The following is a 72,089-nucleotide window of genomic DNA, read 5'->3' on the forward strand; positions in this document are numbered from 1 at the left end:
TCATTGATTTGGGCTATTACCCACAACCCATCAATACAGCAAGAATTGTGGGCAACAGTCCAAATCAACTACTCTAAGCTAACGTCACCACCTTGGGGGATGTAGACGTGTCAGAGTTCCGAGAGCCTATATATCCAGAAGTAAAGAGCAGTCTGTGTAAATTGTCTTCCAAATAGTTTATAAATTAGTTATATAAAAATGTCGCCGACAGCCAACATCTTCTCAGACTACACCTATTCACAGTTTCATTATTTTCACAGATATACTGAATGATGTCCTGAAATATAACAGTTCCTACTTTTTGGCTGGAGCTACTCTAATGTTAAGTGCTGTCATGATGACGTATATTGTCGTACACTTATTTTGTCGTGATAAGCGAAGACGCGATGCTTCATGGTCAAACTCAATTCGTAGGGACTCCAGACCACTTTACGGACTCAAACGCAGAGCATCAGCACCTGCGAAAATTTACACACGACGATCAAGTTTGTAGTGTACATTTGAATGATTATATAATACATACACATACATACATACATACATACATACATACATACATACATGTATATGTATATTATATTTATTACTGTCGTCAACTTCCGGTAATAATATCACATCACATCACATCACACCACATCACATCATAGTTTATGACGTAATACAACTCATAAACATGATGAGATGCGACGTCATTCATAAAACAGAATATAAAACTACAAACACATACACAAACACAGACACACACGTACATACACACACATACATATATATATACACACAACATGACCTATATAATATAATCTCAAGACCAGAGGTGAGAGTACACCATGAAACAATTAACGTTATACAAGTCTACTTCCCCCAAACATGCACATACACTTATGCACATACACACGCACGCACATACACACGCACGCGTGAACTGTGAACACACAAATACACATCAATACTCGATACACAGCACAAGTGGCAACAGTTACGGTTAACACGACACAATGAAAGGATGCAACATTAGATATACAGAATGGGCGATTTATACCATAATATTTCCATGTTTTTCAAGATACGCTCACCAGCAATGTATTAGAAGCATGAAAGGACACTGAAATAAAAATATGACATTAATTTAACCATGTTATGCAAATCAAAATAATACATCAGAGAACGCAACACTCGTTTTTAGACTGCAAAATGCTGTCTTTGAAAGCTCTACACAATGGAGCGCCGCCAACGACAGTGTGTTTGCAATGTTATTTTACTTCAACGACAATCATAGACAGTTGCGAAGAAACTGTCTATACTTCAATCTACATCAACTTGCATTGACTTGAATAGACAAAGACGAGATACAAAAAAACGTACAATTAATCCAAATTCTTTATTTTATAAATTATTTACAAAGCTTTGTAGTTTATGTTTACATTATAGTATTCAGAAAAATAAAGTTCAGAAAAAGTTGTATTTGTTTTCTTAATTTGTACAACGAACACGATATGACGTCACGTATCCCAAAACAGTAATCGGCAGAATTTGAACTGCACATGCGTACTTTTATTGATCTTTTTTGAGATTGTAGTTAAATGGTCGTAAACAGTGGTAAATTTGATAAACTTAGTACGCAACATTGAAAACATTATTTCAGTTTGTATCTTCCACCCACTACAGGTTTTAATTCTAGTTTGCTTCAGTCTGTGAAACAATTGACAAAATTTGAGTTTTGATAACAGTTCTGATAAATATATACATTATTGTACTAATATTACTCTTGGTGTCTCTCTCTCAGATCAGAATGTGCGCTAAATGTGAGACATGTATGTTTGTCGTAGAGTGAATACTTGTTAGCATATTTCAAAGGACAGTCACTGGTAAACTTAGGTACAAAAAAAGCAAATGGGAATTAAGATCTGAAATGGTTGTAATAGTTACATGAGCAATTCAGTACGATGCTACTAGATGAGCTTTCTTTAAACAATATTTTTTCAGTTAAAAAGTTTACTGAAATAGCGTGATGAGCTTAACCGCTTGACCACTAATAACCAACTTGCAATTATTAAACAATATTGGCCGTGATGAGCTCTCGCAAATATAAATGAATATTATTAAGTGCGTTGATGTGTACATTCTCTTTCAGAGTAACCCGAAATCAACCCTGCAGACCCTGTTGGCACCTTGTAAAGTTACTGGTTATTGATATGTTAAATTTTCATCCGTGACCCACTGCGGCCACGAATACATCATTTTGATTCGCCACAATTTATAATTAGACTATACCACGACGAGGACGTTGCAACATTCATGTAACAACACTGTAATTTAGTTGAGTTGTGGCATTATAAGAGTAATGTATGAATTATTAGGATAGGATACGAAAATTCAATGTTTGCAACTTCATAAATAATGTTTTAATGCGATTCATTTTGACATAAATAGTTCGAAATTTCTCCCGTTTTCGGGATCCTAAGCAAGGACGGAGATATTGATGAAATTATTTACATACCTACAAATGTAATATAAAACAATACAAAATATACAGTATAATTATATGCAAATATTTGACCCAGAGGTCAATGTTTGGCTGCTTTGACGTCCTTTTGGTCATTTCCTTCATTGTATATTAAACTGAAAATCGACGATGCAAGTCAAAGCTGACTGAAAAGTTGCCATATCAACAGAAAGATGTTATTTCTACTGATTGAAATATTTATGTGGGTTTTCTTGTTACTCCATCCATGTCATCCACACCGCACCGATCCATATGAGTTGTCTTGGGCTGTGATTTGATAATTGTAATCGACATGATGCTGTGTAATGACCTTTAACCCCTGAAATATTCGGATTCGCCTTAAAAAGCAATCTCATCTGTAATATGGATATACATGAGTAAACTAAGTGAAATACCCTCAGAACACTGACAGAGGAATATGAATTACAAAACCCCCTCTTAAGAATGGAATGTCCTTCAAGAGCAGACTGATCAAGGTGGAAGAAGATTGTTACGTCCTCAACCAGAAACCAGTGCAACATTTAATACATACTACCCAATCCAGACATGGAACCATGTACATGACGACCAGTATTGACAAAAAATTAAGCATAATTTTCATCTTTTCTGTGATTTTACAATTTAAGTGTACAGGATTATTTCGTTGTCACTAAGTGACCATTTGTAATCATGACATTACTAATATTACACAGAATACTTGCATTAAATGCAGTCATTTTCTAGTACTGATGTATCAAATATATCCTAATTTGTACTATCTATCGTGTTCTGTCTGAAGCCAGGGGATCTTTACATATATTTTCATGAATTTCTATAAATAACGGTATATAGGTGAGATAATCTAAGAAGTCGACGTAGTTCTTTCCTTCTCTGTTGAATTTGTCGACGATCTGAAAGAAAGGAGATACAAAAATGTTAGGTAATATAGAGCCGCCATCTTGCAATTCAAACTGAGCATGCTCAGATACAAAGGCCTTGGATTAATATTTAAATTTGTGGTAATATCTAATCTTGGGTGTTTGGTCTGGGTAAACAATATTACATTATTAGAAATTATAAACGATTTGATTGGTTGTTTACAATAGTTCATCGATGGAATGATCATATAATTCCCATAATGCAACATTCAAGATGGTGGGTTTGTAATGTGATACACATATATATCGATCAACCAATTAATAGTCATATCTACATGTGTGTACGATATTAGGATAAGCACTCATATAAACTTTAATTCACACAAAGCTGAATCGTGATTCACGGTTCAAACTTTAGTCCCGAATACTTACAAACTGAGTGTTATGTTTCGCTATTCCTCCAGCTGCACACTCTATAGCCAAATTACGAATGCTGACTTCACCAGGACCGAAGTCTTGATCCTCTTCCTCGTTGGCCAATAATCGGAATAATTCCTGAAATTCATACAGAATATACCTTCACAAATTGTGGCTTGAGCTCATCAATCTGACGCCATTCGTGCAAGTGATGAGGCCAATAAAGTAATTTTTGTCGGTAATTTTAAATGTTTGGGCCAGATGTCAATGTTCATGTGTAAAATAACTCATTTACTCCTGATTTAGTTAGCAAATGGTGATTACAAGCAGTGTCAGCAATGACAAATCTTACAGTCTAGTCATGTGATCTTTCTTGATTCGGTGCCCCTTTATTTGGAAGGCTGAATAAAAACTTCAATTTGTTAAAGTTAATCATTAAGGCAATCATGGTAAAATTACTCTAACATCAGACAGCGTATTCCACATGTGTAGGTTCATAGAATGCTGATGTTTGCCAGGATCGATTATATCTCGTTAGACCTGTGTCACACTCCATGATGAAGAGTTCATGAGAATTGTACAGTGACTAGTGCGTGCCATGATGTGTTTCTCTTTACATTTTAACTACATTTGTACCATGGTGTACCAGACATTCTTACCTTTGCGTATTCAAGTTTAACATCAAGAGCTTCAAAGTCCAACTTGTTGATCAGTTTTCGAACAAAAGGACTGTGGACAAATACGTAGAATGTGCTATTTATTAATTAGTCAATCAATCAATCAATCAATCAATCAATCAATCAATCAATCAATCAATCTATCTATCAGTCAATCAACTAACGAACCAACCAACCAACCAACCAACCAAACAATCAATCAATCAATCAATCAATCAATCAATCAATAAATCAGTCTGTCAGTCACTAAATAACCAATGAGTCAACAGGACAATTAAAGAAATAATATATATTTTGAGAAAACTGTTTCACAGATTTGTTGTTTGATACTAGGAAGCCTAAAAATAAGTAGACGAACAGAATTAACTTACTCTAGCCTAGAAACTTTCTCTGACAAAGCAGCCACCACTGTAAATAGTTTGAAGTTGATCTTGGAGCGTTGAGGTAAATCTAGAACCTGTAAAATTAATAAAATAATAACAAATGATTTAAAATGAGCATTTTTTTTATTCTACTAGTGTACTAAACTTGGTTACTGTCACTACCAGATGTGGTTTGGACTTGTTTATGAACGCTTGAAATTTTTGTGATGCATTCATTCATACTTTAAGGTTATGTCAAGAAAGTAGCTTTCTTTGGAATGATTAAAGCTGAAACGACTTACATGATACACATATTCACATTCTTTCTCTGTTATAAGATAACCATTTATTTGTCGTAGAGCGGGCTCCACTTCCTCAATCCCCATCTGTACATCCTGGAGTTGTATAACAAGACATTAACATTTTATATTAGCATACTTTAACATGCATAGATATGGACGATAATATCGATCAATATACCTAATTTCATTTTCCTAAGGCTGTGTATTCCTATTTTTATAATTATAAATATCCTATAATTATACTAAATTATTTCTTCTAAATTCAAAGTCTCAAATCACATCCATTGTTCACCTGAAAGTCTTTTAAATCTTTCTCTGCAGTGGTGTATGTTTGTATTTAAATAAGTTACTGTGTTAAATTGGCAATGTATAATTTGTTTGGTTTGATGGATGAACAGGAGATATCAGGAAAAGTGAGACGTGTTTCGTGTTGGAAATGGAAGAGATGAAGTGGAGTGAAGATGATAGGTGAGTTTGTAGTAAGACATAGTCTGAGAGGAGATTTGAGAAAACGAGAGAGGACACCAGAAAATTAAATACAACCAATTTTTACTTACTGATACTGGGTTCATTTTTTGATATTTTGGACTTTGTTTTCTTCTGAAGTCCGGTGACTTAGCTAGCCTCTTCTCGTCTTCTACACGTTCAAGTTGTTCCAATATTTTCAAACTGACACTTCCTTCCTCTATAAGATACAATAGTACACATTGAGACATCATTTCTATGTATGTACAAATTTGTTATTTTTTAAATCTCTCAAAAAGGAATCACGATTTTACATGCCCTGAAGTAGCAATTTGACTAACATTTGGTAAATGGGATATCTCTTGGTCTACTTAATGTGTGTTTTTAGCGTTGGTTATGGTGTTTCCTGAAAGGAGTAAATACTCCAACTCCTAACAAAGGTCGGTACCATGATTCTATGACCGGCTACCTAAATGTAAATGTCTTAATATCTAACTCTGCTAGTCTACTAAATTCACAATTGTAATATATGTGCTCTACTCACAATTAATGTTTCCCCTGCTATAGATTTACAAGGCACATTGTAATCATAAGCTCATCCTATGCAAAAGACAAATATATCCCAATGATATACACTGGAAGAAAAGTCCAACTACCTCCAAGGATATACTAACCATGTAGCTCCATTATCCTTTTTTCTGCATATTCCAACTTCTCTATAGACCTCCCCATCTCTAAGTCGATTTTCTCAACTTCGGATATTGTCTCCAGCTGTGGGACAAATGAGAAAGAAGAAAGTTAAACAGAGAACAATTGATTGTATACATCTGTGGATTTAGATTCCATGTTTCAGGCGTTATACATTCTACTATCACAGCAGAGTATAGAATCATTCTAAATTCTGCTCTCAAACTATTATGTAATCATTTGTTTGTTCTCAAAACGCCTGCAGGTACGTTTGTACACATATAGCTTTAGGTTGCACTCAGCCTCGAGATTACTTTGAGGTGAGGCAAACACTAAATCTTGGGTGGTGACGCTCTTCACTTAACATGCTTGGAACAATCCACATGTATTATCTCCAAGTCTCTATGGAGTAAACTCAATCTGTTTCCGCGTTCCTCCTTTAGGAGAAGAAGAGGTTTGTAAATACCAGCAAGGTCAGAGATAATTCACCTTCAGATTTTAAAGTGTTAATTTTGAGATTGATTTGTTGAACATTCATATTAAGTATATACAAGATATAATTTCGAATAACATTTCTTCTTTGGTACACATGGCTGATGTAACTTACCATGGCTAATTTATCTTTGTCCAATCTACTTATCACAAAGGCGTCAGATGATGGGTTGTACTTTGGTTTCTCATCCACAATCTGTCCCTGGTGTATGCCCATTGCTGTCGGTACACTGCGATCGTCTGTCATAAACCTAACAGTACCACCTGGTGAATGGGAATGACCTGCAGTAAAGAATAATAAACTGAACCTCAGACCATGCAGTAGGGACCATGAAATACTACTTTTCAATAATTACAGCATTATGTAATTTATGAGGTTGTACATAAATAGATGATCGTCATGGCGTTACTTCAGGCAAAGTCCCTTTATCAGGTGTTAGAGGGACTGTGCTCTGTGACTGTTACTGTCTTTCCCAAGTGGAATGCCTTTGGCATGCTTGCATTGGGATATCTGGTTCGGAATGATTACTCTGATATCAATACACCATTCGTTTTGTCAGACACTGCAGGCCTCCGCCTGGAAACACTCATATCGGTAGAAATAATATAGTTTTGCAGGTCAAAATAACATTACTTATTGAAGATTATCTATCACTTTTTGATATTAAACTTCATTAGGTTATTATTTTTCAATTATCAGTGTAAAATTATACCAATGCACACACAGGCCTATAACGTCTTCGTACATACATGTACCTGTACAGCATGCAAGATAACCCTACTGACAAACCATAGACCCTAGTCTATGGACAAACTTTGGTGACAACAATTAGATTGAAAATATTGCTATCCTAACAACTAGATGGATTATTTTAGTGTACTAAGCTGTAAATTACCTTTTTGTGATTTATCTTTCTTCTTTCCCTTCTTTCCACCTTTTTCTTTCTTCACGGGTGGTTCATAATCTTCTCGTAATATTTGGGGGAATTCTTCCCTTGCAGCCTTGGCAATGATCCTAATCCTTTGACCTTTGATGGAGAAATTTTGAAAACAGTTACACGTCTATGTGGTAAATAGATAATATTACATTTACGTATCCTATCTCAGGCGCTATAAGCGAAGTTTTGTGATTACACTTGGCAAGGTAATGACAAGTCCCGTGGCATTCTATAACACTTAACGGCTCAGGATGGTTTCAGGTAATTTCTCGCAATCTTATAAATGTCGTAAAAAGGGTTTCCGAAGGACGATCCTACATGAAATGGGACACATTTGAATTGAACCCAAAATATATCTTCAACTTACTTTCTAGTGTTTGTACTTTATTCTTGAGATTAGCCACTTTTTCCCTGTTGGTGTCTAGTATGTATTTCACCCTACCAACCTGTTCATCAGCATCAAACTGGGAAGAGAATTAAACAATGTGATATTAGTGTATTTCTTAATATATTAAAATTGTATCACAAAACTATTTTCGATAACTTTTTAACATTTAAGTTGAAGTTATATCAATTTTCAAAAGTTTGTATTAAATGGAGATATAAACAGAATCTCCGTTTCTTTTATGTTAACAGCTTGAGTTTTGGATTTCCTGGTCTAAAACAAATTCTTGCTACCAGCAATAAAAGTTATGGGTGTGCGATATCGCTAGCTATCAATACAGGTATCTATGTTTTTGCAACGATGAGCTGAAATGGAAAATAATGAACCAAAAAACGTAAACTTCACACCTTCAGAATAATTAAGACAAAAATGAACTTGAAAAATACAAAATGATTTTGCTTACCGATGTTGAGCCAACGAAACTTGACGATCGGCTTAGTGTACCCAAATCACTTGTAGGACTTTCAGCACCATCACCCCGTTCGTCCTCGTCCGGGGGTTTCGAAAAAGTGATTTTCATAGGACTAACGTAACCATCTTCTCCTTCTTCTGGAACAGTATTCGACTGTGCAAACGTTCCCTTAATGGTGTCGTCTTCTTTATCTGATGCCACAGCTCTAGAACTTGAATAACCCGAGTCTTCGGAACCACTGTCTGACTGGAGACCAGAAGGACGACGGTGTCCTCCACGTACACTTAGTTTCTTTCCTGGTACAGGTACTGGTGGTTGATCCATTGGTAGCAACTGATCTGGTCTGTAGCCTTTCTTTTTCAACACTGTATTAAATACTCGTTGATAAGCTGGTAGTCGCTCTTTGCTATAAAAGATGAAAATTACAAAGGATGATAAACTTGTCAATTGTTCTTTTTAAAGAGGTAAAGCAGACATTTCTACTGTTTACACACGGGTGTCAAGCCAGTGTGTACAATACCATCGACATTAACAAATATTTATTCCGCTAATTTTGGGGATTGGACCGTTTCGAGTTTGTTTGGTGCATTTTTCCACCGACAAAAAATAACGAAAAGCATGTACAAAATGTGTGGCAATGATCGGGGTTTGAATACTATGTGATCATAGTAAATAGAACAGTAAGTACAATATTAAAACAAAAAAGTCGAAAATAAAATGTTAAAACATAGTCCTAGTTACTGCAAGTGGGGCTTATACACTATGTTATGTCTGTCTACACATAGACCCTCCAGTGGAGGGTCTATGGTCTACACTTACAGTTGATGGGCAAACATTGTTGCCCATTGCTTGGAGTAGTTTAAGGTGACTGGGTACTATAAGAGTCTTAATGTCACTGCAGGGAAGTCTCCATCGGGAATATTGAACAAATTACACGCATTGTCTGGTTGCCAACGGCAATGAACGTGCTGAATCCCAGACGCGCAGAGACTAGTCTTTCACCGGCCTTACCGATTATCGAACACGAAATACGATGTGTACTCGGTCGATGTTTGCACTTTCGATTGTGGTGTTATACAGGACGTTCATTTCACGCTTAATCAAGCGAACTTCACCAACAATTGTTATCGCGATTTCAACACAATGTAGATCACGGCATAATAAAGTTGTATGGAAGTAATCTGATGTGTTTTAAAAAAGACTTCCAAGTCCATAAGAAAGTTTCAAGGTCTATTGTACATATAAGTTTGCTAAACGACATGCAGTAGTAGCTCATAAATCGATGGATCGTGATCTTGTATGAATAATCTACAGTATTTCAGTGGCACAAGTTGATTTTACGAACATAAAATCTCTTAAAAACCATTCTTATGTGATGGTAATGTCGATGCATGCCTTTGATTGGTTACAAATCGTCATTAGGTGTTGCTTAGCACAATTGATGGCATAATAGGGGATTCTTCGCCTTCTACTATGCAAGTACTTATGTAATCGTATCGTTCTACCGTGCGTTCTGTACTAGCCTGTATACCAAGTTTACAAGTGGTGGTGGTTAAGTATGCTTCAGCGAAGTAAAATGACAAAAGCTGGTTATTATGTTAACATTTTGGGTAAAGGTGCTTCAGGTGAAGGAATCCACTTCATCACTACGACGCAGAAAACAATGATACACGATCTACTTACTGTACAATGCAATATTTAGCTAGGTAGTCAAGTGGGTCTTTAAATCTCTCTGTTGATTCGTCGGTTTTGGGAATCGGAGTTGGTTCACCCATTCTTTTCCATTTACGCTTTGGTGGCCTGGAATGAAAGGAGAGAGTTTTCAGTTACATTGACAAAGACACCACTTTCTGTACTTACAAATATCGGAAACACAAGATATATCAAATACATACATACATACATACATACATACATACATACATACATACATACATACATACATACATACGCACGCACGCACGCACACACACACATACATATATACAATGTACATACATACATACATACACACACATACATACATACATACATACATACATACATACATACATACATGCATACATGCATGCATACATACATACATACATACATACATACATACATACCACATACACACATACATACATACATACATACATACATACATACATACATACATACATACCACATACACACATACATACATACATACATACATGTGTTGCGAATATCTTTGTCTGCCACGAAATTGCTTCACTTACAAGTTGCACATCTCTTTTCATAAAATCTTGAAAACGAGTCCTTGTAGGTGACACACAGAGGAACACTCACTGCATTGAACCAGCTAACGATAATATAAGCTTACAGCATGGAAACCTGCTTGCTGACAGTTTACACACACGTACAATTACCTTCAACAGACCCTTTCAGTGTCAACAAGTTACAGCAACCCTGAGGCAGATTTGCTTCTAACAAATGAAGGGCTCCTACTACATGCCTAACAACTATTCAGTACTTTTTTCAGTGAACGGCAGCATGAGGGCAGAGGGTCATCCTCCTGGAGGTGATCTTTAATGGGTTCGTTGACACATTTTCTTAAGTTGAACAACACCATTTTGTCTTAGGAAAACAAGTTAGATTACTCGGTACATGGGCATTGATGACGTCATTAAAGGACAATTTCTATGATTCCTGTGTTGAATTGAAATTTTTTTTAAACTTATATTTAAAGCGGAAAATGTGCAAGAAATCTTGACCAGAGATTGTCACAGAATATATCTTGCACATTTGATACAGACAAATTTTAATTTGTGTAAATTAACTATAGCGAGGAAATCGACAGGCAGATGGTGAATCTGTACCATGGTCATAGACATTTCTGGGCTTGGTGAATTACTAAAGGTGACATTTTTTTGTAATTATCTGAAATTTTTTTATTTCCTGGTTGTTAGTCGTGGCATTAAAAATTACATAATTTATAGATCTACAAATGCAATACAGTGATGGAAAGTTATAGGTACACGTACGTATGATTCAGTTTGTTACCGCCATTTTCAAATTTAAGAATGTACGGTTTTCATCTAGCATATTCCATAATAAGTAAACACTGATGCCTGTTATGTACTTTGTTTACTTACCGTCTTTTCCATTTGATAGAAGCTTTTACTTTAGGTGGCGGCGGCAACTTTTCAGGCTCTATGGTCGGTGTAGGTATACGGGGTTCTGGCTCAGGTTCCGGTTCTGGTTCAGGAGTTGGAGTTTTCGGGGGAGGTGGAGGTGGTGTCTCCGGAGCAGGTGGCAATGGCGGGATTTCAATGGGAACCGGAGTTGGGGGTTTAGGGGGCTCTGGTTCTGGCTCGGGTTCCTTATCAAAAGAAAACACAGAAGAGGTCACTTACTAAAGGTTTTACAAGAAAACTCCCCGTCACGTTGATATCATGAGTTGTTCAGCATTCTAGCTGCCAAATAATTTTCTTCAACTACAAGATTTGGTGAAATGATGTCAACACATAGCGGTCAGTGTATACACAGCGTTTCATTACGATTTATCACACCGTATGATAAATGGTCCTGTTCCAAATCAGTGCAGTTACCTATTGTTCAACAGTCCTTTCTTTCTAAAGAATGCCAGTCTTTTTATAACTCGACAAAAACAAGCGATTACAGTAGAAAGCTAGTGTGTAAACATCTTTGTCAGAACAACGTATGATTTATAATGACAATGCTTGTACATGTCACGATGTAACTGTCGATTTGATTGGGTGATTGGTCTTGCCACTAAGTATATGGAAAATTGTGTGGAACAGTGGTTTAAGGTAATACACGCACTAAGTACACCAAAAAACAAAAACATTGCCAGATTTTACCTAGTAATCTGAATGAAGATGTTCCAGTTAAGAGGAAAAAGACACTTAGAAACGAAATTCTGTATGATTTCTTAAATTTCATTGGTACCAAAAATTTAAATGCAATGAAACATATGTAATTGGACTTCATGAAAAACGCAAAGTGAAGACAATGAAACCCAATAAAGCTAATTCAATAGTAAATATTTATCACAGACTTGTATGTGACGTGTACGTGACGTGTATGCAGATAATGACTAGACAACCAAATAGAGAAATAAACAAAAAACCCAATAACAACTGTTACAATAAAATGACAAACCAACCACTTTAGCTACTTCTAAATCTCAGACACAGAGTAAAACGCAATTCGTATACAGCACTAACAGCAGTTTTGCCACATCAACTTCTAAACTCACTTTCCTTTTCGTGTTCTTACCATTTCTACTTTGCATTCACACATTTGTTATCAAAATGTTCAAAGGTCATTACCATGGTTACCTTTTCAATCGGTGGTGGTGTGGGCGGTTTCACCTCTTTCACCTCCTCTACTTTAGGTTTTGGTACGGGTTTAACTCTCTTTGGTTTTTCGATTTTTTTCTTCGGTGGCGGCGGCTCCCTTTTCTTCTTTTGTACTGTACAGACGGAAATAATTTTGATTGATAGAGGTTCTGATGACACAGTAAAAGTCAAAACATGGGACGGATAGAGTTGCTGCATGATTCACTGGTCAAATTAACCTTTCCAGAGGTTGAACTAATTTGGCAACTGAAGGATAAAGAGTATCAGTTCTTTACTTTGTATATTCACACGATAGCTTCATTTTCTATCTCCCTGTGTCAACAATACACTGAAAATAATACCACAACGTGACTACCCTTCGGGTCTTACAACCACGCTGATTTCGATATACACGCACTAATATGGTGATCATCGACAACGGTAAAGCTTTACAGACCCAGTTCGAATAACACTAGTCCAACCTTGATCCACTTCCAAATGATGAACTACAGAGTCTTTATAAAAGTGGTTATATAGCTTCCAAATCACAGCATAAATCTGGAAAGACCGAGAGCTACTGAAATGCTTAGTGGACCGTCTTTTGTGTCCCCATACCTGTATATTCCCAATCCATGACTCAATTTTATCTTATCCTATTTAGTACCTTCCCCGTACTCTCCATTTATCATACAATGCTGTTTGTAGAAATCTGCATTGTTTGTCTCTGACAATAACCTCATACAATCTCAACAACTTAGTGAAAGTCAGGAGTGACAGTTCATCTATGACACTGCCTACTGTGTCCTTACCTGGTGGAGGTGGTGGTGGTGGTGGAGGTGTTGGGCTTTTAGGAGGAGGGGGTGTTGGTTCCGGGGTTGGTTCCTTTGGAGGAGGTGGTGGTGTTGGTTCTGTTATAATAGATTGTGATATGCAAATGATTTATTAATATCTGAACTGATTTTAAAATAAAGATCGGCTGGCATGCAAGTTCCTTTGTGCAAATCTGAATGTACGAATGTACTAGCCGAAGCACAGTTTTAATGTGTTTTTAGAACATAGTTTGTTTTGAAAAGCTAGAACTTGCAGGCTAGCCAACTAAATATTTGACATACATGACATTACTACATTCAGAGTATGACGACATTGTACATATCACATACGATAACGTAATTACTACACAAATTATGGGATGGGATAAATGACAGGCATACCTCACCCTATATCCATACCTATGATCATAAGTACTTCGACATGTGACCTTATGAGCACATGAATAACACATATGCGCAGTAATGGGAGACGTTTTGGATCTGGACACAAAGGTGTAAAATAAAATGCACTGTACACCAACAAAGCGTCTCTGATTTTTAGAAATGGTTGATACGCCATAGCAATAATCATTCACGGGGAATGATTGACACATCAACTTTCTAATCAAATCACATGCATGAAAACCTTTGCTTATATGTTCTTCTTGTGACGCCGCGGGAAAGATGGTCTAACTTATCGTCTGAACGGTAGATAATGTGCCAGCGGCAAGGCCTGAAGCATATACATTTATAGGCTTCATTTGGTATTGTTACCGACTTGCTTATTTGAATCCTGAATGCTAGTATCCGGGTGTGGTGTTCAGGGAATGAGATACAGGAGCATGCTAGACAACAACATAACACAAAGTCTATGACAAACACCAACGTAACACCGACATAAAATTATATATTCTGTACTCATGCATTCGCAACGTTCAATGATCCAACTGAAAACATAAAAGTTATCACCGAAACGTGTGCATTATTAGTCTACTTTGAGTAACAGACACGGTGCATTATAAATACAGAACTAAACCCCGTTAATAAAATTCCATCAAATCAAAAGAGTAAACAAAAAAAACATGAGTACAAGAAACATGTGTTAACCAACCAACGACAACCCAAAATTAGGGCACGATTGTTATCAAGACAAACATATAACGAACTGGTTAAAACAGTTACAGTATACATACGGGAAACTATCAGACATTGACATCGTGCAGAAACGCCAACAAGTTACTCGTGCCGCAATATACGAACAAATGTGTTAATAACACGACACAACTTCATGTTATTTTCCACTCGACACCAGCTTACCCTCTTCTTGTTCGACCTGTGGTGGCGCTTCTGGCGGTTTCTTTTTTGCTATTGTTTTCGGCTTTGTCTGAGGTTTGGGTTTTGCTGGCTTCTTAGCAACTTTCTTAACTACTTTTGTCTTTTCAACTTTTTCCGAAGGAGGCATAGACTTAATAACCTTCGTAATCGGCTTTTTGGGAGGTTTAGTTTGAGTCACAGATTTGTGCTCGGGTATCTCCGGGGGAGCTACCTTTGGAGAATCCGGCTGAATGACGTTCTGAGTGATTTCTGATGATTGAAAAGTAGGTATTAGCTTAGTTATTACGACAGAGCTGTGAATATGATCTGAAGCATGCAAGGCATCGACAACAAGAACTGACAGAAGGTAATTTAGTACAGCTATAGAAGCCATTATTACAAACACAGAGGTTATGTGTTACGCCAAGCCATGTTGGCATGCTGAGATTTGAACATCACTGATCGACAGACAAAGCAAGCGATACTATACTCTTCAAGCTGCAAGTTTGATGACGTCAGAACACGAATGATGCTCACCATTTATAGAAAGACGTAATAAACATATCTGTCTGACGTCATTTACTTGTATGTGTACTGACTAGCCAACTTGCTGGCAACAGTACTGGAATATCCAATAGTTCCGTAGGCACTAAGCATAAGGTTAAATATGGAAGTCGGGTTGACCAGCCATGTTGCAAAACAAATCCGAATGTATTCGTATGTTAGTATGACGTTATTCAGACTGTGACGTCATTCAAACTGTGACGCCATTCAGACTACCCAGGCAACACTCCAATGTTCAGCCTGTCAAAATGACGTCACATGATCCACTTTGTGATGTTATTTAGTCTTGTAATAATGTTATTAACACTGCACACTTCAGCATGTTAGTACTCGTAATATAAAGCTTTAGTCCAACTGAATATCAAAACATAAAAATATAAAGGGTAAGCTAAGACAAGGAAGACGTGGAGTACGCCAAGGTGCCTATTATAAGCACCAAAGCTTTTACAATTCCTCCAACATTATCATCATAGAACAACTGCAATAAATTACTGTTCATTTTAATTTCTATCTATTAATACTAAATGTGGTGATAGAAACAATTATAACTATCATTCCCAATTATGAAAAAAAAATCAAAAAAATGAACAGAATCATCGAAGGGATTAGATTAAAACCTTCTCAAGTTTGGGATTAACTGGATTAAAAATGGAATCAAATTATAATGTTATATTTTAATTCGATTAATTATCCTTTTATTGGGTGCCTGTAAATTTCGTAAATTTAATCCAAAGCCGATGACGTTTGTACATCAAGCAGGAAAAGAATAGAATGAAAGAATTTTAATTCGAATTTCAAAAATGAGATCGACTGATTATTCAAATATAGCTGTATATATTTGTATTACTCCTATCGTACACCCTGGATTGTATTGAATCACCTTGAGTGTAAATGAATATGTGAAGCTGCACATGTAATGTGGTACCATAAATTCAATCATACTGAATTTTGGGTCCGCACCTAAAAATCCGCACCCGTAACGAATACCGATTTCACCTTATTACTATACTATATGTAGATAAAATAGACCTCTATAATTAACATGTTTAAAGTCTAATTATTAGTATTTCAACAAATTTCAGTGAATATATTATACATGTCTGATCGAAAAAATAATACCATAATTACAGCTAGTGCATGTTTATCACAGGAGGTACCTCTATTTTGTTCAAGATCATCGATATTACCACGGTGTTGTTATTTGAGGACAGGGAAGAACTTTTGATATGAAATGAAACTAGTATGTATAATTATCTTAATACCTGGTTCTGGTTCCGGTTCAGGTGTAGGTTCCTTTGGAGGTGGTGGTGGAGTTGGGGGAGGAGGTGTCGGCTCTTTAGGAGGGGGAGGCGGTGTTGGAGTTCTAGGCTTAGGGGTGACCTTCTTTGGTGGTTCTGAAAAAATGAGAAAATACGATAATTAACAAATCTATTTGATGGTGAGTTGAATGTACAAAGTGTAAGATATTTGGACCAAGAACAAATTATGAAGAACATTGTACATTTCACCACATACCACAAACCAAACCTTAAAACCCACGTCAGACAAGTTCAAAAACCTTCAACAGCCGGATTTGAGTACAATCTCAAACTACAAACAGAGATTAAAAACACGACTTGACTTGACATGCGAACATATACACTCAACAAGAAAGGGATATTGCAGAATGGTTTCATCAGTAAGGGTCACAGCATATCTATCATACATAGTCTAAGCTCAATAAGGTAACTGAGAAAATTTCAGATCACGTGCGTAACACTATCCAATCAAAACAAAGTAGGGAAATTTGCAAGTCAAACAGTTTGGAGAGATGGTTCCATCACTTCACACCAGTTTGAGATGTGTTAAACTCTCAATACAATCAGCTTACTATTACCGAATTCGTTTTCGATTTGTTGGATATCATCATGGTTTGTTTGTACAGATTGTTCGTTTACTACTGGTTGAGTATCTTCCCTGGTTGAGTCTACTACAACTTTTTCTGCTTGGGGAATTTGCTGTACTACAACTTTTTCTGTGGCTTGGGGAATTTGTTGTGGTGTTTCATCCGTTATGACTACTATATCTATGTCGTTCACTTCAATAGGAGAATTTTTTGCAGGCTCCTCATTCGTTGCACTCTCTGTAGGGTCAGTATTTGACTTTGTAACCTCTGTCCCATCTTCGAGTGAATTTGCATATTATGATTCATTAAAAACAAAGCAAATCGTGTTAGATTTTAACAATTATGGGAGTTAGTTGTTTTCTGGTAAAAATGGGTTAGCCAGCAAACCACACCGCTTTGACAGCGACACGACAAACACATGCATCATGCAACCCCCCAAAAATAAATAAATAAATAAATAAATAAATAAATAAATAAATAAATAAATAAAACCAAAAAAAACAAAAAAACCCAACTAACTCTGTGCAAGTTTGCAAACCAAACGTCAATCATAGCACGCAGCAACTATTGATAAATTCTTCACATTTCAAGAACAGCAGGCCATTGGTTGAAGGGTTCATGCACGAGCAAAGCGCATCACATTACATTACGAACTCAAAATAATCAACGCAGGTAACAACCTTTCGATAATCTATTTTGTTGATAAGACATGTGGCCAGTCGAAATCCCATTATTCTGATCCCGTTTTGTTTTATATGAGTAATTTGTATCTTCAAAGTTGTGCTTGCCAGAAATTTCTTCTATATTTTCTAGAGATTTGGCGACTGTCACATTGGTGTTGCTTTTACTTGTAATATCTGGAAGGCGTTCCTCGGAAATATGTAAATTGTCTTGTGTTTCAGAGGCTTGTATGTCAAAAACACCCATGCTGTGGTACCTGTCGTGCTTATTGTGATTTATATGGGGTGAGGGACTTGCAAAAGTTGACGACATTGGTGAAATTGACGCTCTTCCACGCCGTGAACTACCAGATATCGTGCGAAAATCTAAAGCAACAAAAAGGTCTATTGTGATTGGTGCAAAGTTGCTCATGCGCATGAGATAAACTTCAATTGGTACAAACTTCCTGAGTATTTGCATAACATTACATGAACCGTTATTAAAGTGTTAGACATTCAAGATAAGAAGAAGTACGCAATATTAAATAAAATACGTTCCTTTGTTGGGTATATTAGAATCAAACGAGTTCAGATGTTAGTGGTTATTCCATTCAACGTTAACAACAAACGTCCAATTAAAATTCTACGCATGCGTAGACTACCTTCTTCCGACTCCTCTGATTCAGATTTAGATTCTTCAGATGGTGATTCGTGTGTGGGAATATTTATGGGTGGCAGGACTGGCAATGGCGAAGGGAGAATCTGAGGCGAGGGTGGATTCGGAGGCGAAGGTGGATTCGGAGGCGAAGGTGTAAGCGATGGTGGTGATAATGAAGGCTCTGAGGATGGTTCTGATGTATTGCAGCAATGAAAGCGCAGGGAAAGCAAAACAGGCATAAATTATAAAAAAAAACAATGCAAATTATAATGAAGTGTTTAGCTATACATATTTGTGAAAAGAACGAAAATATTTTTTTTTTTAAATATGTAAATAGTGTCTTGCTAATGCAAATTTTATTCAAAATAATCGCATAAAATAAAAATGAAATAACATTCAATAAAATAATAACATACAAGGGTCAAATGGCAGATTAACAATAACCAAATATGCTACTACAAAAATGTAAGCATTATGAAGCTACGGTGCATGGTGGGATACATGATATCAATAATTCATTGACACCTTTAATGATAACAAAGTCTAAGTATATAAAGATAAATGTTATATTCTATAATTCTTAACCATAATAATCATAATGAAATTAATTTAATATGCCATAACATCAGTTAATTGACAGTCATGGTAAAGCCTTGAAAGTTTGAGGGTCCATTTCAACATAATCTTAGAATACTATAGTAACTTTTTCAACACTAGTCTGAGCTATCTGAGATTCATTTCCTACTACAATTAAAATTTCAACGGTTTGACTAATATTTAAACATTTTCAGACTGTTCATTCGTTTCTATTGTTATCAGTATGTTTGCATCAAATTCTGATAAAATCATCAAATATTCATATAAGGCCATAATTTCAAGTATTTTTGGAATGATCTTTGTTTTATTGTTACGGATAACATGTCCATTCTTACCTGGTGGAACACTTTCTACTCCCGAGTCTGGTGTCTCCGACCTTGGTTCAGGAGTTGGCCTGAAATATAACATAAATCCGAAAGTTTTAATTTGGCCAACTTACGTCATAACTCATATGGAAACCATAATCTTTAAGTTTCAAAAATAGGCGTCGTAAATTTATATCAAACAGGAAATGACGTTATGAGATGAAAGAGGGTTCTCTTGAACTTAACGTTATGCGCTCAGCAGGTGAGGCTCTTTACCTTCCTGCGACCGTTTGGTATTGTAACGCAGACGCAATAAACATCACTCTCTGCTGAGAGGTTAGCAGTCGCACATTGTTTACTCTATATCATGCCAGTTCTTTACTAACGCCATTTCTTCTTTGACCATGCGGTATCACTTCAGACCACAGACAAGGAAAGTAGTATTTCACTTGTCCGTGTTCCGCAGACAAAGTTTTTCATATTTTTTTTATTCAGAAAACGGCATGAAATTCCCATTAGTACAGTAGTCCATGATTAAGTATTCTAGGCATTGTTGTCACCCCTTTCAACTCTTTGTGTAATTGATAAAAATCCCAAACTCAGTTTAATACCCAATATACCAAGTTGTTCCGTGAATACAATAGACAAATAGTACAAATAGACTGTGGAAATACGAGTGGGGCGCCACCAACGATAGCATTCTACAGTATTATGCACACCAAGTTGTTGAAAGGAGTGACGTCAACGCATGGAGATAAAAACCACTGAATGAAATTTTAAGTCATCATGCAGAAACCACAGCGTTATCTTCATCATGCTTAGGTTGGTTAGTTTGGAATTTTCGGGGTCAATGTTATATCAGCCATCCAGTTTAACAGGTTAGCCCGCGTTATTTCGATCCTGCTGGAAAAGCTGGGTTAAACGTTAAGAACATCACTGACACTGTAAAATAATTTCCTGCACACGCATTCCTTTCAAAATTCGAACTTACCTGTAAAGTTCAACCCCAAAATATCTTTTTAGTATCAGTAGTTGTATACATATTAATTAAGGTCCTACATATTACACTCAACAGCAGAATTTTCAAACATGACTGTTAGTAGTGTCGATGAAAAATCGAACACTTTTCGAAACACACTCGGAAATTTCTGAACACTCTGTGTTAGACAAATGCACCCGCTTGTTAGTACACCGCAATACATGCATGACCTTTGACCTTTGACATTTGTCTTTTGACGTAACTCACCACTTTTCTACTTTCTTTTCGATTGGTTTGAGGACAGGTTTAGGTTTAGGCTTCACAATCCTTTGAGTCGAGAAAGTAAAACGCAAATCGAGCAGAAAAAAAGTGATGAACTGTTTACTATGACCTTTGGTAGGGCTAAAGTAATTAGTTCTACGAATTAATTAATTATAATACACGCAATAGAAGCCACTGATTCTTAGCCAATCAGAATAAACTTTGTAACTGCTTCACATTGCATCCGGGCCTTTAGTCACTTTGAATCATCCAAGTTATGAACGTTACATTTACTTTGGCAAAGAGAAATTGAACACGTGATATGCAAATGATTAATATAACCATCAGCCAGGATCAACAGCGAAATAGATACAGAACATAAAGTTATAACATACATAAACAGATAATAAATAAATAAATAAATAAATAAATAAATAAATAAATAAATAAATAAATAAATAAACAAATAAATAAATAAATAAATAAATAAACAAATAAATAAATAAATAGGAATTCGAAATGATGTCTAAGGTTACCCTCAATGAATCGAAATTATGATTTAAAACATATACATTGTGCCACGGTATTAGCCAAATCATCAAAACTTGACACAGTTTGAGTCTCTGTCAAACTTCACTGTGTGGGTGTCACGGTGTATGCAACTCGTCAGTCTAGCTTTGCGTGCCCGTCCCCCCAGCCACACGTCATACTAGAGGAATTGTAAATATATACTCACGTTCTAGGTTTAGGAATAACAATAGGTTTTTCTTTCTTGGGTGGTGGTTCTTTGGGTGGTGGTTTTGGCTTTGGTGGAGGAGGAGGCGGTGGTGGCGGCGCTTTCTTCGGCCTCGGCTTTGGCGGTGGTGGCGCTGTATACAACTTCTCCGTACGTTCTGGTCTTTCAATTGGTATAGTTGCTGGTTTTGGTTCTGGTTTCTTTGGCTCCCATTTCTTAGGAGGCGTATAGTCTGCTTTGCCTCTTTCAAAATCAACAGGCACCGTCACAGCTTTGTCGCTCTTCTTTAATTCAAAACCTTTGTATTTAGGTAGATTAAGATCTCTATCATCACTGAATGGGTCTTTGGCCTCAGTAATTTTCTTCTCGGCTTTCTTCAGCGTGAATGCTTTCGGCGCTAGTGGGAAAAAAAGGTTTTCATTATTGGCGGGAAAATCTCAAAGCGGAGAACACGGTGTTGCTGTGGTTAATGTACACTGGTTACAAAACAAATGCAGATGTCCATGACGTTAATATGCGAACAAAAACAACGAGTATGTTGGTTATGATTATCATGCCATTGCTTCACAATTATTATAATGAGTACAACATTAAAATAACAAAAAACGTGTACAAGTAGTGTAAGTGTCTTGACAACACGGTTTGCAAAAAAGGCTACTCTAAGAAATGGGAAGTCTCATTATTCTTGTAGGCGTCACTTTAATTTTGTAGTTATATAACTTGTGGACCAAGTCTAATATAATTCATCGGCAACAATGTTTTCCTGCAAAGCAATTTTCCCGCCAAAACATCGGCACAAATTTAGGGTAGTCGTACTTCCATAATGCTGATCAAAAACCACTTGCACAATTTAGAGTGCCATTATTTTTAACAAAATTTGGCTAAGAATTTCGAAACAACAAGTGTCTCACAGGATGATCGAATTCGTCCATCGTATGTGACACTGAGGGCGTGCTTTCCATTTCTCAAAGTAGTCACATTCAGTAGTATTAGTTTTGCAATGCAACAGTGAGGTGACGGCAAGCAGTGCATTGAAATATGAAGTGAAGTTGTACATATATACAAGTGAACTTGGAAAGCAAAATGCAACCTTTGTATAGTCCTTTCTTTTTCTCTGTCGTTTCAAATCCTGAATCGTCAGTCTTGTCTGTAGAAGAAAAGAAGCATATGAAGAGAGAAAGCGTGCACATTCAACTGCATATTGCACATACTGCTCTTATAAACAAGCACAAAGCCAAAATAAAACAAAGCAGTCACCATTTGCGAGAAGTGCCTTGTCACACAGTGTTGTGCCAGTGATTGGCCAATACAGTGTCACGTGCCATAGCCTGATTAAGAGCATGCGCATACATGCACAGCAGATTTCAGCAATGTACATTCCAAAGATGTAGCAATTGCTACACATCTGACTACTTTTAATTTCTTTATAGCTAACATATCGATGGAATATACAAAGAGAGAACACCATATTGCCTTGAAAATGTTGTATTTACCATGAGGCGATGTTAAAGTAGGACTTTCTAAGGCTGATTGCGGCCAAGAAAAACAAGATAATCACATCTATCATATTAATTAAGGCATGACATTAAGACAAAGCCCCCAAAACATGCATATATATGAAATACAGGTTGTTGAAAACGACGTTGATTATATTTCAGAAATCCGACCAATTTTTACTCTGTGAACGATTACCTATATGTGACGTCATCAAGTAAAAGCAACCCTTCAACATTCACACAGTCGTATAACAATTTGATTTCTTCTAACACAATACAAACGTCAACGCTCTTTTAACAGTTTGGAAGAACGTGACGGACCATGCATATGGTCCGTACCGGCAACACAAAGCGCCCTCAACATAGAAAGTGGGCGATTCGTCATGATTGGGTGATATTACTAGTGATCAGAGTCAGTACTGACAGTTTTGAATGCAGGCAGTGTTTTTTTGAACGTATTGAGAGATAACGATGAGCCGAACCAGAAATTTGCATAGGTTAAAGGTTAAATCAGTACTAATGTGTAGATATCTAAGATTACCTTTCCATAATCGTGGTTTCTCGGGAGGAGGCGTGCGAGGCTCTGGTGTTGGTGTAGGTTGTACAGGCTCCTCCTCCCTTTCTTGGATCATTTGAAAATATCGTTGTACATCTGTATATAAAAAGAAGAGGTAAATGATTTGTCCAGTTATTCTTTACCCTAAAAAACACCAACACACTTTTAATATACATTTAGGATGTAACACAAACGTTAATACTTACTTCACACAGCAACAAAGACACTACACGTGTACTTAAATCAACAAATAATCATTAATGACAATTTCCTTGATTATGTGCAGATAATCAATTCACGATCCACAAAAACAACACACAGACAACATACATGCACTTTTAGTAGTGGATATATGTGAATAATGATGACATTAGTAAAATCGGTGACAAAGGTACACTAAGTTCAACACTTGGGAATGTAAAGGAAATGTTAGGGGAGGGTCAGTAACAGAGCTAACTGAAAGGGGTGGATGGGTGGGGATGGGTTGTCAGGAGATGGAAACATTGAAACACACAAAAAAGCCACATGTATGTGTAGACTGTAAGATACATCGTGTTGTTGCGGTTTGAGTGTCCCCATATGACGTATCTCACAGACTAGTATCCATGATGACGTAGTGTCCGTCATGTATGGGATGAATACATAAATAACGGGTGAATATTCAAAAACCTTTCTCAATATCTGTTACAACAAACTGGTCGAAGATTTCTTACATCCGCTGTATGCACAATTTGCATCTTTTTGTTGCAATTGTCTCATTACACGTCGTGATCGTGTTTTTATCAGAACAGTCACCAAGTCATACTAAACCAATTTAATAGATACACTATTTTTATGACAGAATTTCACCGAGAAATAACGGTTTTCATTCACAAAGTCATAAAAATGACTGAATTAAGTTACGCGGTCGTAACTATCAATGACCTGTAACAGTTATAAGTGAGAAAGGTTGTATGGATTTGGCAAATACGAAGGGTTACAGCATTTAGTTATGAAACAACATTTCAGTGACACACATGAATATGTATTAGTGCAATATACGCATGGATTATGAATACACATATTTGATGCAAGGTGTTCCAACTAAAGAATGATACCCTTTCACAGATGTAGTCACCCAGTTCTCAGAATATTAATGAACGTGTAATACCGCCATCTATCGGCAACATGAGTACTGTAACTTGTGTTGCATGTTTGTTTAGATTAAGAAAGGGTATCATAACTTATGTTGGAACAGTCATTACATCTCGAGTTCGATTCAGATTCATATTGCACCTTGGGTTTGAATAGATGTTCCAAGTCCTGATTCCGAGGACATGTCGGCAGGTTGGTTTTTATTGTAGTCGTCCAGTGCTGAAATAAATATGTTACTCTAAAAATTAAAGCGTGTCATGTCTTCTCTCTCTTTCTCTCTCTCTCTCTCTCTCTCTCTCTCTCTCTCTCTCTCTCTCTCTCTCTCTCTCTCTCTCTCTCCCCCCTCTCTCTCTCTCTCTCTCTCTCTCTCTCTCTCTCTCTCTCTCTCTCTCTCTCTCTCTCTCTCTCTCTCTCTCTCTACAGTCATGTACGAGTTATTCACACAATATAAGGAAGAACATAACAACAACAACAACAACAGCAACAATGTGTTATATCTAATAACATTAACAAAAAACTACGGTTAATCCACGGCGAAATGACACTAGTTGTCAGTCACTGTGATTTTTTTCTGATCGGCGTTACCCACTTGACACCACTTACTGATAACAGAGATAACAAATATGGGGACGCTAGGCACAAGTATCAAATACAAAACAACAATTTATACTGGACACTGAAAATACTAGCTATACATGGAGAGCACATTGCAGATTGAAATCTCCCAATATACAAGTTTTAACAACTTTTCCATTTCTGCTTCGTTTGCATTTTCGCAAAAACCACATATTTGAAAATACGCATGCGCAAGGTTAATTGTCTCGATGTCAGTACACTCACACAAAAAATCGAAAAGTTACTTTCACAAAAGACAATATTAAAAGTATTCTACTGAAATTACGGTTATATCCTACATCAAAGGTAATAGAAAATATGAGTCAAAATACACTAGTAATATTAAAGTAGTATGCGCCTCGGTGACAAATTTCATTGAAAATCATTGTTGTCTCCAAACTTTGCAATATGATAACTTTTCAAGGTCCTTTTCAAATACTATAAGAAATTTTGGGATTCGCCGTCTTGTTTTTAAGGAAACGGCAACCTCCTAATTTTCCATATGCGGGTAACAGAGTATTCGGCGGCCATTTTGGATTCTAAAAAAAAGCTATTAAATTTTGATACCACTTCAACTGTTGACTTCTGGTCTGTAAGGTACGTCAAGAGACGGGGCGCCCTCACACATCGATCAACCCCTTTCACGTAGATAGGGTAGGCCGGTGAGGGCGGAGCGAAACGACGTATCTTAAGTCTTTTTGACTCCCGATTAAAAATAATGTAAGGAGACCAATGATTTTTGTCTTGATCTCAACTAATAATGTGAATGACCATTTCAAAAAATAAAGTAAGCACAAAAGTTTAAGAGTTTATTTCCGAGGCACATACTATGTTAAATATCAAACGATGTGAGTACATCATCTAAACTATGGCTGTAAATAAGTTACTATATTATTATTAGTAGTAGTAATGTATACAACTACGTAGAATGAACCTTCACCTCTAGAACATGCATAACACACAGCTGAAAAAAAGGCGGGAAAGAAAGAAAATGTGCAGTGATATTATCAATATGCTTTGTGATTATAATTGCAATAATTATGAAAGTTACAACGTATATTACTATGAAATTTATGTAATTGCCTTGGTTTTAATATAATAAACAGTTAAACGTAATATTATGTATACATTTATAAATCATTTTTAAATTAAAAATCATTCTCAGTATATCAGGTAGTTGTCGAAAACATAATATTATTCAATATTATATTACTTCTTTACACAAGTTATGACTCTGTTGTCACACAGTTTGGACAGAGGTTGTTGTGACAGCGTCTTGAAAATCACATTTATTGACGGAGTATACTCGGCATTAGTTCCTAATACGGTACCAGTCTCATAAAGTTACGGAAATCGACCCATTTAAGTAAATACGTACGGGTGATTTCATGTCAAATCTAAAGATTTCCAAATGTAGTTTTCTACAATTTGACCGTATTTCGTTTTCGTTGTTTTCTCTCTCAAAATCATCTAGTAGTCTTGTGTGCTCTTATAACATTTAGTACAATAAAACTACAGTAATGATTTCTTACCTTCGTAAATTCGTGGTTTGGCATTTTCATTATTTTGTTTGTCTTTTATGAATTGAGGAACACGTGGTGGTACTTCTCTTGGAGTAGTTGGTGGACGGAGTGGAGTAGTTGGTTCTCGGAGCTTGGAAACACTAACGACACCTCTTTCTTCCTGGGGCTCCGGAACTGTAAAAAGGCAAACGAGTTACGTGTAATAATGTCACTAACTGTGACTAGGGTGGTGGTGACAAAGACTAGTTAATGTCGCAAATATGTTCTCTTTATTCTCACTGTAAGCAAATTCAAGTTACAGTTCTGCAGCTGGTTCAATGTGACTGACTGAAAACGCAAAATGGAGCCATGTTTTGAATAATAGCTACACATGATATGGTCAGTGGACACATTCTATTCCATAACAGAGAATACTATACATATATGAATCGTTCTGCTTGTGTGTGATATACTACACACACACACACACACACACACACACACACACACACACACACACACACAGACAGTCAGACATACATACATACATACATACATACATACATACATACATACATACACACATACGTACATACATACATACATACATACACACATACATACATACATACATACATACATACATGCATACATACATACATACATACATACATACATACATACATACATACACACACAAACACATACACACACACACACACACACACAAATAAAAAATGCACACACATCCGCGAATACACACATACACAAACATGCACACACAGATACACAAATAACACACTAACTATTCCAATTCCACTTACCATCATAACAAACTAATGTAGGGGCTGGGATATCATTACGACGGGACGCTGGGACACTACGGATACCGAAATCAATAGGACGATCTCTTTTGTAAAATGTAAATCCACCACCAACCCGAACTGGTCTTTCATGATGAAAACTGAAGAAAAGAGAAAATGAACATGATAAGTAAAACCAATAATGGTAGTCATATCATATATTTAGTTTACCTATATAAATAAACATATATAGTATTTTGTTCTTTGCTAGATTTGGGTCCAAATGCCAAAGTTTAAGGTTGCACGCACGCTGAGTACAGTTTGGAAGCTGTTGGAGGATCCTCCCATGGTTTTGGTGAGGATTCCAAGCCGCACACTTAGAAGATATTAACCATTTCTTATTGGTAGTAGCACACATCAAATTTTACATGGTAGATATTGCGGCTACCAGAACATCGATGTTCATGATTCTAACTTTTTGTATATGACATACCGTTCTACCGACGACTTTTTATTCAAGATGCCCCGACCGGCCACCCCTATATTAGCCCGTGTGTCCATCTCGCTCGAGAAAGTTTGACTCGGACTGCTATCAGTTGATATTCTCTCAATAAAGACAAGCGACAAGTGGAACGGTACAAGCGTCAAGAGTTGGTTTAATATTTCTGACATTTGTACCTTGTGTCACCCCCACACACACTGTTGTCTAGTACAATTGATGCTTTTCAAAACGTGTCGTTATGAAACAGACCCCGAGATCGCCAACTGACTTAGTCAAACAAATCATTTCATTTTTGTTAGATCAACTAAGTGAACCAGACAAACAAAGGAAAATAGACGAACAATTGAGATATTCAGAAATCGTACAGACGAGATTTTGACATTTCTGTGTGTCCAGGATTATAATAGTACGTTATTGACTTATTCTAAACACAATGATGTTAGTCGCAACTATACTCGTTCCTTCACCCCATTCCCAGCCTTCTTTCTAAGACTCTCCTGAACAAATTTAGACTTCCATTTTGATAATTTCTTGTTCCTACGGTATCCCTAAATTTAGAACACAACTCACAAAACTTGCCTATTCCTTTGTTTCCTGTCTAAAATAATGCTGAGATTTGCAAAATGTTTCTAGAAAAAAAGGCGGGGAAAAAGTTTTGTACTATTTGGAGGATAGATACAAGATGACGTATACTTACTGTGGTACGTGACTCAATGCACATGCGTAACACAGTCCAGGTGGAAGATTAATATCGCCATCATCGGTTGTCCAGTTATCAATAGTTGGTGTTGGGTGTTCATGCGAAGGGTCGACAAATGCACGACAACCATAACAAAATTCGGGTACAACATATTGTTTGTCTCGTATTTCAACTGCAGTTACAAATTTAGGGTGTAACATAGCATTGTCAACGAACGGCAAATACACTTTGGGTTGTGGTAGTCTGCCTATTGACTTCAAGTCCATCGATGGGTACGGATACAATGTCGGGTATGACGTCACTGTTTGTAAATAACTGAAAACAAAACAAAAAGGAAACGAAGTGAAATACCCGTGTAATATCACAGACAACTATAAGCCTTGTTAGTTGTCTGCGGTAATATATAGACGACCCATAATTGGCTTTAAGGAGCAAATAGCCGAAGATTATCACATGCCTTGGTTACGAAACTATGTTCTTTATGCATACTTTCTATGGTAACAGTGAACGATAACAAGAAATTGCTAGCCATGTTACAGTTGGTGTTTTAGCAATGACATATATGACTGGACGGCGGTAAAGCGCGGTGTTGGTCATGACGTCCACGGACGGAGTCAATGAACTACATAATAGCTTCTTGTGTAAACCTACACCCCTACTGAAAGTATATAAATGACGATTTTTTAAATAATTATATATAACAATATACCTTATTAGAGTATTGATGTATATAAGTCGTGATATATGACAGCATATAATGATATGTCTGAATATTTAAGAAGCAAATCATAAAACTAAATTAATTCAAAATAAATATGCTGGGTCCTTACACTTTAAACATTTTTCTTTTCCAATAAAAATATTATAATTTTGCACAAAGCATTTACAAGATAAGTACACGGGGATATTGTGAGTTTCTGGAAGTCAAACTACGATATCACAACAAAAAACAACTCCGTCAGAAATTGGTTGGGAGGGTTTGAACGTCTGGGATTGGCGTCAATGACACTACACGAGTTACCCGTGTAGTGTCATTGACGAGTTAAGAATACTACACATTCGCTCCAATCTAATAACATATATCGAATAGATCTGTCGGCATGTGGGTTAAACGTTATTGCCACGGTTTGAGTAATATATATAATCAGAGATACCAGAATGATAACAGGTATTTTTCATACACGATACATAAACGATGTTCTGTGTATATGTGATATACAAATTACGCAAGTCATGCTGAAGTGTATTTCAAGTAAGCTTTTATCACACGGTCAATGTTATCAATTATTTCAAGTTAAACCTTGTTGATATTCCCGGTCGAGTTGTACATCTTTTCGTCCACGGATATCAGAAAGCCTCGATTTAAGAGAACAACTTCTCACAGAAATGGTTCGGAAAAAAAGCAGGTAGACTTACCCGGTGTTTTGGTTGGTAGTTGGATGTAGGTTTGCACTTATACCTATTATCTTGAGTTTATCAAGAGCCGCCATATTGGCTTTCAGAAGTAACCTACTTGTTCAAAGTCATAAAATCCGAAGAAATTGAAGTTAACCGTGTTTGCTACTTTCAAATTTCACCTGTTCCTGTTACGCGATGAGATGACTTTGGTTTTTACAGTTTTCTATTTAGTGAACGCGTGATGTATTAATGATTCGATCAATTCTCAAAACATTCCAGCGAACTAGATACTGTTTAAATTTACACACCGCCATGACAATGTCGGAAGAAAACAAACCAGTAAGCTAAAAATGTCAACTTCATTTGCGTAGTTTGTTTCAAATCCGACATGCTACGTAGCAATAAAAAGACAAATTTGTAACGCGAGAGTCTCGGAGTCACGCCACGTGACAAAAGTCTTTTGAATTTTTCGATCTGAATTTTTTTCAACTAAGACGACACGAAACATTAGCTAAGAATAGAAACAAGAGAAACGGTCCGCTTCGACGAACAAACAAACATTTATTTTTATTTCACAGTATGCATCGGTCTGTATGGGCTTTCTGTCCGATGATGTTTTCAGGCAACGTTTGCAGGTAACGGTTACTTAATACAACACACATAGACGGTCTATGGTTGGTGTGCGCAATGTTGTTGATATCTTCACGTTTGGCGGAAACGTTACCATTTTCAAACGGAAATACAGCAAGGGTGTCGGGGTTTTTTTGACACAACAGTACAACGTCCAATAACCACCATGCCAGGTGTACTGGTGAAACATTAATATTAGTGATTAAAATCAAAAGATAATTGCTATTTTTTGGAAAATATTATTCAGGTAGAAATGTATTTAAAAAAAATATTTTACAACTTTAATAGGTATTATTCATTTTTCCTTCTTCACATTTTACATTCTAGTTTTCAATCAATGAAAATCATATACAAATGTACATCGCCCTATAAGTTTACTCATTCAGTGGCCCTCGCGGTTGGCGTTGAAACGTCGGCATGTCGTAAATTAAATCGCGCAGTGATATTTTGCAATGAAATGAAGAAATACTACCTACCCTTCTGTAAGTGGAGGAAAGTATGTATGACCATCCGACGTTGATATATTTGCTGGTGCCTGAAACAGATGGAAATGACACAGTCAAGAACAGTTTTGTTTTTGTAATATCGCCCTCTAGTGGTGGATATTACCTTTCACACTTTTGGGGAATGCAGATGTTGCCATTACATGTGCAAGCATATGGTTCCAAAATTCTTTCAAAATTGAATGGTAATAGAATGCACATGTTACATTACATATAATGAAATATAACAACATAACGTAGCATAACATAACATAACAACATAACATAACATATCATAACATAACATAACATAACATATGACGTATATTATTGGATAAGCATATCTCAAACATGTCAATTTAATGTTGCAAAGAGTCTCGATGTCATCCTTATCAACGACGAAAATCGTAAAATTAGCGGAAATGTTTTGACATTCAATTTGCTTACAATGGACTCCGATATTGGTCATATATCATTGTATAATGTATAACTCTTTGGACGACTTAGCTTCAATTACATTATTTAAAGTCTCATTTTGGTAAATTGGCTCCAATTACAGACCAAAATAAAACTGTCGATTCCTACTGAATATTTTAGACGAGAAAACATCCACTAATTGGCCAACTAATTAGTTCTCGTTGTGTTATCAAGGATTTAATGATCTTCCTGCTTACGTCACAAGATATTTATATGTGTGAGACCACCCGTTGTATCTGTAGAATACCATCACATCATGTATTAAACATCCAAAAACGTAGCCTATTTTAACGGTGTTGTTGTGTTCAACTCCGTTATAGCTTTAATATTCCGAGTAATACAACATCGCCATCACTGTTAACATGCTACCTAAGACGGGTGTCACAAGACTCAGAAATGTGTTGTCGCAGCAATAATATATAAGAAATGGGTAGCTGGCTACAACCAACCCCATTGTCACTATCGTCATAAACGTCAATAATTTACGGTAAAGTTAAAAAACGCGCCATAATATTCTGCGAAAGAGGGAAAATTGTTCGTGTTTACGAGAGTGTACTTTCATGTACAGGACGAACATCCGTTTTGTTGCCATATCATATTTCATATCCCTACATATATATCAGCTAGGCGAGGAAACGATTGTACATTTTTTGGGCCACAACGATGCACTTTTGTTATCCAACAATTTCGGAACCAATATAATTGTTACGGGTTCTGAAATTTAGACTCAAAGAGAAAAAAAAATATTTTACTGGTGAAAATGAAATAATTTTATGAAGATACTACTCTTTATCTAGACTATACGCATAGACTATTATCCACGGGCTAAAATGAGTAGTGACTGTAAATAAATAAATAAATAAATAAATAAATAAATAAATAAATAAGTAGATAGACAGATAATAATAAATAAATGAATAATTCATTAACCAATTCATCATTTTTGCCCATAAATTGTTACTGTTTTCAAAAATCAGCATCTATGATAGAGCCGACAAGACGATAAGATGGGTCTTGATGACGTACCGTAACGTCAGCACCGGAAACAAATAACTAGACAACAAATCTCAACTGATTTCAGTTTGCTACTGGTTGACAATATTGGTAAAAGGAAACTGGAGACAATGGTATTTGTAATGTGTTTGTTGCTCTAAATCACGTACCACGGTGGATGTGTGAACGTTTGGGTATATCACTGATTCAAACGTGACGTCAAGGATTAGTTTATTAAATATTAAGTGTTATCACATATAATCACCACTGTGTTCCAAACACACACTTCTGTCACTGTTCGTTTAGTACATTCCTACGTGGCAAGTCTTACATCAACAACGCATGATATTAGTTCCACTAGCCAATAAACACACATAATGTGTACGCCATGGAATTTCATTCATTTCATATGTAGAGCGACGAAATACCCTCTGATCAAAATTCATCGGTGCGATTATTGCACAATTCATTTACTTGTTGTTTTCTCTCAAAATAAAATGAATGTCCATCTGTATTCTAACTTATTGTCATGCCCTGCCATGCCACTTATCGCAATCGAGTCTCATATCATTTGTGTCAGCAAATTTGAAGTCAGCACAAAATCTCCTCTATGGAACCAATTTCACGGTAAATTATGAAATGATAACGCCTGAGTAACTCAAAATAAATTTCTCCTTACAAAGTGTTCTGAGGTTGAACCCACTTCTTAAATGGAGTTTGGCTGGTCTGCATTTGCGAAATCACAGTGTGTTACACGACTGATTAGTTTCGTAATTTATCAATCTGCAGTGCAACGCAGTCATGTGAAAAAAAATTCCAAAAGAAGATAATTGATGCTTAGGCTAGACCTAATGTCTCCAGGGGGAGTTGTTTGCGAACTTTACGGCAGGCAATACAAGCTTTAAGAATATGACCCGAAGAACAAAACACTCTTCTACGAGTACTAGTAATTCCTTCGGCTGTTTTGGTAAAATTGTAGGGGAAAGGTCATGCTTGCAGAAGGACAATACATGCTCAAGGCGAGACACGGTACACTGCCAAGGCCCCCTTCAGTCACCATGTTTTGCGATTGAACTATATACACCTTGTACATACAGGTACACTTGTCTATTGTTCAAACTCTGCTTTGTACACAGATTATGCCGTAATAGCCTAGTCCTGGCACGGTGTTCAGTTACCAAAACACCGAGTCTTCGGTATATTAAACTTAAGACCCCTCTCACGATCGCAAGGGGATCAAAATAAAATCAGCTGTGGTGGTGACACAGTTTGAAACGTGAATAACGGTGTATGTTGTTCGCAGTGCAGATCTAACAAAACGAACAGAATTGAATAAAACTTTGTGTACAATGGATGAATTTTTCACAAGCTAATGTTTTTGTTGTCATGTATGTTAAAGATGGACGCTATAAAAAGAATCTCGGAACAAAGCACAGTACAGGGTTTGGTGATAGCTGTGGACAGCGAACAACGGTGCTATGCATATTTTATCTTTCACAATGACTACTTAGAAATAAATCAGTAAATACTTATAATCAAGTACTATTTTAACGATCAATACTGCTTATCTACTTTACTCTTGACTTGTGGCGTTTCAATTGTCTAGTAAAACACTAGACTGGTGGTTGCCCCTGGTTCCACCAGTTGAAACAAAACGACTGTACTGCACACGGTTTCAAGCTTACACCAACGACAAGGAATCATATCGTTTGCAATAAACAACAATGTTTCACAAAATATCCATTCTTATTTTGCATTTAGACTTTCTTGAGATGAAGCTCTTGCATTTCTATTCAAAATTAAACCGTAATACTGTAAAAAGTTTGAAAAGAGATAATTTTCGTTGGCTGAAAAAACGTTAGCTCAATATTGGTATTGAGAACACAGGGAGATTGGCGATTACTCACTGCATGCATAACTGCGGACAATCAAAATGTAATTGAAATTATGTTAATATGCATATCTATGTATGAATCAGTCACTTATAAGTATCTACAGCAAGCCATTGACCCCTTGCATCAAGGTTAACTGTTTGGTGTCCTAAATATTGATTGAATACCTCTAAAGGTATTTGTTGCCCAAAGTCAACGTGTTCACTTCGCGTATGTATTCTAACTTTTTTTTGCCCACGGCTTCACCCACTTGTCAAATACCTGTTGTCAAAAGACCGCTATTTTACAGTAAGGTGCAGTCTGTAACAACATCATGACAAAGCGATTACATACAAGACCTTACACCGTGTTGTTATGCACGGACTTAAAGACAGCGTCCCTAGCAACCATTAAAGAAACTCGTTTTCTTTGTTCACTGTGGCGTTGATACTTTGCCGTAGTCTATGCTTGATCGAACTCTTGTAACAGGTTGTCTTTTCAATTGCATTTTCTCAGCAGGCTTCGATATTTTATCGAACCGGTTTGTGAAAGCCGTGTGACCTTTCACCTTTTCATTCTCCGTGAATGACTGTGTGGTAGTGTTCGCACGTACAGAGACCAATTCTACACACATAAGCAATAAAAGTACTGTTCTATATAAAATTTACGACGGCCAGTTGAGGTATGAGACAACCTACGCATGCACAATGATAAAGCACGCCCAGTTCACCTTCTCAAGGAACCCCCATTCTTTTTCAACATGTCCGACATGTTGAGGGCAGAGCGCATCGTAATTAACTTTAGCTAGATGTGGTTGATATCAATGATAGAATAATCAAATCAGGATATTCAGAACTGATCAATTTAACGACCAAACGTTATGTCTGCTATCGTCTACCTATATTAAAAAACTCTTTGTAATCAGTGAATAGTGTCTAGGAATGGTCTAAGAAACAAAACACAAGATTATAATAAATAGAGTGACCATATACGTGCTGAGTCACTATTTATGTATGTATGTATGTATGTATGTATGTATGTATGTATGTATGTATGTATGTATGTATGTATGTATGTATGTATGTATGTATGTATTTATGTATGTATGCACGTATGTATGTATGTATGTACGGATGGATGGATGGATGTAGACCACCAAATGACCAAAAAATTCATTTCAAACACTGTATACCGAAATCATTATATACATCCAGTATTTGAGTAAATAAAACTAGTATATTTTTCTCTGCAGGTAAGCATTAAAGCATCCCCCGTCACTAACAGCCTTATTAGATGGAATCCACTCTCTAATCTCAGACTAGTCAAAATAGACAATCAAATGATCACGTTAATCACTTACTTGTTTCACAGACAATCTTTTCCCTGTCTGTATTTTTTTCAAAGTAGAGCTGTCCATTTTACGAACTCTCCCTACAAACACTATAAGCTGATTAGACTCTGTCTTTTGACAGTCAAATAAAATAGTCCAGATTTCTGAATTGTTCTATACTCCAGAGTTATCTTAATTAAATCTAGGCCACAATTCAACCACGATTACCTATCAAACTGATTGCAGTCTCCTTATTGCATGATAATGTATGGAAAGAATCAACATTCAAAGCTTAAAATTCCTGTCGGCTTTGTTTTCTTCTTCGATGAAAGAACATTAATATACGTCGACTAATACCAAAAACGTGAGCGTCTTTTCCTACAAAATCCTTCTTTTATTAAATATTTCGCTTTGTGTTTTGGAGACGTGGTAATCATTGATTGATAAACAGTAAATGAGAATGGTGTATTGTTGATTGGTAATATTTTATGGGGCAGCTTGACACAACATACATTTAACACCAAGGATGTCGCAGTGATATTACGTCAAACGTTTGAAATTCGAATAAATCATTTTATGAAACCTGACAAATTTGAAGGACCATCATGCAAAACGTACATCATTGATATACTCTGCAAGGTCCATTATTTGATTCACGGATTAGTTGTTTCTGATAAAGCTGAAATTATGCCAGGTTCTAACATACATCTTTTGAAACCAAGGTTGGTAGCTATAGATGCATGTCAGTAGGGGGGCAGTTACTTATTTATTTGTCGATTTATTATTTATCTATTTACACTAGCTATGTATAATGTAGATGACAACTGGAATGCTGCAGTGGGTGGGCTATTATTTATTCACATAACTATTAGTAGGCAGATATCTGGTTTCAAATTGCAAGTATTTTTTTTCCACGATTCACTTTTTTATTTATAACTTAGGTTAGTGGATGGGCAAGTGTATGTATATATATATATATATATATATATATATATATATATATATATATATATATATATATATATATATATATATATATATATATATATATATATATATATATATATATACTTTTGGTAGTACTGGAACTCTTTCTTGGTTGTAACTCGGAGTTTCACGCATAGTGCGATCATCAGACAATATATATATATATATATATATATATATATATATATATATATATATATATATATATTTATATATCATAGTTTCGTGGTTACTTGGGGAGCTATTAAACTTGGTAGTTATAACAGACGGTAGGATTTTTATGCAATGTATCTTCGAAACTGAGTAATATGTTGAATTGGATAATTTGTGATAAACAGTAATAATATTCAAAAAAGATAGTTGCTCTCAGATATTATGAAAGTTTTATATTTTCATGGTCATTGTTTACAGCGATATTTCTGACATGTCTTTTAAGATATACAGTTTTGGATAAGTGGGGAGAACTCGGTGGGTGGGGAGTGTCAGGTTCCCGGGGTCAAATTATCATAACCAAAAATAAAACTTATACCGTGTCAATTGAAACAAGCATCTGGCTTGACACAAATGTAGACATTGCTACATTTCCCGTTTTGGGTGAAATATTAATAAAATATCTGGGCAGATCATCACAAACCCATTTTACAATGTAACAATCTGTAAAAAATAATGTAAAAATAACGGCATAACATGCAAAGAACATGTTAGTACGATTCTTGTTGATCCAGATGATAAAATTTAGCAATGTTGGTCAGAAGTTTAACACACTGAGGCAACAGAATGTAGCAATATTGGCTAGATTTATGATACATTGTAGCAATGTGATTGTATAGTAAGATTTTTGTTGAGCCAGACAATCATAGTAAAATGTAGCAATGTTAATTAGATCTTTTGTTGAGCCAGACGATAAAATGGAGTAACACTAATAACATTCTTGTCGAGCCAAATGACGCCCTGTCTCAGGTAACACGATTTTAATTGTAATTTCCATCTTGGGCTAAACATTCAATGCGTGAAATAGGTCTATTTGTCTGCGCTGTCCACAGGTGTCGGTTGTTATAGTTATCGGATGTCTCTGTTTGATATCACCTTAGAATGCAGTGCGAAAATATTGACATAAATACCGACAGGTATAACATTTCTCAATTCATTTGACAAACAGATCAATATGTGTGTATATATACATTCGATGAAAGCCATGAAATAAAGACATTTATATATTACGATCGATGGACACGAATCTAGTTTTAAGCTGGCGTCTTTGTATTAATGAATATACATCTAGACAGGATACTAATGGATTAATCTGGTTCGTGTTTTAGAAAAATATATGTATCTAACCATCTGATGGAAATATTAACAGTTTCACGATTGGACTATTAATTGTAAGTTGTTAAATTTGAAGCAGTGAATGATTTTGTTCTCATAGAGATATCTCAATGTCGCCAAGTTATGTGACCATTTGTATGCCGCAGTGTTTTGGTAAAGTTTGGAAAGACAGACGTAAAACAGAAGTAAGGGAGGAGGGGGGACGGGTTCAAAGCTGACGTAGATTTCCAATACTTTGCACCATAACTCCGTTGGGGCATTGGACTCTGGTAAAACACCATAGGAACTAACTAAAGGTAGATTTATCTTGTATGAACCATCCATCACAAAACACTGTCTTTGTATGTAGCTGTGTTGGGAGACCCATCATCAAATCTTTGGTTTAAAATAAAGTCAAATTTCTAACTGTCTCTTGCTTCTTTATCTCTGATATTTCTTTTATATTTTGTTGCCTTTCACTTCGTTTCTTTGTGTTTGTTATTCGCTCTTGTGTATCAGTGTTCGTGTATTTCTTGGACTATTTGTAACTTAAGATTATCTAAGAACAAATGATCATTTCTTTTTTCCTTAGTGTGGCGTTTACGAATTGAAAACACGCTAATTGCTGTCCAATTTTTTATATTCATCCTTACAATACCACTGAATGTAAAATCGTAAATATTGTACAATTGACAGCATAATAACAATGTCTTTGAAGGACTTGTATAATTTGGTCGAGGTTATATGGTATAGTTACATTGTTCCCTGCTACATTGCTACAAGTTTTTTTCCGAGGTTACATTGATTTTGAGTTAAAAATTTACAGTTTCCGGTTACTCGTGGTCATTGAAGGTTTACTGTAATTCTTGATGACCTTATACATACTACGGATAGCATAGGGAGACGATCTATATTGTCATAGAAACCGCATCGAACTGACCGGTTCTCGACAATGGATTCTCTAATTAGTCAAGGAACACCATAAACACATGTCGGATGGCAATATATCATTGGACGTGTTTAGGTACAACGTGTGACATATTATTGTTATTTTGATGGATATACCAACTTTTAACATCATCACCGTACGATCGAAGGTGCCCTCTAGTGTCATGTCATTGTATTTACAAGTAATAAGTATGGATACAATCATATGAAGTATTCTGAAAACGTACAGCTGAATTGGCTGGAATCGACAACCATTAGCTATGTTGTACAATTACGCACGGTGACGAGTTGTTTGTAAATTTGAAACTATGTTCCGGAACGACTGTTAACACTGCAATACAAGCCTCTTAATTGGATGACATGAGACCTCAAGAATACCTGTAGTTTCTAAGTGTTTTGATAAACTTTTGTCTTAATTCTTGGTGTGGGGTTTGGGGGTTATTTCACATGTACACGGGTCTCGTTTTAAATATTTGTCAGTTTAAAGATTAAAAGATCAATTTGAGGCTAGGCAAGCAGCTTGGTTTCAAACAGGCGATGCGTGCAAGCAGCCCTATCTGGCTATATATATTCTGTGATATTTGTAACAACAGGGACGGGTTTACATAGGAGTTTTCTATCAATATACATGTACGACTATTGGAATAAGTCAGTTCATGTAAGCCTTACATGGAAATTACATATACATAATTTTACCGAACACATTCAGATGCAACTCAATAATTGAAAAAAAAACCCACAACCAATATTTAGTTTTCTTTATAGCTAGAGAAAGCTAAATTCCAATCTATATCTAATTCACCATTTTCATGCTCTAGTAACTTCAGATAATGTTCAACAGAATGCATGGTGGCAATTTGTCTAAAATATGTCTGACAGTTTCCGTACGACATGAATACAATTGATAATGTCTTTGCTAGGTACAGGTATACATTTGTTGAATTTCATTTTAATTTTATAGAGTGTATTCTTTACATTACATCGCGTGCTTAAAACGATGGCTTCTTTTCATCGTAACATATGCATTGAATAACTTTATAAGAAAATGTCATCCTCACGTCTTTGCATATATAGTGGCGATTCTATTGAATCACCAGTACTGAGCTGACGCTGTCATTGTGGATTACGGGCCGTTACCATGGAAATGCGACGAAGCGTGAGACCTGGAATAATTACTTAACCGCTAGGTTCTCCATAAATTGAATATACCTGCGGGATAGTATCAACAACAGCAACAGCTTTGTTGGCTCCGACAGGCATTTCAATTAACCGTTTTTAATCATTCTAATGAACACCTTCAGAGTAAATGGTTTTTTTCTATGCACTCTGTCGAGTAATTTAACCATTACAGTCCCGAGTTAATTGTATATTTAATTATAAAGTTCCAAACCTACAACAGTTCAGATCATTGATATTTAGCTTATCCAGTATTAAAAGGTTGGAAGTCATACGAGACAAATTGGAAACTCAGTATCGTCTTGGAAACGGCATCACCATGACAACGGTTTTTCCCAAAATCATAGTAATTTAGGTATAGCCTACTGTCAATATGTACGTGTGAATATGAACCACCGTGAAGGTACCAAGTCAATTGATTCAGTTCCGATTTTCAATAAATATCAACCGTTTTCATCGATTAAAATTTATTACTGGCCATGTTCTATTCATAAATGTGATAGAAAACTCTTAAATATACGGAAACTGACAGCGCACATCGTGTGACCTGAAAATCAATTTAATTGTGTCATGAGAATATGTTTGATCCATGACGACGATAAAATAATATATGTATTTTGAAATACACAGGATATAACACGTATAACGAAATGTAAACACAGTTTATCCGTCTTTTGTATGTATGTATGTATGTATGTATGTATGTATGTATGTATGTATGTATGTATGTATGTATGTATGTATGTATGTATGTATGTATGTATGTATGTATGTGTGTGTGTATGTGTATGTATGTATGTATGTATGTATGTATGTATGTATGTATGTATGTATGTATGTATGTATGTATGTATGTATGTATGTATGTGTTTTGTTGTTGGTTTTTGTTTTTAAGGGGGGGGGGCTATATGTTTGCTACATATCCACCAAAATCAACACAATTCTACTTACTGCACTATAACCATCACACGTTATCGGTAGAACTCTAAGCCTAGTATTAGTCATATCACATAAACGATTCGGTCAACATATACGTTTACTAAACTAAACTGCTATTATGCCATCGAGTACTCTAACAAGGTGGAATAGAAGACGAAGGCACGTCATCAACTTTAGCCTTAAATAATGGATGTAGACTTAATCTAGGTAACTACTATCGATGGGAGCAATTCCCAGCACAAAAATAAAAAAAAAATAAAAAAAAATACTATTCGAGGTTTTATGCAAGTATTTTCAGGTTGTGTAGTTATCAACACAACAGACTTACAGGCTTTCAGATATCCTCGTTTGTTTAAGACCTCAGTGGCAACTATTATTATATATTGTAGCTATAATATTTTACCGTGTTTATTTACGTTCAAGGTCAAACACATCTGTCTACGCGATAGGGAATAATTATTTAATCAACTGCTCATTGTAGTTTTCCATGGCAAATAATTAACTGATAAATTACTGACAATACTGAGTTAGTATTATGATATAGGATAAATTGATAACGATCGGAGTTTTGAGAACCATGTTATTGTTAGTAGCAATGTTGTGAAGCAAAGACCAGCACCTAATTATTGCTACCGTTCTTTGGATTTCGTGGGTGCAAAACACATTTCAACAAGGATTGGCATTCGATGGCATTGTTATTATACAAAGGTTAGCTATTTATTTATTTCATGCAATAAAACTGCGTTACAGGGAAAACCACGAACATATTTGAGTAATATATTTTTCCTGCCAATATGTTTTTGTACATTGTGTTAGGGGCCGATAGCCTACAATTACACGAAATAAACACCAATATATATATACATATATATATATATATATATATATATATATATATATATATATATATATATATATATATATATATATATATATGTATATATATAAATATATATATACATACATTATATATAAATATATATATGTACATACATACATTATATATATATGTATATATAAATATATATATATATACATACATTATATATATAAATATATATATACATACATACATTACATATATATATATATATGTATATATATATATATATATATATATATATATATATATATATATATATATATATATATATATATTTCTTTGGATTTTTCAATCAGTAAAAATCAAATCATACAACTTCATGCAATGCATGCCATGACGGAATGCATATATAGACATGTAACATCTAATCTGATGTAAAGGCATCACATTTCCAATAAACATTGGTTCCTATTCCCTCGTATCATCGCTTAGCATTCACATCTCGTCATATACTAGTCTAGTCTGTGTTAGAACTTTTCAAAGTAGTCGCGATTGATGGCGCCGATCGTTCTTTCTTACATGTACATTAATACACCTTTGACACTGACAAGAAATGACAGGCCATAACGACAGGAAATTTTATATATACTGCACTGAAAGAGAGACTGCTTCATAAGCTTTGCAAGGAAATTTAGAATTTCCTGAACGTCACAGCGATTTGTAAGAATTAAAACAATCTGATGAGGGAATAAAATATTATTAAGTCAGATACAAGCCTGGACTGTCTCAGGTTCGATGTATAACACATTTGATGAGTCAGTCGTCATGGTAACGACTTAGCGCAACGACATTGTTCATTTTTCATCTTGTTGATTTAATTTGCATATTATTGAAAGTGATGAGACGATGGTAATCTTTCCTATCAAACCCAACATATTTTGCTCTTTCACTTGGATTGGATTACTCTACATTTCACGCTTTCGGCGAGTGTCAACCCCGTGATGCAAATACTACATGTAATATGTTTTCGAGGCGAAATTCAATAAGATAAAAGATATACGGTCAGAACTAGGTTCAGCACGATACCTCGTCACTTTTACATTTTGTAGATATTCGTGAACGCATCATTACCATTCTCTTCCAAATGATCTACTTCGGTCGCCATGACAACACGCTAATGTGCTTTATGTGTATAGATGGATGGAAAGATGGAAACGCTGATGTAGATTGCCATCACCACCATCGATTCAGTAGATCTAACAGAGTAGCCATTTTGTTTTGTTGCTGGATAACCTCACGACTAGCTAGAACTCTCTGCAGCTGCATTGACTACATGGAACCCAGGCTAATGCACCAACACTAACACGACAGACATAAACGATAAAGTTCTCATCTGTCTAGTTTGGCAATATTGATTCTCCGTTGCGTTCTCGTTTGTTTGTTTGTTTATTTATTTATTACAAATATAACGGGATCCATGTGCACTGACTAGACGTTCCAGCTTACATGTAACTACTGAATTTCATTTCACTATTAAAGAACAAAAGTTTCTCGTTTTGTGATCAATAACTTTCCCATACGAGTTTCTCGGAAACTTCAATAGTAGTTGTATTATTTAATTCAGCATGAATGAGTCTTTAATCTAAGTAATCAATTTTCTTCTTATTGTCTATTTTTTTTAATGATGAAAATGATGCCATTTATAGTGTTTTGGGGAGAACTAGTCTGGAATCCACGCATTTGTAGTCACATTTGGTTATGTGAACTTGTTGAACGAATTGGGTACCAGATTGACTAGATGGGCGGCGATTCCTAGAACGTGGACAGGAGAATGAAAATGGTTTCTTTCTGTAGAAATCTAAACGCAGAAAAAATATCTTCATGCTCATTAAGTACCAAAAAAATTAAAGCTTTCAGGTGCAAAACTAATGTTGTTAGGCTTAGAACGAACTGAACAGTTGTGAGTATACGATACCACTTACTAGTAATATTATCTCCACATACTGCTAGATAGAAATCTCAGTGTCTACAAACACTTGTCACTAGCAGAGAACTTTGTCACCAGTTTGAAAAAAGTTATTCTTGGTTAAATTTACTCGTGGTCTTATTCTGAGAAGCTTAGCTCAACCGTGTCAATACAGCCAATTCAGTTAAAAATAGAAGTCGATATTATGCTGTAAATAGGTTTGCGGGTATTGTTGTCGAGTAGGAATCCTCTATTCAATTCACACAACGACTCTACAAACACAACTTTCTAGTTGTGAAAGTACTCAAGGTGAAAAGCCCAAAGTGCCCAAATAGTACAACGATTTAAATACGACAGAAGCAGTAACAGAGTTAGAGCAAATGCTGACAAATCTGGGTTGCTGTTTTTCAACAACGCGAAATCGCGTTTGCTATTAGGGCTTCGTAGCAACCCTTCAAGAATTTCCTTTTGACCGTGTCACACGAGTATAAAATTGGCGTCAGATTCAGATTCAGATTCAGCTAGCGTCATATTGAGCGTCAGACAGCGTCAGATCCGAAGAAACCCGACGGACTCAATCAAACCTAAAATAATACTGTTGAGACTACAGGGAAAGATTCTGCTTTACAGCCTTTTGATGGAAGTTGGAATGTCTCTGCTTGCACAATTTTTATTTGGAAAAAATATGTGAAATAGAGTTGAAATACTTGCAACCAAGACATTAATAGCCCCAAGTTCAGCCACTGTATGTTACTTGGTTGATACGTTTTGCCAATAATGTACACGGTGTCAGTAAAAGCTAAGTTTACGTATGTAATATGGTGTCATTTTTAAAAATTTGAATTTAAAATTTAAAAATTGTGCAAGCAGAGACATTCCATCTTCCATCAAAAGGTTGTGAAGCAGAATCTTTCTTGAAGTCTCAACGGTATTATTTCAGTTTTGATTGAGTCCATCGGGTGTCTTCGGATTCGAGGCTATCTGACGCTATCTGACGCTGAATCTGACGCTCAATATGACGCTAGCTGAATCTGAATCTGACGCCAACTTTATACTCGTCCGTGTCACCCTTATAGACCATTGAACATTTGGGCGTTTTCGATGATGTTTGTTTTGTTAATTCAAGTGTCTGTTGTGAAAATTTGGGTCAGTGGAGAGAGGGCATACAATAGAAAGGACCACATACAACTCTAGCTTGTTAAAGTTGATGTTAGAAATTCAGTTTAAATTTTGTACAACTTTGTAGTATTCTTTGTCTCGAAAAATAACTACTTTATTCTGACGTCACGAGGAACAGACGTCCTGTCATCAACGGGTAAATATATTTGGTCTCTTTATTGAAGAAAACAGCATCTTTGGCATCTTTACGAAACAGCTATAATTAGGGACTGCGTACGAACGATAAAATTCTGGTATCACTGTCTATAGTGTTGATGGGAGCACAGGCCTGTCCACGTGAAGCAAGGTGGACGGCGTACTATAAAATATCGACTTTATTCACTAAGCGTGGAATCCACAGTAACAACAGCACACCCAGTCTGTTAGGGTGAGGTTTTTTTTTTTTTTGTTTCTCATCTCCAATGGAATAGTCAGGCGGGTCGGGCGGGCGAAATAAAAAAAAAAGGGGGGCAAGAAAAAAAAATGTATTTTTTCAGTTCTATTCTCTGTCCTTTCTGTCCTGTTAGTCTCTATACAACTTCATTTATCTTCTCCTTATTGAATTCCTTGTTACAAGTCTCTTGCCTTCATTTTAGCAAGGTTGACAAGTCTGTAGAACAACTTTGTAAGAAGATGATTAAATACTTATCATCCTGATGGGTGTATATCTGTAGCCATGAACTATTGTGTGATTTTATCAGGAGTACTAATACATCGTCCTATTAATCAAAGTGGCATTGCCATCGCTAACAATGTTTTCAAGTTATCCAATTTGAACTTTAGTATGAAACTTTTTGAAACACTTACGTGATTGTCATCAGTGTGCTAGATGAATTTTCATTTATATAAACCATTACTTCTATGAAACATTTTTCTTCAGTGTGAACTTGTGGGTGAGAGGGGGGGGGGGTTAGACGGCGGTGTTCTGCCAAGGTTTCCAACAAGTGGGGACACAGGCCCCTTGGTTCCAAAAAGTGGTGTCATTTGACAGGGAGTGGGGTCAATTATTATTGTCTATGAAATATTCATATAAATTATCTCAGACCACTATAGAGATACTGTGGTCTGAGATATTCCATTACGTATAGACTATTACCTAACTACATAAAAAAATTCCATTCATAATAAGTTCCCAGTAAGTTATTTTTTGAAAATTGTGTACTACACATTACACCTTAGAAAAAGAAGGCAATTAAGATTATGTAATTTTAAGTTATATATATATATATATATATATATATATATATATATATATATATATATATATATATATATATATATATATATATGATATATTGTTTAGAAAGATTGGACAGCCAGGTAGTCACAATTTTTAATCTGAATATCAATGAATAGCAGTGCTAAAATTTATAATTCCTTTTTTTCAGACAAGGACAATGAACAACTTCAAAATAAGTCACAGTGAACATATGATTGAATAAAAACTTTGAGAAATCCTAAACTTGTAACCACTTGTTTCATTTTTAAAATTGTTAGTACACTGCTGTGTTTATCATTCCCTCTTCAAATTCATGACATTTTGAAGAAAAAAAATCCCTGACTTTAAAAAGTAACAAATGTGAACGAAAAACTTACAAATAATAGTCAAACAAACTTTAAAATAATTTATTTTTTATTAATTAACCGTTACTGGCTGTGTATCATGATTTGGTCCTGCTATATGACAGCATAGTTACGTACCGTAAACTTGCAATGATACGGAAAGCTGACATTTGGTGTCCTTGAAACTCAGAACTTGAATCTTTAACTAAAACTATCAACAAAGTCAAAGTTGGGATGCTCTGTAAATATTACATTAATTTTTTTCTGATTTGCACAACAAGTTCGTTCTTCATGTCTGACCGGGCGCGCATACATCGGCCGTCTATAGTGGCCATGCCAGTGATTACGCATTGATTCAGTGCCCAACATTCACATGTGTCACTAGCACTGTCAACATCATGCAACACGATCCCCTAACACAGCTTTTTCGGAATCAAAATACACATGTACTCATTTAATTTAACCCATCAACAAATGAAAATCACAACCTGTCCCATAAATTTGGTTCACGAAGGCTTCTGAGCTGTGGCATGGCAGATAGATGTTCCGATAGCAAGTTCAGTGTTTCGCACACGTCAGTGATTAGGTCAGAGGTCACGACAGTGACAGTAGAAAAACATGTGACGAGAGACGTCCATTTCGACTTTTCATCTAATCCCTCTAATGTTTTAATTTGTAGATTAAGTTTATCAAAGTTGATCTTTTTGTGGCATTTTTTATGTTAACAATAGAACTGCGCGTTGTCACTGTATCTTATATGATGTCAACAAAACTGTCCCTTACGCAGTCAGTATACTTCTTGTGGGATTCACGTCGAGTCAGAGCCTGGCCTGGTCCGGCCGTGGACTTAGATAATTTTGATGTCTGCCGTAAAATGAATGCGCCAAAGCGACGCAAGGTGGGAAAATTATTGCTTCATTTTTAATTTTAGGGGGCCAATGTCGCAAGGTCGTGGCCTCGGCAGAACTGGCCTAAGACGCCATGGGGAACCTTACAATTTTGCTGTGCTCAGGGGTCGGTCGGAAATAAAAAAACTTTTTTTTTTCTGATGTCGGAGCTGCAAATTAGGGTCGGTCGGGAGATGAGAAACAGAAAAATAAAAAGGGCCGCCCTTAGCAGTATTCCAGGCTTCATATACTCGGAAAGCTCACTAACTTGAGAAACATAAACTTCGTTGACGACAAGAGTACAATCATGTTAATAGAGTAACGGCACCTTTCAACCAAGTCACGTAGGGTTTGAAGGAGTTGGCGTTGAATCAAAAGACAACAGACTAAAAATTTCTCCTCGCTATGGCACGAAAGGCTAATTTGACACTGGGGAAATAAAATTCGATGCATGAATTCAGGTATTCAAGTTTGTTTTACACTGTGTCTTGGCTAAGACAACTACAGAGAATAGTCGTCTGAGGCCTTGGTGAGACTCCATACACGGAGTTTTTTTTATAGAGAATATACACTACAGTGTTTGTACGCTCTTTAGTGCGGGTGCCCTTAAGACATGGGCAGTTTTTAAAGTCTCTTTAAGTTTTGAAAACTGCACTGTGTCGCCTGATGGAGGGTATATGGAAGGTGTGTTTATGGTGTAAAGGGGAGCTTAACTTAAATCGCCGCCATTATCAATCTGACCCATGCAATCCTCGTAATAGTTCACCTCGATCTTTAGCGTGCCGTGGTATCCCAGAGAGACGTTACAATGTTTTGTGTGTTCAAGCTAACTGTACATAGGAATGTCAGGCGATGATGACACTTGTGTGCACTTTAACCCTAACTGTTAAACTCAACACAATGTGAATACAGCATGCCGTTGTTAGTGTCAAACTCAATGCTAGCAACCCAAACATGGCGGCAGCCTGACACTAGTGATATACTGGAATGTATATCGGTAAATCGCCTGTTTTATCGGCCGAAAATGACTCTAAACGAGACTGGTTGAGCGTACAACCACTTCAATTCTAAGTGCTTATCACCATTGCTATGGACAACAAACAGTATTTACATAGTGTTTGTAATAACATCAATGTGTTGAATGTCTCACCTGTTTAAAATGATCCATATGGGTGAACCAGACAACCTAATTATTTCACCCAGTCAAATCATTATTGCGCTGTAATTCTAAATAATTTTGCTATAATCTCGAACTGTTAAAAAAATTATTACATTTTGCTCCAAAATGGATCCAAAGTATTGATAAAATTTTATGCACGATAATAAAATGTTAGATTAAAAAGGAGGGAACGAAAAGTATTGAATATGTTGTCAATTGATATAAGGTGACAAATGTGTCCTTTGTGCACGGATACGCCTTTTAGTATTAAATGGACTTGACGACGGCAGTTTGAAACTCGGACACACTCGATGTAAGGATAGGTATATCACATTTAGATAGCCGTCATAATTTAATCCGATCTGAACGCCCTGACAACCGTTAAACCATATATAGATATTCTCGGGTGGTTTCCCGTGTAGCTCATTACGCCTTCATTACCACCGCTGATATGGCAATTCGGATCGATTTGACGTTCATAAAATTTGACTCTTTTGTATACTGTGACAACAAATCGATCGAGTCTATGTTAGCTGATCTAAGCAATGTAACTAATATATATAGTTCATTACATTGGAATATGTAATACGATATCACAATATTGAATATTTCACGCTTGCCCTAGATTTTTTTTTTATAATGTTCAATTTTTAATTGTTTTTGGACCGTTGTCAAAAAAACAACATTTCGGTGCCACGTCCTTCTGAACACGGCTATGGTTAATTTGATAAAATAGATTAAACATGGCGGTGTTACCACGCTGTCTACAAAAATTACAATAACTCTAATTAAACAACGGTCTGTTGTTCTAGATTCAAACAAAATATTGTCACACTCGTGTGTTTTCCGTTCTAGCAATCTTTTTTATGTAACGGTGGTGATATGCACACTTAGGAACTACGATTGTGGAGATTGCGTATTATTAAAACACCTCTTGGGTGCTTTGGCTTTGCTGGGTTGAGAAGGTGATTTGGGAGATCGCTCATTAGTAGTAGCCACGTCAAAGAGAGTGAAGGCCGGCAAAGCCACGCAACACGTCATTTAGTATTTATGTTATTCAGTAACAATAAAATTGTTATAAAAGACAGTGACGGTACATGCATGATTGGTGATCACCACCTTCAAGTTGGATTCACAATATACATGTACAATGTAGTAGTAGTAGTATTGTTTGGGAGACAATTTGCATGTAACATCCCATGACACGGAGAGCTGCATAATCCTCTAGGGACGATCTAAAACCTTTCAAATCTGGCATTTAAGAACTATACACATAAGATATACAGGTGCAGATTAATTTACTTGTATTTCCATGGCAACGTCAACTTTTAATCTCAATACACTCACCGATTGTGTTATTGCTGTACGATCGTCGGTACCTTTACTACCCAATTTCCCCCGGGTTCGTAGGAAAGGGGGCCTTCCCAGATTTGGACATGTTCTTGTGTAATCTGGTCGAGCTGGAAGGGGTGCTCCAGGAAGTCGCCATTCCTCCGGTTCGCAAGGGCATTCTCCTCTCGCCATTCGTTCCTTTGCACGCCGAATAGCTTTCTGGAAATTCGTATCCAAAACATCAGATTTATATAATTCCGGTTTGCCTGTATCTTGTAGACTGACTATGGTTGGCAACCTATGGAGTAACAGATCGTCGCCACTCTTCAAGTCTTCAGTGCCGACATCTACATTTTCAATCGGCGCTGAAGTCTTGGCAGTCGCGACCCTGACCACAGGTTTTTCCGTGTCATACGGTACGGACGTGTTTATAAGTGGCAACGCCATGTTGCCCGGCTTAGAGTTGAACACTCGTCAAATACAGGCCTCGTCTCTAACTTATGCTCGTGTAATCTCCATATCTACTCCTCAGTCAAGGCAACAACATGCAACACTCTGGTCACGGCGTTGCATCGTACTAGTACTACTACAGTGAAATTACAAGACGAGGCTGAACGAGAGACAACTTTCCACTCGCATGTCAGTCACTGTAAATCCGTAAATGTTGATGTCCTAATGAATGGACGGAATAACAAACCACGACTGGTGTCTTCACTACGATACCACGGATAAAGAAATTAGACACTTTACAGAAGAAATAGCCAGCAAAGACTCAAGACCTTTGTAGACTCATCTACGATCAATAGGGTGGGTGGTGTTTATCTAAGGCTCGGAACATCCCATTAGGTCATGTAGGTAATGACGCATATCCTACAACGGAGGGGCACAAATAAATTACACTGCGTTTATTCCTGTTATTGCGGAAACGTGTAATAAAGTAAATATAATGAAATTTTCGAACCGTGTGATGAATTCCAATTGCGTGTTACTAATTCTACGCATTGCAGATCAAATACCCGTTGGCATATTCAATGCCAGGGCCCGGAAGCACGAATAGATAATACTACACAGCAAGTACTAGCTTTTGTTTGGCTTCGTCGTCCACATGTGTATTTACGAACGCCTTCAGCACCACTAGAACGTCTCGTCTTTCTTCATTCTTCCAATATCTGACATTTTGAGTACCTCGCAAATAATGGAGTACAACTATTTTACAGACTGGAACGTCTAAAGTGTATTGTCTGATTTGTACTTCTTTACTCAGACCTTCTGACAGTCTGCTAAAATTAGAAACTTGACACGGGTATTGTTATACCGGCACCTCCTTACACACACTATTGCTAATTACTACGTATTGTTAGATTCATTTGTGATAACACTATTGAGTGACGTCATTGCTTACGTCATAGTGACCACTGTCCTGGTTGTCCTGTCGTAATTACAAAATTGTATTACAAAATCCTAAAGAGTATAAGAAAGGTGTTTGAAGGTAATAAACACGACATTATTGCTCAACATGATTCGGGCATTTCCTTGACTTACCGAGGATGGAGGAAGACAATTTGCCTTTTCCAAATTTTAGTGTTAGCAACCTATAAACTGACGACAAGTCAAGAAAAGCAGAACCACCCGATACGTTTGCTGTAAATTATTCGCCATCATAATCACGTGACTTAAGTTCAAGTTCAAATTTGGCTTTACATAATTTCCTCACTTGAAGCGACAGAATTTTACAACAGAATGAAAAAAAAACGAATAAGTAAATACGTGAATGAAATCAAATGAATGAATGAATGAATAAATGAATAAATATATAAATAAATAAATGAAACTTTAAAACCAAACAGATTATGTTATCTATTAATAAACATGCCCACGGTCTGAATACCACGTATTACCTCAGAGGTATTACTAATCGATTCGAGAAAAAGTCCTCAGGCTAAATGAATGACGTCCACGAAACAAATGTTTTGATTGTTCTTGTGCGCACTAAGAAGGAAGTGGGGTCTAATCAATATTCATTTCACTGCGACAACTTCTCAAAACTGTCAATCATACGGTAAATTGGCCATGATGTCACGACCATGTCGAAAACAATCATATCGCGACTTCCTGTCGGAAATCCTAGTACAAAGCGACAGCCCCGATTTTCCAGAGGCATCCTAGTGAATCGATATCATTTTTCCGAGTCCGCAACTTTGAGCATCTACTATCACGCAAGTATATCCAGTCCAGACTACTGAGGTGATCGATCACATGACACGGACTTCAGTATACATCTCCAGAGCAGCCAGGAAACAGAAGTACCACTGCAATACAATCCTTGCTCTCCAGGCAAGTTTCAGTTACCCTGAGGTTATGAAGTCAAACCAAAGTAAAAGTGGTGACCTCTTCTCCTACGTAGTCTATAATTGGTTGACCTTTCGATCCAAAATTAAACAAGGAGGTTGCTGAATTACAGATGCAAAATTGCTGTGTATGTATCACAGATCTTGTTTGTGCATGTACCGTGGTCCCTAAAGCTATTTCTGTTATCGTGACTCCATAAAATAACTCAACTTTCACGAAAGCTATTCATTACATGCAAGACTCTAACCACACAGCCATGTAATTGAGGAAATAACACATGGGTGATGCTAGCTTCATTATATCATGATTAGTTCAATTTCCCCTTTTAAAACTTCGAATGTTATAAGGGGAACGATACTCGAGGAAATAAAGTGTCCTCGTAAATTTATGGTTCTGGAGCGTCATTTCATGACTTCACATCACACAAATTTCGCAAGAAACACCAAATTGAAACTTGTTTCCACCTCTATTTTCACGGTTCTATTACTGTTGCATTGTTGTTGCCTCATAAGGTTTTAGTATGTATGAATATGCATTAGATGAACAATGAATATTCACGACTCCTATAAATGCTTATTACTTTCAAAGTTATGAATATGTATAGTTCATCTAATACATATTGAAATCTGCTAATACCCAGAGTTGAAAGCGTTTCAATTTAGTGTTTCTTGGCAATCGAGCAAAATTTATGTGACTTGAAATCATGAAATGATTCTTCAGAACTCAAAGTACATAAAAACGTGAAGTGTATGGTGAAATAATGTTAACGTTGATAGTCACATTCAAGGGTGTATGTAAAGAGAATACCAATTTTAATTGTAAGACCAATAATGGAATATATATACTGGGTTCAATGTACATACATTGAGTTTGAATTCATACTGAAATAAAATGCCGCCATTTTTATCAACAACTACTTATGTGCGAAAGGAGAAACAAGAAACTGAATGCGAATATCATGGCGGGTTAGTATGGCAATCATGATCAACAGTATTTTCAAATCTACCGCAAGGGGGCGCTAAAACACAAACTACGTGTTTATTCTATGGCCCCAGTCTTTGGCGCTCATGAAGTATATAGACAGCGGCCCGCAACAATCCGATTAAGGAATGTGGTTAGATTTTCTTCCTTTACGCTGTTTGTTTCCTTCGTGTATCGTCATGTGTTTTAGAGCTGATCAATTCTCAGAAAGAAGAACTATAAAATGAGCAATAATGTGCGAAGATAATAGAGATAAATAAAGGATCGTATAGCTCAGTTCATCATATGTTAATCAGATTGGGATCGTATTAGAGTAGTAGACGAATACATTAGAATATTCACAGTCCAAACAAATTAGTGAAAAACTCAACTTATTTAGACTGTGGACTATGTTTAAGGATAGATCTGTCCATCATTGTCTTTTCTGAAATAGAGGGCGCTGTTCGTGTTGCGTGTCGTGATTGGCTATCCATTATGTAAAATTTATCCTTTACAGGTGAATACTGTGGGCTTTATTTGTTTCACCTAATACTCCTAAAACATTGAACACTCTCTACAATATGCAGAACAATCAGAAGTTGCTTTAATATCATCCTAAAATACCCACACAAAAAATCATTTCAAAAGAAGGCATACTTTTATCATTCAATTAACTTATGTTTATCTTTTTACTTATCTTTTATCTGCAAAACTACATCAATTTCCATTGTAAAGTTTGCATTTATATGTGTTATTATTATTGTTATTATTATCATCACATTTGCATGCTAATTCTTTGTGTTTTCTTTGTGCATTCACAGTGCTCTGGTCACACTTTAGCTCTGGTGACATTTCAATTTCAGTAATGCAGTGACACTCCAATTTCAGTGCTCTGGTCACACTTCAGTTTCAATACTCTGGTCACACTTCAATTTCAGTACCGTGGTGACACTTGGATTTCAGTACCTTGGTGACACTTGGATTTCAGTATTGTGGTTACACTTCAATTTCAGTACTGTGGTGACACATCAATTTCAGTACCATGGTGACACTTCAATTTCAGTACTGCAGTGACACTTCAATTTCAATGTGGTAACACTTCAACTTCTGTATCATGGTGACACTTCAATTTCAGTACTGCGGTGACACTTCAATTTAAATTCTGTGCTGACTCTTCAATTTCAGTACTGTATTCACACTTTGGCTTCAAAACACTGGTCCTCTACTTTAATTTCTTGCTCTGAAAAACAAATAAAAAAGGAGAAATTCATGAATTTCACCTTGTAACTAGACACATCAGAACATCAATATGGACAGATTGTATCCCCTTTAATACAGCATTGAAATTCAGGACTGCATGCACATCTGAAATTCAGGACTGTGTGAATGTCTGAATTTAGTCCAGCAGCACTGAATTTTCAGTGCTGTAGCAGCACTTGGTTGCCAAAGTCCTGCTGCAAGACTATGGCAGGAATGTGTGCATGACTGAAAATGTTCATAAGAACGTGGTGTGAGTGTGTTGTGGCAGAGCAATGCTACCCTGTAGTCAGTATGACTTACATGTTTCTGTATACAATCTTTGAATACTTCAAACTCCTTAAGACAGTCATTTTTCTTCAAATTCTCCTTCGTACTAACACACTGGGCATACACAGCTCCCTTGAATAAAGAAAACATGTATGTTATCAAAGAAATAAACAGACTACTGCATCTCTCTCTGTCTCTGTCTCTCTCTATGTATGTATGTATGTATGTATGTATGTATGTATGTATGCATGCATGCATGCATGCATGCATGCATGCATGTATGTATGTATGTATGTATGTATGTATGTATGTATGTATGTATGTATGTATGTATGTATGTATGTATGTATGTATGTATGTATGTATGTATGTATGTATGTATGTATGTATGTATGTACGTACGTATGTATGTATACTGGTATATGCAAATCTTGACAGATAAACAGGACAGATAAAAAACCTGAATCACCCCTGTTCTACCAAATATTTTCTCTCTCATTTGTTCAGTACGACTTGTTTCTGCCATTTTATGCTTAGGATCACATTTTAGTAATAACTATACACTTTCAAAGTGCAAATGCACACATTGCTGTACATAAATCCTAGGGTGGTAAGAGTCAGACATACAGAGATATTTTAACGTTCTATTGTCAACTTGTAGATGGAGGGGGGGGGGGCTTAGAATAAAGTACTTTAAAATCCACAGTTAAAGACCATGTCATGAAGGAATCTAACTCTGGAAATATACGCTTCGAGGTTTCCGACACATCTTCATCCCACTGGAGTTATCGAAGCGCATATATCCAGAGCCTCTTGCAGGAATCGTTACATCATGTCATGAACGTTGTGTCATCAAAATTCATCTTACCTCCTTTGAACATTCTGATACAATCTTGGGAAATGCTGCTAGCTTCCTACGAGCTACTTGCCAACTATTACGACCGGACATTTTGTTAGAGTAATTTCATTAACTTCATACAGAACGTTTCGACATCATCCATTCACCACGCTTCTTTCGATTCAAGTCTGGTGTTCACGTTATATGGTTGACTATGACGTCATTTGAGTCCGCATCTGAACAAAAACTGCGACTGCTAATTATATTACTCCTTCGCTATTCTTCAACAACTGGTATGTCTGCATTTAGCCCTGGAACGATACCTGTCAACTTCGAGATATCAAGCGAACGGTGTAGTGTAGTGCTTTGCCAATGCCAGCTGATTTACGCTTCCGGATTGCATTTGTATCTGGTTGAGGGCGCCCTAGTTATGCAATACGCTTTTGATAAATTTGTGATTGATTTTACTGATAGAGGGCGATCTTATACATGATGTACAAATGTACGAGTTGACGAATGAGAAAGTTGAAAAGATTTAACACTATAGGATTAAAACTGCGTCTGATCTATATGGCGACTTCCAATTTATTAGTGTTCTTGCGAATTGCAAACAGCTTATCCATACATTCATCCATCCATCTATCCATCCATCCATCTATCCATCCATCCATCCATCCATCCATCCATCCATCCATCCAAAAAGCTACCAGAACGCGTACGAAAGATGGTACTCATTTCGACCCTACCGAACATCGCCAGTTTTTCCCAAGTGCTCGGGTCCCCCCCCCCCACATCTAGTCCCCGTAATAGGTCACCTGGGCATTGCACAAGTGAAGACGATATCTCAATTTTAATCAATCAATCAATCAATCAATCAATCAATCAATCAATCAATCAATCAATCAATCAATCAATCAATCAATCAATCAATCAATCAATCAATCAATCAATCAATCAATCAATTCACCCATCTATTGAAAACGATATGGTTTAGTTTTAAGGACAGTTTCGCATTAAACAAGTAACGTATTTTAACTCAGTTACATAACCTTTTGAGGATAATATTTTCATTAATTAACTGTCGATGTGAATGGTGGTGGCCCTTGCGGTAGACGTCACAAGCCTTTCGCTAAGATAAAGAGGATATGCACGAAACACCATGACGATGGGGAGAATTTCTTTGTGTGAATTCAACACCTGCAACGATCATTATTGAGGTGACTATGTGCAATAAACACTTTAGAAAATGGTGTGCCAATGAAGACCACGCTAGTGTGTTACTTTTAACCTTGCAGAGTGTGTATGAACCATTTTGACCTTGTTCTTCAAACCACTTCAAATGCACTTAATGTGATTTTATTAGTTCCAATCACACCAAACTGATTGATTAAATGAATGGCCTCTGAATGTTGATTACTCAACAAGCTATTCTCAACTCGGTGTGACTATTTGTGCTTATGGTTCACAGCTTGTAAATTGTTCCGTCTGTCTGTCTGTCTGTCTGTCTGTCTGTCTGTCTGTCTGTCTGTCTGTCTGTCTGTCTGTTTGTCTGCCTGCCTGTCTGCCTACCCGTTCGCCCGCCCCTGCCAGACGCATCCATCCATCTATCTATCCATCCATCCATCCATCCATCCATCCATCCATCCATCCACCCAACCACCCACCCATTCATCCATATTTATCTATCTATCTATCTATCTATCTATCTATCTATCTATCTATCTATCTATCTATCTATCTATCTATCTATCTATCTATCTATCTATCTATCTATCTATCTATCTATCTATCTGTCTGTCTATATATATATATATATATATATATATATATATATATATATATATATATATATATATTGCATATGTGAGTGTCTGTCCATTTCAAATACTAATCCGGTTTGAATGGGATAGATTTGGCACATCCTGTTTCTATACCACCATGACAATGGATTGTCATACAAATCTAACCACGGTGAATGTGTGATGAAAACGCCACTGAATGCAAGTAGGTACCAAATGTACTGAACAATAAAAGGTCAGGGACCTTTGGGTGTTGATCATCTTCAAGTTGTTTCATATCAGTAATCGTACCACAATGGTTTCATACCACAAGGTAGCTATCGTAAACAGATAAATTCATCTTATATACAAAAAATGTTGCTCTTAAGTACCTGCTAAATGTTTGCACTGTGACTCATACAGTCTTCAGAATAAGGTTATACATTCAAAGTGTACTGTGCAAAGTTTAGAACTTTCGAATAACGTTTCGAAGGTACAAACTGAATACGAATGTTGAATACAAGAAAATTATGGAGTTCGACCTGAATTCGATTTTGAGCCATTACTGTCAGCAATCTTCGTGTTTCAGTGATGATTACGTCACTATGTGACCTCATTAGAAAGCTGAGGCCATTCGTCACCCATTAAAGACATCAATTAGATCGATGTTTCACTTTTGATGATGAAGACAACGCACTTCCCTGGGATGTATACCTTATTTACCTTACAGTCAAATAATACTAATTCCATCTTCACTTCATATAAGTGAAGCTATCTCTTCATCAACATTTTCTTCAACTATTCAGTCCCATCGAATCACATTTTATCGTGAAGGAACTTTACTTCACAAGCAATTATTCATCGTCGACAGCCAAATGATAGTTCGTTATACTGATCAGAATGGTTCTTCTTGATCTAAAAATACGACTGTCAATATTTGATCAAACTGTGTTGGAATTCAAGGGAGAACCGTAAATAAAATTTGCATGTTCTCGAGGAACCTGTTAAAACCCTTTAAGTTTTGTAAGTTAATGAAAAAGAAATAATCATTTTCCTCCGTATACATGATGTAATAAACAAAGGTATGTATGTATGTATGTATGTATGTATGTATGTATGTATGTATGTATGTATGTATGTATGTATGTATGTATGTATGTATGTATGTATGTATGTATGTGTGTGTATGTGTGTGTGTGTCTGTCTGTCTGTCTGTCTGTCTGTCTGTCTGTCTGTCTGTCTGTATGTCTGTCTGTGTGTGCCTGCGTGCGCGCGTGTGTGTATGTATGTATGTATGTATGTCTAGCTATAGCTGTTTGTATATGTGTGTGTAATATACACATGATATATACACACATGTATACATACATAAATTTATATATATACGATACGTACGTGCAGGTGTGTGTGCGCACGCGCGCGCTCGCACATACATGTATGACGAACACTTCACTAATGTTCAGAAAATTTTCGGTGTTTTGTAACCGATCCTTGTGATGACACAATCACATTCCATTACTAGTGTTACCACAAACCTGCTGCCAACACAGAATGAATCGAATTAATTACTTGGTCATAAAAAAGTACGATTTATCACCATTAGTCTACAGAAAAAGAAAAGTGTGCAACACTAAAAAGTAAACCTGTGGTAATCATAAGACTTCTACATGTACCACAGTTGATAACTTTTCTGTGCTGTAGGGTTATTTGATATGTAATACTCGTGTACTATGTAATTCTATATTTTTAAAACAAATACAAATATTAGTTTTAATAATAATACAGCCATCTTTAAATAATCTTTTTACTCTGATGGTTTACTCTTACATAGAACAACGATTGACGACACACGACAATATACCATGTATAAGTTATCACCTTAGAACAGAATGTATGGATTTATACTCCGGTTGTTCTACGTCACGACAACACGTGTCTTGCGTCATTGTTTCTGCGGTGCTCGAAATGTGAGTCAAAACGTTCTAAATCGTCATTGTTTTCCCCTTAATTTGCATAAACCCATTTCCTTGGTTGAACGAAGAATAGCCTTAGGAATAATAACTTGAATAATGTGTCATCAAGACGTCATTTACATACCATTCCTAAATACCCATCTTGAGATACTGTATACCAATACAAATGATTAAGTTTACTTAGAACACTACAAATATATTTTCATATTATATTCAGCAAATCCAAGCAATTCATAAACAATTTAGAAACCAATGATCTAAGTTGAAAGAGACGCATAAATAACGACGAGTCACCCATTGCGTCATTGAAGCGGTGTGGAGAATTGGTTGCTTACGATGACTAAACGGTTATAGACTAAATTGGTGTTTTGGCCGAGTTCCCACCCGAGGTCTCAATACCCTAGTTTCAATCCATCATAATAAAATAGACAACGTTGTTTAGGACCTTAGCTTCTCTTAACACATGCTAATTCTATATAACGATGACAGTTTGTCAAATTTCTGAGCGATTACCGTACTCAAAGGCTATTATCAGGCTATATTGTTGTAGGCGTGTTTGTCGTTTTACCTCGGATCGTCGAAGGGTGTTGGTATGATTACGCTCAATTGGCCGGACAGTAATCGTAGTAAGACCGTGAGATGGCCTTTTCAGAGTGTAGAATGGCTTTGATGTTATGTTTGTGTAGCGTGTCCTTCATGTTAACACAAATCAATGTGTATGACATTGATCTTCTATATATACAGAGACCATGAAATTGTCTAATTAGAGAGTCTTGACATTCTGATCCTGAAATTTAGCCTAAGGAAAACGGATATACATTTACGAAATGTTCCCTTGACAAATTCAATTTTGTACAAAAGCTATTTATAAATAGACCAACCTCTTTGTATGGTTCATAAGCTGAGAAGATTGAGGCGCGTTACCCAGGCTATTTTTCTTGAGAGGAACGGAACTCGATACCGTCTGAGTGGTCAGAAACTATACATATTCGTTTATGGAAAGAATTTAAAGAAATATAAAGAACGCTAAACTCTTTTGTTTCCTTCTCTACGAAATCTAGAAAGTAATAGCGTTGGGCGTCCAAAGAATGTGATCCATTTGCTGCGGACAATTGAACCTAATTTATGGTCAACGAAAGAAATTTAAAATAAATGCGAAGTGGATTTGTGGGGCAGGGCAGAGAAAGTGGTTAATGACTGGCGTCCCACCGGACGGAATAAAACAAAACAAAACACATTAGAGCGGATCCGAGTTTCATGCTGTTCCCCGTGAACACACTTACCTTCCATGCTAGCACTGTGTTGACTTGTACAAAAGTCGAGGAAAATTACTCTAATGAACTTATTCTGAGAAGAGTGTGGATATTTTTTACATCTTTGTCTTGCATGTGAACTATTGTTAATGTGAGACTACACAATAACAAGAAAGATCAAGGAAAGGGTTCAGAACATTGGAATTCGATGGTGGTCTCAGCGATAGATTAAATTCACGTCGTCTATCTCTGCTGGGTGTTAAATGCTCGAGCTGTACTTCCCATAATTATCACAGCAGTAGTTTAAGCTGGTAAAAATCCTCGAAATCTTGACTGGCAGACTGTCTCGTCTACAGCATGAATTATATCTTCAATACATTTCTAGTTCTAGGTAATTATTTTATGTGCTTTTTATTTTGAAAGAAAGGCAAATCAAGCATGAAATTTCACAAAAAACAAACACAAACAAACAAACAAACAAACAAACAAACAGACAGACAGACAGACAGACAGACAAATCAAAGACTCCGTATAATAGTAATGATGAATCAATATTCATTTATAATATCATAAGTATGTGTCAGTCTACGTCTGGGTTTATGAGAACTTGTGACGGTATATGATGGCAACACAGTCACTGTAAATGTATCATTTGTTACATATACCTATAAATGTATAGGCCTTAACAAAATGAACGTTTCATACATCCTATATATACACTTTAACATTCCATTTCATTTACAAACACATCACGGAACCAAGGTAATTAAATTACTGACAGTGGGAAACCGTTCTAAGTACATAAATCTAACCCTGTTTGATGCGTCGTGACTAACAATAACACCGTGTACTAGTACTGTGACAGTGCATTACAGCAAAGCATCATAACACATTACGACATACCTCACAATATATATCCTACCTACAAAATTGAAACCTCATTTCATGTCATGAATTAAGTATTCCTGTCTATTCGAAACTTTTAACGATGCCAAATTTTAGATATTTAAAATTAGGAATAATTTTTTTTTATATTTGGCGACTTTTAATATTGATTCCTTCTGTTTATGCGAAATATGAGCTTGCACACAAAAATTCTAAATTATTTATAATTCTGAACGGCTATATTTTGATCAGTTGCAGGACAGGAACAAACTGAATTTTCCAATTGAAATGAGTGAATTCAACATCTAGTAATGGATTTATGTTTCATCACATAGCATGGTATATGTGTTTCTTCTATTAACACTAGTGTACTTCTTCTTTCATACAAGTTATCTATTGGAATATCGGCAAAATCTTAGCTTGATGATCTGTGTACAAACATTTCCACCTTAGAATCATCAATAGTAAAGATTCCATACTTTCTGTAAAATCATTGGCTACACGCATGCGTCTGCTTTCATCTTGTTTTAATTCTGGTTGCCAAGTGGTAGACCTGACATGCGCAGTAATGAGTAAAAATATCTCTGATTTCAGTAAGTTCAATAAATACAGTTGCAGACTGGGGGTATAGCTTATATCAAAAGAATACTACTTCTCGTATCTTTAGTTTCAATCGTACAATTTTAATTAGCAACTGACCTTTCTATAAACGTTAACTAACTTAGTTATTAATGGTTTCTATGGCATGTACAAATTGATTTGATGAGGAAAAGGCCCTAGGGTTCGTCGATAACCATGACCTATTGTGTATTATGACGACGTAGATTAAAGCTGGTTCTCTTCAACTTCTCTATTTTTATCTACATTGCCTGTTTTTATCTCACAAAATATGTTTACTCGAAACTTTAAACTGAAACACAGAACGGAAACTTCGCAATCGTTCAAAACAGTCACCGTGCACCGATTACTGCATTGGAAGCATTCGGTCCATACAAATACTTGACTGCAAGTGCAGTTACCGTGATTACTTTGTATTATGTTTCTTTGTCTGTTATTTTTCCTGCATGTTTTCCTTGTCTGCCTTTCTACCTTTCCCTGTCTGTCTGTCTGTCTGTCTGTCTGTCTGTCTGTCTGTCTGTCTGTCTGTCTGTCTGTCTGTCTGTCTGTCTGTCTGTCCGTTTCGCGAATACGTAAAAAAACCAGTTTAGGGTCGGCAGTGAAAAACTAGGTGGGGGTCGGGTAACCGGAACCAAACAATTTTATTTTTAGGCCTAACTTACCTAATTATTGAAGGCCATCCCCCACTCTCGATATTGTGATTTAGTCAACTTGATACAGACCACAGTATACCTCTGACAATCACCAATTCCTGCTGAATTCAGGAAAGCTAGTTTACCTGGGCATTAAAACTCAGCTGTTTGCGAGGTCATTATAAACAAATCTACTGGATATCCTTATTCAGCGCCTTTCAACATTGCTGCCTAGTGGATTAGGCGTTTGGTGAATGTTTGTGATAGATTGGTTGGTTGATTGGTTGATTGATTGATTGATTGATTGATTGATTGAGTGATTGATTGATTGATTTATCAACCCAGGAATGGATGTAGGTAAAATCAAATCTTTCCAAGTCTAAATGAGAAAATAATGCCGATATATCAAGATAAAGCCGGCTATTACAAAAGTGACGTCATGAGAGATCGTTTCGTTTACGGCCATGAAAATTCAATCATGGTGAATACCGTGATACCAATATTAATTCTCTTACTTAGAATGTCTGACAACAATATACAGGCAATCACATATAACGACCTGATCGGATGTATTCTTATCTCCTGACATGACATGATGTAATTTAGGTATATTTCCACAGTATGTAGGAAAGATATAACATACTCAGTTTAGGTATATATACACAAAGTACTATGTTTAGGCTTAGACAAGTAAGAAACATACTTGTCTGTGGTTTAAGTATGTGTAGATGAAAGAACATAGCTTTCTATGTTCAGGTATGTGTAGATGAAAGAACAGAAAGTACTCTGTTTAGGTATGTGTAGATATAATAACATAAAGCGAAATAGCATACTATGTGTAGGTATGTATACATGAGAGAACATAACATACTACGTTTAGGTACGTGTACATGTAGATGAAATAACATAACATCTAGGTTTAGATATGTTTGCATTGTGTGGATCAAGGAATACACCTAGCCTGCGGCTCAACGCCAGGATTGCATACACCTCTATAATGGGCGAGTGCCTCCCCCAGATGACTGGACAAATGTTTCAATTGATGGGATGAAAGAACTCATACATAAAATAATGCTATGTCACTAAGTATCTTTAATCTGTATGGCTTTCTATCTAAGATTTGAAAAAAAAGAAAAATTTGACTGGAAACCTGGGGATTGATAGAAGGACAAAATAAAGACAGACACAGACAGACAGACAGACAGACAGACAGACAGAAAGACAGACAGGCAGGCAGGCAGGCAGACAGACAGACAGACAGACAGACAGACAGACAGACAGACGGGCAGGCAGGCACAGACACAGACAGACAGGCAGACAGACTGACAGACAGACAGAGATAAACTGACAGACAGACAGACAGACAGACAGACAGACAGACAGACAGACAGACAGACAGACATGCTGGCTGGTTGACTGACGGACATAATGACTAACTAACATATGTTGGAGATAAATGAACGCTTTCAAAGTAAATCAAACCAAATCATGACTTTGAGGGAGAGCACTAAGTGCCAAACAGTCTGTGATAGATGGGTTGGTAAATCGCCAAGAAGATATAAAACGTGTTGAGACAATATCGTGTCACCCTATTGCTTCTTCTTCTCGGTGCAATACCTTAGTTTGTCTGACCTCTAGGGTTACCAAAAGGACGATTTACTTGAGGCTACTCAACACTTAGTATTAGCCGCTATCTAAAAACGTCATGGGTCATGGCAGGTCACACGCACGAAGAGCATTCACAATTTTTAAAGCAGCAGTCATTTGGGCTGTTACTCAGTTGACTGCAAGAGGTTGAGCGGTTACAGCATTGTGTAGTGTACGCAAAGAAGCATTATACATCGTTTAGGTAAGTTGTTCACTTAGGATTTTGTGCAACAATGTTCCTTGGTGAATATTTCTACCGTCTATTTATTTTCTCGTGTCTGATTTGTTCAAGTAATGAGGCGAATTGGCCTGTATTTCTTTGCACATAGTGTAGGTCGCTGATTTATACGGAAGCAATTTTCTGCTTCTGCTGTACAGGTGAAAAGATCGCAGTAAATCTTTATATTTTTTTGACGGTACACTGTTGGTTGCCCTAATTGAGATTAACGAACGTTGTACATGTATGGCCCCGCGCATTTTTTTATAGATATCCGCGGGATTGACTATTTCCATAGCAACTAAATAAATACGTGTTTGTCTCTTGATGTCATATCGTTTTACCAAACCACAAAAGTCATCTAGAATATTTTTGAACGTTTTTAAAGAAATAAACTAGTGTAATAGCCCTGCAGATGTGTACAAATCTACTACATGGCGATTCCTACAAGAAAAAAGTCGTGGTTGGAGCCCAGGTTGGAGTCGTTGAACGGGTAACCGCGGCTGTTCGCATGGATAGATAGATAGAATGTGAAATGTTGATGTTTGTCAATATTCCTGGTCGTTTACGGGAAGTTGATGTAAACATACGTACTTGTGATCAATAACGTTATCCATGTCGTGTATGGGCCATTGTCTGCCACTGTGAGATTTAATCTGTTATTGTCATGTGAGCATACTTGAGGTGACCGGCCCTTCTGCCAAATGATGCTATTTATGCGGCCTTAAACGGTTGTTTTAATCGACCATGTATTCTCAACAAAAACTAATTTTTTGTCATTCTGAAATGAAAAATGCCCGTAGTGTGACATTAACGATCCCTGTTTGCTCCTCAATCAACAAGGAGGTTGCGTGGATTCTTTATTGCCCTGACATAAACGACACCCACGTCTCTACTCCAACGCTACCCTTTGTTAGGACAGCCTTGTTTACGTAGTCCAACTGTTATGACATGTTTTTGTATGATGCATCCATTGTTATCTCAGATTTGTTATGAGGTGAAGATATTAGAAATACCATCACAGGCATACTAGATAACAAGTTAGTTATTTGGCAAAGGTATGGTTTTGCAGGTTATATATATCATATACATGTTGCAGTAAATAAAATCATCGGTATTTTACTACTAAAATGATGACAGGAGTAAAATCAGAGTATCTCTGTATCAAAACTACCTAATATTAATGTAGCCAGAAGTGTCATGAGCACTAATATCCCTAAAGTCAAATCTCGTCAATTTTGACATAAATAAATCTTGTTCATTTTTAAATATAAAAAATGGGTTCACTGTTTTGTGTTCAAGGAAATCGACATTTTATTTTCCCATAACATTTAAGACTGAGTAAATTCAGCGGCCATATTGGATTCTAAAATGGCCTAATTTTGACCGGAAATTTGTCTGGTGACCCCTCGTAATTTTAACTGAGAATATGTTTGTGTGTTTTCTTGAACACTGTAACCATAAAAGTTTAAGCCATTTTATTTCCGAGGCGCACACACTACGTGAAGAAGTATGTACCTGTAATTAGATGGACGTAATTGGAATTAAAATGCAACAACAACAACAACAACAACAACAACAACAACAACAACAACAACAACGACGACGACGACGACGACGACGACGACGACGACGACGACGACGACGACGACAACAAGACAATGATGGCGATGACAACAACAAATTAGCGTTCGGTAACTTTTTTGCACATTTTAAAATAAGTCTAGTCAGTCAGGTAAAATAAAACTTACATAACGTTTAGTTGTTGTTTGACACCAATATTTTTGCTTGGAAATAGTTGCTTCTCTATTTTTTCTTGAGAACTGTTTACCAAATACGTTTGCAATACATGTGTGCATACGGTGCAGGCCTTGAAATTCACCAGGGCAGTATTGTAGTCTGCATCCGGTGTTTTCATAAAGGCGCCGAAATAATGATGATTCATCATTTTCAGTTTCAGCCTGAATTCTTCAGTGACTAACTTGTCATCGCGACAAATGGAACTATCAGGAATGTAATAATTAGTTTGGATAAGCGACCACTCTGAGATACAATGTTTTCTTACTAGACATAAGAATGGTGACCAAACAACAACAGACATACAGCGTATTAGCTCACTGTACCAGTTAACTAACAAGTAATGTTGTGCGTCTGGTAAACAGAATTGAATAGAGCCACTGCCCGCACTTCAATATGTCATTACATCTGACAGTCTTCACCATTAAGTACGGTTTATTTCTTCCAAACACTGCTTCAACTGTGAAAAGATATAGAGCTCCATTCTGGTGTCGTATATGTACTATTTAAGTTTTGCTAATATCTAAGGAAATCACTTGAAAAACAAACACTTTTCATCGTCATTGGCTATATAATTGCTCAAGTTCCTAGTCATAGACACTACATAAGAACTTATAGATTTCCTTGAACCTGTCACTCAGGTCAACTGCTAACATTGAACTTTGATGAAGAATTAGTACAGTAGAAAGTGAAAATGGAGTATTTCTTGTAATTCCAAACACAAATATTTATCAATGAAATGTGTTTGGCAAAAATCTAGGAAAAAATTAGCAAGAATGACCTTTAAATACCTTTAATATAAAAAACAAAACAACATACCACAGACGATACTCATAAAAACACAGTTATTTATATGTCTGTCGTCTGTTAAATTTGAAACATATTGTATAATGTCTACGTCAGCAACATCCAAATATCATATGCAAATTACAGATTACCATACTCCGTTTCTCACTTCCAAATATACAACCAAATTTAGACGACTAGGGAAAGAAATATTCATTTACTTGATTTATCATCAACAGACCATTTTTATTAACATTAATTCGCCAGGAGGAAGAGAAATAACTTAAATGTAAATCTTTACAGGAAAATGGTAATAATCGTGATTGTTTAAATCGTGAATTTGAACAAAAAAACTATCAAGCTATTTATTTGTAAATATTCACTAATAATAGAATACCCGGTTTATAAATTAATTCAGCTACCGGAACTCTAAGACGTGTATACACTTTGGATATAGTAGATAAGCCCTCGGATTTATATTCAGCTTCCGATGGATCAACATTCCTTTCGGCTTCCATTAAGACTGGTTTTATGACTATGACCTGGTTTCTACCTGTCTACTTCATCTATCTATCTATTTCAACTTTAACATATATATATACACAACAGAATTGCTGCCTAAAGCATGTCACGTGTTGAATCTTTTAACTAGCATCTGTAATAAAAACACCTGAACACGTCCTAAGAATGCCGCTTTCCGTTAATTAACTGTGACAAGCCCCTTTACGCTACAAGATTTCGAAAAGAAAGTAGCCACATTCTTGGCGATTTTATTTTACTCTTTTACAAGGATAGTTATTTTAATAGTCCCCTTTCGAATCAATAGAGACAGTCCGGGTACACGATACAAGAGACAGTGCTCTTTTTAACAATTGTGGTGTCTCAGATTTAGAAGTTATACAGTCACAAACCAGTAATGTTGTCTTGTTTGATGTCGACGTCTGGATAATAGCATGGAGGTATTATAGCTCGGTCTCTTAAAATATAATAAAACCCAAAAGTCATCAGTCTGAATTCAGACCACTAAAAGGGGTCTGGTGTCTGAAAGCCAGACAAATGATGGCTAAGTAGTCAAAAAGGCGGGCACACAGACAAATGACAAATGGATGAATGGACAGTCTTAATCCTCTCAAGTTCATGTGTATCCAAGTAATTAACTCAATGACCTTAACACTTTCATCAGGGCATTCTTCGTTTCACACCATAACAAACATACCCCTTCAGTAAACATCTCGCTAAGATCTATGATACAAATAAACACAAAGAAAACCACACTTGACATTGATACAGTGCCGGACAGAGATTTTTCAATGACGGAATCCATAAAATACACATAGTTTGGAGTGGAAACTTACTGTTGGCAGTTTCACTTTGAAGGATTAGATTCACACATGTTTGATAAACAAATAGTTCCAGTTTGGTCCGGTGTTTAACATTAATATTATGACATTTCACCCACAGCTGAGAGTTAAACGTATGATAAAGAATACTAAAACTTCATTGTAAGTGAAATATTTTTTTAAGAATTATCGGTTTCAAAACAAATCGTTGACATAATGTCATAAATGAAGAATGATGACATGAAATTTAAACTTGTCTTGTAAGAAATGCGAATACATACATACATACATACATACATACATACATACATACATACATACATACACAGATAGACAGACAGACAGACATACATACATACATACATACATACATACATACATACATACATACATACATACATACATACATACACAGATAGACAGACATACATACATACATACATACATACATACATACATACATACATACATACATACATACATACATACAAATTATAGAACGTTGTTGAAATCTCGGTGGGAAAGATAGAAAAGCAGTGTTAGAAGTTCCCACGAAAACTTTATATAATGTCAATAGTCGTGAAATAAATAAATTTAAGCTATTGCGAAAGTTTGCAAAATAGTCTCAAAGTATCACAGTTATGATAACGGGTATATACGTATTTTTATTAGTATTTTCAGATATTTAGTAGAAAGATTGCATAACTTTCATACAAACTAACACGGTATTTTCTTGTTCAGAATCTACGACAAACAACGGAGCATGAAATCGTAGAATATCGAACCATTCTGCCAAAGTTCATGACCAACAGTTTGATATATACTGGTATGTTGATTCTAATTCAACAACTTTGAACGCTCTATTAGGTTTCCTAACAAGTAAAAAAAATACATTAGTTGTGTTACAAGTTGACGACACACCTTGACATGTACCATACATTAGAACTACTGTTGAGAGACACAGCTATCTGTTCGAGGGATCGACTTTTAGTCGGACAATAGGGGTCACAGTGAGATCGAGTAATGCAGAAGTGTCGCCGCGGGACAACTAAGATACGACCCAATGGCCATGGTGTAAAGGACTTGCTGTCTTCATTACAGAAAGCTGACATCAATCGACTACTTTTGACTTGGTGTATGTGAGCTTTATTCAAGATATTCATTGCAATACTATTGTCTATGAATGTTGATTGCAACAATCTCACTCAACTTTTCTTGTTCGGGTGGATCACACTATTTCGATAGATGTTGTTGAGGATGGTGAATAGCTGAGCGATTACATTGTCCAGATGTCTTAATGTGTATTAATGTGTCGCAAACCTTTGATTTTAGTGTTTGCTGAAATACATACAGGGATCACTGGGTCCGACCGTAGTTAAAAGAGGGAAAGTGTTTTCTACATATGTATTGAGTACAGCACAGTGTCAGCTCTATTCTGATTTGTTGTAATAGATCTACTATATGCATGTATACTGTGCCTTCTTTTCTTGCTCCGCCCTTCTCGTCACCCTTCTCCCCGTTTTGCTCCTTTTTCTTATCGAATACCACCACCACCACCACCACAACCACCACACCATCGCCACCACAATCGCCAGCATCAATATCAACACCACCAGAAGCACCAGAACCACCACCACCACCATTACCACCAGCACCGCCACAACAACCGTCAGCATTCATCACACTGTTCTGTCATTGTCGTCGTCGCCCTCCTCTTTCTTATCAATACCACCACCACCACCACCACCACCACCACCACCATCACCACTTTTTAAGATAATTTCACCACGACTCCACCACTCCTGTTTATCCAGTGTTCTAGATTCTACTGCCAGGTTTTCTAGTCTGCTATCTAGGTTTAACGTACGTTAATCCCTGGTGTTATTATGTTTGCTTAGATAGGGATCACGGTGACCGCGTGCAACCTACAACCATTTCTAATATCACCACAATCATCTAGTGGAAATGATACAAATTAAGGTCTAAAACACATAATCGTGAGTTAACTCTTGAACAAACAAAATGTACTCTCTATATATTCTGTCGTAATAAAGTTAAAATTCCACCTGACTGCATCCGATTAAAAACTTTTATGCATGTTCAGAACTCTATATCCAATTGTAAAAGGCTCAGAGTTTTACTACGAGTCGAGATTTTCGCCTCATAAACTCTACTTGTGTAGTAATAGTGAAAAGTCAAAGCAGTCGTGGTTTAAATGAACTGACAAGGAACAAATGAAGTAAACCTGGCGGAATGAAGCAAGTGGCTTATCTCTCAATCTCGTTTGAAATGTGATACAGCCATTCATCTTAATGCTGTCGATGTACAGGATATAAGCAGTTCTAAATGGTTGATATATATGCGTACAAACATCGAGGTACTTAACCGCCTACACCACAACCTTTTCAACGTCCAGGTGTGTTCACCGACAGTGTTAAATTTCACACTAATATTATAACGATGAAAATCCTTGCAGTCATACGTGTTGATATATTACGCGCGGTGAATACCGGCAATATTTGATCACGATTCTATAGAAATCGAAGTAGTTCATTGTCGGAGAACCCGCACACGTGTGAGACATATCGTACTTTGATATTTTCCGCCACCATGTGTTTTCAAAGCATAATCGTCCGTTCGCATATGTTTGCCTGCATAACTGTAATCATGTCTGTCTGTCTGTCTGTCTGTCTGTCTGTCTGTCTGTCTGTCTGTCTATTTGGTTGCTAGTGTCTACTGCTTCAAATCAATTAAACTATGATAAGGAATGTTAGAGTACAAAGCCCCTTTGGAGATCAATCGTCGTCTTCCAGACTGATATTACATTGTGTACATTTGTACAGGAATGAATATGGTATGTTCGAATTCACTAAAGTCTCAACCTTATAAAGATACAAATTATCGTACCTTATTTCAATGCAACGCACGACTTTTCACAGATCATACACAGAAAAATGCCCAGAGCGATAAGGTGTCCACTTAATGGATAAACAAGACTTCGCTGTTTTACGGTGCCTTGCTAAACGTCTCGTTAAGTTTTACCTTCTGCAGTTTCTGAACTTCATTATATTTCATCTCTGCGACATATCTCATCAATAACAGTGA

General features: G+C 36.4%; 4 protein-coding genes across 7 annotated transcripts in view; 2 read left to right on the forward strand and 2 right to left on the reverse strand.

The window, feature by feature from the left end:
* Nucleotides 1-493, forward strand: part of LOC144444976 (monocarboxylate transporter 13-like) — a 4,365-nt gene extending 3,872 nt beyond the window's left edge. Inside the window, exon 5 of the mRNA XM_078134526.1 lies at nucleotides 261-493. Coding sequence (XP_077990652.1) covers nucleotides 261-493 — 233 coding nt within the window. The remainder of the gene's footprint in view (nucleotides 1-260) is intronic.
* A 1,690-nt stretch (nucleotides 494-2,183) lies between these two features.
* Nucleotides 2,184-51,162, reverse strand: LOC144444494 (uncharacterized). Of its 4 annotated transcripts, XM_078133929.1 has the most exons (27): nucleotides 51,135-51,138; nucleotides 50,400-50,682; nucleotides 31,465-31,523; nucleotides 28,958-29,275; nucleotides 27,780-27,919; nucleotides 26,986-27,150; nucleotides 24,980-25,057; nucleotides 23,690-23,800; nucleotides 21,653-22,049; nucleotides 20,923-20,982; nucleotides 19,707-19,765; nucleotides 16,835-16,966; nucleotides 13,695-13,793; nucleotides 12,886-13,019; nucleotides 11,677-11,903; nucleotides 10,241-10,357; nucleotides 8,549-8,963; nucleotides 8,068-8,164; nucleotides 7,659-7,790; nucleotides 6,878-7,044; nucleotides 6,258-6,354; nucleotides 5,676-5,803; nucleotides 5,119-5,211; nucleotides 4,826-4,911; nucleotides 4,437-4,506; nucleotides 3,793-3,915; nucleotides 2,184-3,393 (listed from the first exon to the last, which is right to left on the reverse strand). In XM_078133929.1, the coding sequence occupies exons 2-27, from the start codon at nucleotides 50,574-50,576 to the stop codon at nucleotides 3,262-3,264; spliced, it is 3,813 nt and encodes a 1,270-aa protein (XP_077990055.1). In that variant the 5' UTR covers nucleotides 50,577-50,682; nucleotides 51,135-51,138; the 3' UTR covers nucleotides 2,184-3,261. The 4 variants fall into 4 exon arrangements, with proteins under 4 accessions (XP_077990055.1, XP_077990052.1, XP_077990054.1 ...); XM_078133926.1 differs by having other exon boundaries at nucleotides 50,400-51,162; XM_078133928.1 differs by lacking the exon at nucleotides 24,980-25,057 and having other exon boundaries at nucleotides 50,400-51,162.
* Nucleotides 51,163-54,286: 3,124 nt separating this feature from the next.
* On the reverse strand, nucleotides 54,287-56,441 carry LOC144444789 (NADH dehydrogenase [ubiquinone] 1 alpha subcomplex assembly factor 8-like). The gene is made up of 3 exons (XM_078134327.1): nucleotides 56,089-56,441; nucleotides 55,254-55,352; nucleotides 54,287-54,933 (listed from the first exon to the last, which is right to left on the reverse strand). The coding sequence occupies exons 1-3, from the start codon at nucleotides 56,167-56,169 to the stop codon at nucleotides 54,916-54,918; spliced, it is 198 nt and encodes a 65-aa protein (XP_077990453.1). The 5' UTR covers nucleotides 56,170-56,441; the 3' UTR covers nucleotides 54,287-54,915.
* An 8,479-nt stretch (nucleotides 56,442-64,920) lies between these two features.
* The window catches only part of LOC144444752 (protein FAM167A-like), a 19,260-nt gene continuing 12,091 nt past the window's right edge, over nucleotides 64,921-72,089 (forward strand). The window contains exon 1 of the mRNA XM_078134277.1: nucleotides 64,921-65,046. The gene's annotated coding sequence lies outside the window, so the exon portion shown is untranslated. The remainder of the gene's footprint in view (nucleotides 65,047-72,089) is intronic.

This window comes from Glandiceps talaboti, chromosome 13, assembly GCF_964340395.1.
Source record: "Glandiceps talaboti chromosome 13, keGlaTala1.1, whole genome shotgun sequence".
NCBI lineage: Eukaryota > Metazoa > Hemichordata > Enteropneusta > Spengelidae > Glandiceps > Glandiceps talaboti.

Excerpts from the sequence above, each read along its gene's own strand:
- LOC144444494 (XM_078133926.1), bottom strand. The coding sequence starts at position 50,831 with ATGGCGTTGCCACTTATAAACACGTCCGTACCGTATGACACGGAAAAA. Across the intron at positions 19,766-20,922 it reads GAAAAGAAAGTAGAAAAGTG|GCCAACTCCTGAACCAAGGT; the intron begins GTGAGTTACGTC and ends GTTATATTTCAG. Across the intron at positions 4,507-4,825 it reads GAGAAAGTTTCTAGGCTAGA|TCCTTTTGTTCGAAAACTGA; the intron begins GTAAGTTAATTC and ends ATTTGTCCACAG.
- LOC144444789 (XM_078134327.1), bottom strand. The coding sequence starts at position 56,169 with ATGTCCGGTCGTAATAGTTGGCAAGTAGCTCGTAGGAAGCTAGCAGCA. Across the intron at positions 55,353-56,088 it reads TATCAGAATGTTCAAAGGAG|GGAGCTGTGTATGCCCAGTG; the intron begins GTAAGATGAATT and ends TCTTTATTCAAG.